Source organism: Dermacentor variabilis, unplaced genomic scaffold (genome assembly GCF_050947875.1).
Source record: "Dermacentor variabilis isolate Ectoservices unplaced genomic scaffold, ASM5094787v1 scaffold_13, whole genome shotgun sequence".
Taxonomy (NCBI): Eukaryota; Metazoa; Arthropoda; class Arachnida; order Ixodida; family Ixodidae; genus Dermacentor; species Dermacentor variabilis.
Window position 1 is genome coordinate 41071569 of NW_027460291.1, and position 67956 is coordinate 41139524.

Here is a 67956-nt window from a genome sequence, read left to right on the forward strand (position 1 = left end):
TCATTATTTGTTCAAGTTTTCAGGTTTGCGCAAGTTTGAATCCGCTTAAGCTTGGGTTGCTTGAGCAAGGCCTCGCGAGAGTTCCAGGGATTCCGACCTGCCACAATCTTCACAACCTTTAGAACAAACTGTGGCAGACAGTTGAATATAATGCCTTTAAATAAAAGCAACACATCGTACATGCTGGCAGTGTTTTATTTAATGTTATCCAGATGAAATGCTCGCGTATCAATTACAGACGCGTCATCTGCAGGCGAAAAATTCGGGTAACACTGAATCTTATCATTTTTACTGCGAGGGGAACATTCCAACGACAATACTACTGCTTGTTGAACTTAAATGCCGTCTGTGACCATACATGAGACGTCATCTTGTATATTTGCACCTGCAATAAATGGGCAGATAACTGCATAGGAATCTTTGTCGCTTCTAGTGAAATGCTTACCTACCTGTAATGCACCAAAAACTATAGCAATATCAATGATTTCACGACGAATATTTGTGGTGGAGCGTTACAGGAATGTGCTCCAGTCGACATTCGGCAGGTTACTATCACGGGTTAACATTGCTTTATCCATCTGCTTTTTTTAGTGAGGGTACATGTACCTAACCGACGAGTTAGGGGCCTGTATACGGCACCAAGAATGTATTTGACATTGTTAATACAAAAGTTGCAGAAAAAGCGTTTTACTCCCGAAGTGTCGGGCATTCTTAACATTTGAAGGGCATATTTAAAAAGAATGGCTACGCCTCCTCCTTTGCGCAATATTTAGTCTTTGCCCAATATTCTGTAGTTTATCGGGACAAATTGGCTATCATACATATCATAATATAACCAGGTTTCAGTCAACACTGAAATATCGCGGTCCAGCGAGCGAAGGATAACTTCAAGCTGTTCGACTTTGTTGACAACGCTGCTGCAGTTAAGGATTAAGATGGTGAATGGCGATTGGCAACGGTTATCACATTCTTTGCTCCATCGTTTCAGCTTACAGCATTTGCGTTTTCCAGATAACACTGACAAACATTTCACCATCTATGCTGCATTTATAGAAAACTATTTTAACTTTGGAGCCTTCATCACATCCTTCTTGTGAGCATTGCCATAATTTTTTTCTTATCTCACGAACTTTGAAAGAAATGTCCTCTGTTATGTAAAGTGTTCTCCCAGCTTTCTTGTGCTCTTTCAGCATTGAACTTTTGTCGCGATAGTCCGAGAACCTTAAGAGCACGGGGCGTGCTTTTATTTTTCTTTCCTAGCCGTTGACATCTTTCCATATTATTGATAGTAAGTCCATGTGTTTCCTTGAAAACACCTTTTCTTGATCACATTCAAGAGACTGTCGTTTATTCCCCCGCCTTCTCAATTTGGGCCGTACACGATCTCATCGTTTCTTCTACCTCTGTTTACTATTTCATCTGCCTTACATACCAAAACGGAGACGTATATTCCAAATCGGTTGCTGCTTTCTTGAGATTAGTTACATCACTTTGCAATAACATTAAAGTACTCGGTTGAGTTTCGAAGATGAGCATGCGCTCTTTTAAATAAGCGATATCTGTTTCAAATGTACTCCGTTTAGACAGTACATAATTGATACAGGCACTTATGTTACTTTGGACAGATAAAAGCTGCGACAACCCCTACTCAATAACGGCACATGCCAGAAGATTCGTTTTGAAAGGTTACAAAGCCGTCACACCACTGCTTACAGTCTATAGTCTACTATGCAAATAACTCTCTTGGCAACAAAGCATCAGCAGGAATCGATTATCGGATCGGATACAGAACTAGTCGTTCACCTAATGTACCTGTGCAAGCAAGAAGAAGCGTTCGAGCAACATGCTGAAGCTGCTGCTGCTGCTGCATTGCCCACTGCCGCGGCGCTGGAACGACGGAGCTTTAATACTGTTGCCGCGCTAGGATTTGCTTTAATAGTTGCCGGGCTAGGAGCATCCACGGGAGTGCGCAGAATCATCAGAGAAGGAAGAACGTGCGCAGGAAATTCACGCCCACCACACGCCTGGACCATAGGGCTGAACCATGAAGAATTGACGGTAATCACCACATGTTCGAGCGGTGCAGGGCACGCCATGCGCCTGTGACGAACGGCATGGCCAGCCGAGAAATCCAGAAGCTGTGGAAACAAGAAGAAGCGTTTAGGTAATATGTTCAAGCTGCTGCTGCTGCATTGCCCCCTCCACTGTAGAGGGTCTGTAGAAACAGTCGCTTAGGTGTTTGTTTCTTTTTGTCTACTTCGGCTCTATAGATATCCCATGGACGAATGTCGATACAGTCTATATTTTTGGCAATTCTGTGTTCGTAGACTGTAGGCTTAAGTCGATAAGCTTTCTTTTTCTTTTTACCTACTCCCGCTTTATGGATCGCATATAGCCAAAGTTCATAAGCAGTTTGTTCTATTTGTCCGCTTCTGCTCTATAGACTACTTATTGCAGTTTACAATAGGTAGTCAGGCACAGGAAGTGGTAAGGGAATACATCTACGTAGGACAGGTAGTGACTGCGGATCCGGATCATGAGACTGAAATAATCAGAAGAATAAGAATGGGCTGGGGTGCGTTTGGCAGGCATTCTCAGATCTTGAACACCAGGTTGCCATTATCCCTCAAGAGAAAAGTTTATAAGAGCTGTGTCTTACCAGTACTCACGTACGGGGCAGCAACCTGGATGCTTACGAAAAGGGTTCTACTTAAATTGAGGGCGACGCAACGAGCTATGGAAAGAAGAATGATAGGTTTAACGTTAAGGGATAAGAAAAGAGCAGATAGGGTGAGGGAACAAACGCGAGTTAATGATATCTTAGTTGAAATCAAGAAAAAGAAATGGGGGCATGGGCAGGACACGTAATGAGGAGGGAAGATAACCGATGGTCATGAAGAGTTACGGAATGGATCCCAAGGGAAGGGAATCGTAGCAGAGAGGGGCAGAAAGTTAGGTGGGCGGATAAAATGAAGTTTGCAGGGACAACATGGCCACAATTAGTACATGACCGGGGTAGTTGGAGAAGTATGGGAGAGGCCTTTGCCCTGCAGTGGGCATAACTAGGATGATGATGATGATGATGATGATGATGATGCTCTATAGACTCCCTTAGGGCAAATGTTGAAGCAGTATTTAGTTATTGTTTCCAATGTTTCTATGTAGACTGTCTCGAATATTTTTCACTCCTCCAAGCTTATAAATTGTCTATAGACGAACGTTGATAAGCTGTTTGTTCTATTTGTCCGGTACTGCTCTATAGACTCCCTATGTACAAATGTTGACACCGTCTTTATTGTTTCCATTATTTGTCTACAGACTGTCTGGAATATTTTTCACTTCTCCAAGCTTATAAATTGTCTATGGACGAACGTTCATAAGCTTTCCATTTCTGTCTACTCCCATTCTAAAGCCAGCCTAGCGAAAAAATTGTTGTCATCCTTTTTCCTTTTGTATGCCTCCGCCCCACTGATTACCTGAAGAAAAAATTCGATGCAGTTTCGGTTTTTCCTTATTGTTTCTTAGTCTATAGAGTGTCTATGGACAAGAGTCGATAAGGTGTATATTTTTTGTCCATCCCGAGTCTATACCTTGTTCGCGTGCACACACACACACGCACACAGACATATATATATATCAATATATATATATATCTATATATATATATCAATATAGCACAGAGAAATGAACTCGACGTACGTGAAAACACGGTACATCAGCCGAGCAGTTTGACACTTAGAAAGAACATGTTTTCACTTAGGTGCTGTTTATTCTCTTGTGCTGCACCAACGCAGCCAACGTGCTTTGTTCGCCGCCGCCGCCACACACCACATACATGGTGTGTCAGCGAAGACTTTCGAATATGTTTAAAAGCTGCCTGTTGCAGATATCACAATCCTAGTTCATGAGCTGGTCTACTCGAAGCGGCGGACAATACTTGCGCAAAAAATTGAGATTCAAGATCGACTAACGAATAAGAAATTACGTATTAAGTTTTTATGTATTTACATTATGGCACATATTGCAATTTGCAAATTCCAGCCGTGGAGCTCCTAAGGCTAGGCTAAATATCTGATTGCCCATATTGCAATTTACAAATGCAAACAGTAGATTTCGCAAGGCGGAACCACTTGGAACGAATTTTCAAGGTGACACAAGTTTCGATATATAAACTCCCGCACTTTACGTAGGACTACCATTTAATTGTTAACAAAACGTCATTACATGCACTCAAGCACAGGGGTAACTGGAACGCCAATGCATTTTTTCGCAAAGTTCGGGAATTTACATTCCGAAACTGGTGTCATCCTGAGAATGCGTTCCAAGTGGATCCGCCTTGCGAAATCCACTGCTTGAATTTGTAAATTGCAATATGGGCCATAAGATAGTTAGCTAAAAAGTTTAGTACCGGATTCTTGTTAATTAGTCGATTTTGTGTTTCAGATTTTAGTGCAAGTGGTATCCGCCCCTGCGAGTAGACCAGCTCGTCAACAAGAACAGACCTTTACAAAATAAAAAGAATTTCAAAGTATTCCATGAAACACACTGCATGTATATATATTGCCACGGGACTGCCGCTCGAGCACGTACATTGCGCCTATTCGCGAGCTTGTTTTACGCCCAGAAAAACACTTTTATGTAGCACATTTTGAGCCACAAAGAGCGGGAGTCTCTCGCATTGCTCTATAATTTTCTCCTTGTGACTTTTCAATTAAGACAAATGACCTAATTAGGGGAAAGCAAGAAATAAACTGAGTGCTTGAAACCGACGGCAAACATTACCTTTGTTCTCTCCAGCTACGTAGCGTCTGTATATTTTAATGTTCGGCTCAATTTAGGTGAAGCACCCTGCATACTGCTTTGCAATTCGAATTATTCTCCACGGTTTCCTATATCACCACCGATGAAGGCCATAGAGCGGCACGTCACCAAAGGTTTTACTCAACATGAGCGAACATCCCATATACCAACGGTGGTAAGGCGTGAGATGAACAAGAAGAAAGCCGATAGTGTAAAAGTCCTATTGCTTTAGGTTTACATGCCGTCTATAGATTCACTACAGACAAAAGTCGTTCATCGGCGGCACAACCCGTGTACGCTGTAGACAAGCGCACATACCGGTGGATAATACGGAGATACGGTAGATATTAGCCACTGGAGTTGTATACTGGTGAGATTGCTTTTGAGCCTATGCGTAGATTTTAGCATACACATTGTGCATATCTCCGCATTTATTGATCATATGACATGAGCCACGTAGTCGCTCTCGGCAATCCCAAGACAGTCTTCACAGTTGTCAAAGCATGACCTTTGCGGCAGTAGAATAAAGAAAACAAAACGCCCATCCAATCCTTCTAACGCATGTTATGAACACCAATTGTAGCTACAAGCGAATTGGAAACAGGCATCAAGCTAACAGCACAGAGACTCGTAATGTTTGTAGCTGACAACACAGACTTTGTGAGTGTGCGATGAACCGATGTCGCACATGTCCTGTGCGCCTTGTGTGTCTTCCGATACTCAGATACTTTTCACGTTGCCCTCATATCTCTGCTGCGTCAGCAATATCGGGTGGTTTTTCGTAGACTGATATCCGGCTAAATAATGTCATCAGTTTCTCACTCATTTAATTAAGTGCCAAATCATCTGAACCCACCCAGTGCTTCGCAGGAGGTATTCCTGTGGGCCGAGCATAAGCGTACGCAATTACTGTATAGGTTTATTTGAGCTATGATTGGAACAGAAAACTTGCACCAACATGTGTGCAGGTATCCCACTTGGCAGTACGCTGGAAGATATGCCAGAAATGCATTGTATTACTCATCGTCGTTGGCAATGACGCAAGCCACTGACGGGCCTTGTAACGGCTTTGGGAAACACTGAACTCATCAAAGTGTGCGTTTCATTTCCATACGATAGCCCACAGCGTTTGTAATACAACGCAGCAATGCCTTTCCTTTATCCATGAAAAATAAACAGAAAAAATGGAAAAGAAAAGCAACCCATTTCGCGCTCATGGCGCGCAGAGAGAGAGAGAGCCCCTGTAATGAAAAGGAAAAGGGCACTCGGACTTTTCGGAAAATGGCACTCGCACCCTCGTCACCCTGGGTGGCAGCTTGCGAGATTTTAGTGCCACGCAACGGCGGCGCGCCATGTTTCCACGTCATTTTCAATTCTCAACGGCAGCGCCAGGCACGTAACGCTTGTTTCTGCGGTGTGCGGTGTCTCCCCCTACCTTGGTGTCTGTCACACGTCAACTACACGACAACTACACTGAACGTTAAGTTTTAGCAAGGATGTTTTCCGTCAATAGCTCATGATTAGGTGAGCGCGTTTCGTAGAGCGAACCGGCTGCATGTAGTGTAGGCGACTCGGGCATAGTCTAGATTTGTCGTTTACATGATTTGATAACGCGCTCTCTTTATCGCTTCCACTATAGGGAATGTTTTACGGGAAGCAATCAATCAGGACTGTTGATTTTAGCGTCATAGTTGATGTAGGTAACAATGAAAATGCACCATGATTTACGTTGATACTGAGCAGCCATAAAGAGGACTATTGGTGTTGAGCAGCCAGTGTGGGTAATCACCGTCTAGTATTGCAACTAGTCCACCGCCGGTGAATATTTTGTTTGAAGAGTTGCTTAAACACGCCAAAATGCCGGGGAAAAAAATGTCACAAAACTACAGAAGGCTAACAAAAAAGCATTTACGAACAGCGCATTCGTCTGCAGCCTAATTATATAGTGAGGTGAATTTCAGGGCTTTTTCTTTGCAAATAACTTCCACAGCGCATTTCCGACAGGCCTCATCTCGTTTCTTTTCGGGGTGCACATCGAACATGTATTCAGAAAAAAATGAGAATGAAGAAAAGCTATGCCTGCGCTGTGTTTCGCAACTCTCTTTTCGCTTTCAGAGAAATGTTTCAGAAAAGTAGCGATGTTCAAATTATTATTTCCCTAGTTTTTATACACCCAAATTAAACACGCAATTCATCGCCAATCTTCAGCTTTGGATATGGGCTACAAAAACGCAGGTCTACGACGACGACAACAAGAATCGGCGAACAAGATGAGTGGTTCTGAGATTGCAAGAAGCGGGAATCGTCATGTATGTTTGAGGTGAACAAAGCTAGCTCCCCGAAGGCGAACTACATAGAAGTTTCTTTACGAGACAGTTCAATCATTGACTCTGTTGTCTCATAAAAATGCGAATGCTGCTTACTTTATCTCTCTCAACAATATGCATGGCGACGCAGATGACAAAAATTCAGTACAAAAATAAGCTTTAAAATGTGAGATTTCCAGTACAAAGGACACATAAGAACCGAAGGAGCCATGTAGAAGGCTTCATCAACATTTCGGCTGTAGCAAAAGTAAGAGACGGCATCTGCTCTTATTTGTGCTTTGCTTCACTAAAAATTTTAAGTGGCGCAGATGACGATTAAAGATGAAAAAAAACGAGAAGCCCGAACGCAAAATAAGTGCAACGCCGGCGGGACTCGAACCCGCAATCCTCGGTTTAGAATACCGATGCCTTGTCCATTGGGCTACGGCGGCTCTCACGCTGAGCCTGCAGCACTTAGTTGGCCAATCCTGGCCAGAGCGTCGCCGCCCCTCGGCGCAACCGCGTGAACGTGCTCGTGCCACTGCTGCCTCCTTCGTCGTCTTCTTCCGCAGCTGATTCCGATGCGGCTCGTCATGGCACCGTTCCCATACTGCCCCTCCCTCTGCGAAGGCGCTGACGGCGCTGGCCCACTGTCACTTGGTGAGGTGATTTCGGTCTCAAGTTCTTTGTCTCAGCATATCGCGAATCGAAAACTAGTATACTGCTGAGCTCAAATTTCGCATTAGAGAATATCGTAATCGTCGTACATAATTACAGCGAATCTGGTAGCCTCTATTTCGTCTGCATTTTCTGTGTACACATCCGGCAGCAAAAATGTTGGCCGATCGCGGCGGCGGTGTAGGGCCAGGAGCAATGCTTCGTGCCCCCTTAAGGCAGAATCTTTAATTAGTCAGCTAAGTAAAACGAACCGTACATGCATAATTTGAAATCAAGCACACAACAAATCAAACAGCGAACGTTTCAATAAAGAACAAGTATACAAACATCATCCGAACCACTTAATTGAGTATAAGGCACTCCTGACAACAATACCAAGCACGTAGAGCCCCCCGCATACGTTTCCCGGTAAAGATTACTGTTTCGCAAGCTGCCACGCAGACGGCAGCTTTCGACGTGTGGAGGGACGTCCCCAGCCTTTCGCATAAAAGAAGCAGCCTATCAACTGATTTCAATGTTGTTGCAGCACTACAGAAGGGGCCGGCGTGCCGTAAAAAAATCCTTACTCCCGTTACTACCATCCCTTAAAAAAAAGAGTTCTCTCTATAGAAATCAACACACTTCTTATAGACGACTCTGCCTTTCTATAGATTTGTTCTTCTATTAACACAAAGTCTAGAGTCTCTCTATAGACGACTCTGCCTTTCTATAGATTTGTTCTTCTGTTGATACATAGTCTAGAGTCTGTCTATAGACGCGAGTCGATAGGTTTCTATTTCTTTTTGCCTCCTCCCATCTTATTTATTTCTTCAGACAATTTATTCACAGATACTGGGATCTTTTACAAGATCTTAGCAGGGTGGGAAAATGCAAGTACATTCATACAAACATACTATTCAAGCAATGATGCCGATGCTTCAATTCAGCATGCAAAAAGGACAGATTGCATGAAAAAAGGAACAAAGAAAAGATGTGCGATTGAGCCAAGAATGTTTGTGCGCCTGAAAACTGGATAAAGAATTTAGTGTAATGACTTCATCAGGACGTTTATTTCAATCAACTATTGTTCTTGTAAGATAAGAACATTTGAAGCAATTGCTATGCAGTGTTAATGGGTTTCCTGTTCGAGACTGTTTATGACGAGTAGCTTAACCAGTTAAGGGTGTTAAGATGTGCGAGGTATCAGTATAATAGTGGCCACTCATTAGCTGAAGAAAGAATTTTAATCGGGAAGCACGATTCGTTCTCTAATCGAAGAGAAGGCACAACGTTTAAGGAGAACTGTTATACAAATTGGACCATAAGAATTGTAGATAAATCGGAAAGCTTTCATTTGAATTCTTTCTAATTTTTCTATATTTATTTTTGTGTAGGGGTCCCGAATGATCATTGCATATTTTAAAGTAGGACGAACTATTGTATGATATGCTTTCAGCAGGGGAGATTGTGAGATATGTGTATGGCCGAGATATGTATAGTGAGATACCTCAGAAATATAAGTGTTCCGGGGAAAATAGTAAAAGAGAAGGGGCTTTTCCGTTCGTGTTATTATCACACAGACGGTCTTTTCATAGTTAACAGACATTTGCCATTGATGGCACCTTCGAATTATTTTGCCAAAGTCGCTATTTAGCATGACTTGATCTTCCGGTAAGGCAATTTCATCGTATAGTGTGCAGTCACCCATGTAAACTTTAATTTTGCCAGATACATTACTGCCAATATCATTTATATAAAGCAAGAATAACAGAGGACCCAGCACGGATCCCTGGGGAACGCCACAAGCGACAGGTAATAAGTTGGAGGAAGTGTCGTTTATCCTAACTTATGGGGAGCTGTTGGTTGGGCATGCTTGTATTCATTTTAGTAGCTTATTTTTGTGAGTAAAAAACTTAATTTGTAAGGTAATTAGCAGTGGGTTACATTGTCGAATGCTTTACTTAAATCCATGAACATAGCGTCGCTTTCTTTTGTACTATTTATTGTTTTGCAAAATCTTAAATATATTCTAGTAATTGAGTGTCTGTGGTAAAGCCCTGCAGAAATTCATGTTGAGCGTTCGTCAAGACGCAATGCTCATCAAAAAAAAAAACGATTACATGCTTATAGATTAGGTGTTCGAAAATATTGTATGTTGTCCAAGTCAGAGAAATTGGTCGATATTTTTTATGCAATTCTTGTTTCCTTATTTATGTAAGAGTTTTATTAGTGCTGTTTTCGAGTCATCCGGGAGCGTGCCATCCTGAAGCGATTTACTAAACAATATTTTCAAGGATATCGCTTGGCCGAGCGTTTTAAGAAGGCATTTGGCATACCACCTGAACAGGGGTTTTCTTTTTGGCAATTTTTAACAGCAAGTGACATATACCATGCTCAGAAATAACAATCAGGAATTGAAGGCCCATCCATGTAAAAACAAGGCAGACAACCTTCATCCTTTGTGAATAGAAAACTAAAATGATTGTTAAATGCAGCACATACAACCTGCTCATCGTGGACCTTATTACCGCCTATTATGGACATATCGGAAAGGGAAGAAGAATGAGTCATCGTCCTCCAGAAACTCCATGGAGACGTTTTCATAAAACTAGGAAGATGTCCATTAAAGCAATTCCGTTTGTCATTTATTATCACTTCTTTTAAATTATTTGACGCTTCCTCAATGACCCTTTCATTATTTGTTCAAGTTTTCAGGTTTGCGCAAGTTTGAATCCGCTTAAGCTTGGGTTGCTTGAGCAAGGCCTCGCGAGAGTTCCAGGGATTCCGACCTGCCACAATCTTCACAACCTTTAGAACAAACTGTGGCAGACAGTTGAATATAATGCCTTTAAATAAAAGCAACACATCGTACATGCTGGCAGTGTTTTATTTAAAGTTATCCAGATGAAATGCTCGCGTATCAATTACAGACGCGTCATCTGCAGGCGAAAAATTCGGGTAACACTGAATCTTATCATTTTTACTGCGAGGGGAACATTCCAACGACAATACTACTGCTTGTTGAACTTAAATGCCGTCTGTGACCATACATGAGACGTCATCTTGTATATTTGCACCTACAATAAATGGACAGATAACTGCATAGGAATCTTTGTCGCTTCTAGTGAAATGCTTACCTACCTGTAATCCACCAAAAACTATAGCAATATCAATGATTTCACGACGAATATTTGTGGTGGAGCGTTACAGGAATGTGCTCCAGTCGACATTCGGCAGGTTACTATCACGGGTTAACATTGCTTTATCCATCTGCTTTTTTTAGTGAGGGTACATGTACCTAACCGACGAGTTAGGGGCCTGTATACGGCACCAAGAATGTATTTGACATTGTTAATACAAAAGTTGCAGAAAAAGCGTTTTACTCCCGAAGTGTCGGGCATTCTTAACATTTGAAGGGCATGTTTAAAAAGAATGGCTACGCCTCCTCCTTTGCGCAATATTTAGTCTTTGCCCAATATTCTGTAGTTTATCGGGACAAATTGGCTATCATACATATCATAATATAACCAGGTTTCAGTCAACACTGAAATATCGGGGTCCAGCGAGCGAAGGATAACTTCAAGCTTTTCGACTTTGTTGACAACGCTGCAGCAGTTAAGGATTAAGATGGTGAATGGCGATTGGCAACGGTTATCACATTCTTTGCTCCATCGTTTCAGCTTACAGCATTTGCGTTTTCCAGATAACACTGACAAACATTTCACCATCTATGCTGCATTTATAGAAAACTATTTTAACTTTGGAGCCTTCATCACATCCTTCTTGTGAGCATTGCCATAATTTTTTTCTTATCTCACGAACTTTGAAAGAAATGTCCTCTGTTATGTAAAGTGTTCTCCCAGCTTTCTTGTGCTCTTTCAGCATTGAACTTTTGTCGCGATAGTCCGAGAACCTTAAGAGCACGGGGCGTGCTTTTATTTTTCTTTCCTAGCCGTTGACATCTTTCCATATTATTGATAGTAAGTCCATGTGTTTCCTTGAAAACACCTTTTCTTGATCACATTCAAGAGACTGTCGTTTATTCCCCCGCCTTCTCAATTTGGGCCGTACACGATCTCATCGTTTCTTCTACCTCTGTTTACTATTTCATCTGCCTTACATACCAAAACGGAGACGTATATTCCAAATCGGTTGCTGCTTTCTTGAGATTAGTTACATCACTTTGCAATAACATTAAAGTACTCGGTTGAGTTTCGAAGATGAGCATGCGCTCTTTTAAATAAGCGATATCTGTTTCAAATGTACTCCGTTTAGACAGTACATAATTGATACAGGCACTTATGTTACTTTGGACAGATAAAAGCTGCGACAACCCCTACTCAATAACGGCACATGCCAGAAGATTCGTTTTGAAAGGTTACAAAGCTGTCACACCACTGCTTACAGTCTATAGTCTACTACGCAAATAACTCTCTTGGCAACAAAGCATCAGCAGGAATCGATTATCGGATCGGATACAGAACTAGTCGTTCACGTAATGTACCTGTGCAAGCAAGAAGAAGCGTTCGAGCAACATGCTGAAGCTGCTGCTGCTGCTGCATTGCCCACTGCCGCGGCGCTGGAACGACGGAGCTTTAATACTGTTGCCGCGCTAGGAGTTGCTTTAATAGTTGCCGGGCTAGGAGCATCCACGGGAGTGCGCAGAATCATCAGAGAAGGAAGAACGTGCGCAGGAAATTCACGCCCACCACACGCCTGGACCATAGGGCTGAACCATGAAGAATTGACGGTAATCACCACATGTTCGAGCGGTGCAGGGCACGCCATGCGCCTGTGACGAACGGCATGGCCAGCCGAGAAATCCAGAAGCTGTGCAAACAAGAAGAAGCGTTTAGGTAATATGTTCAAGCTGCTGCTGCTGCATTGCCCCCTCCACTGTAGAGGGTCTGTAGAAACAGTCGCTTAGGTGTTTGTTTCTTTTTGTCTACTTCCGCTCTATAGATATCCCATGGACGAATGTCGATACAGTCTATATTTTTGGCAATTCTGTGTTCGTAGACTGTAGGCTTAAGTCGATAAGCTTTCTTTTTCTTTTTACCTACTCCCGCTTTATGGATCGCATATAGCCAAAGTTCATAAGCAGTTTGTTCTATTTGTCCGCTTCTGCTCTATAGACTACTTATTGCAGTTTACAATAGGTAGTCAGGCACAGGAAGTGGTAAGGGAATACATCTACGTAGGACAGGTAGTGACTGCGGATCCGGATCATGAGACTGAAATAATCAGAAGAATAAGAATGGGCTGGGGTGCGTTTGGCAGGCATTCTCAGATCTTGAACACCAGGTTGCCATTATCCCTCAAGAGAAAAGTTTATAAGAGCTGTGTCTTACCAGTACTCACGTACGGGGCAGCAACCTGGATGCTTACGAAAAGGGTTCTACTTAAATTGAGGGCGACGCAACGAGCTATGGAAAGAAGAATGATAGGTTTAACGTTAAGGGATAAGAAAAGAGCAGATAGGGTGAGGGAACAAACGCGAGTTAATGATATCTTAGTTGAAATCAAGAAAAAGAAATGGGGGCATGGGCAGGACACGTAATGAGGAGGGAAGATAACCGATGGTCATGAAGAGTTACGGAATGGATCCCAAGGGAAGGGAATCGTAGCAGAGAGGGGCAGAAAGTTAGGTGGGCGGATAAAATGAAGTTTGCAGGGACAACATGGCCACAATTAGTACATGACCGGGGTAGTTGGAGAAGTATGGGAGAGGCCTTTGCCCTGCAGTGGGCATAACTAGGATGATGATGTTGATGATGATGATGCTCTATAGACTCCCTTAGGGCAAATGTTGAAGCAGTATTTAGTTATTGTTTCCAATGTTTCTATGTAGACTGTCTCGAATATTTTTCACTCCTCCAAGCTTATAAATTGTCTATAGACGAACGTTGATAAGCTGTTTGTTCTATTTGTCCGGTACTGCTCTATAGACTCCCTATGTACAAATGTTGACACCGTCTTTATTGTTTCCATTATTTGTCTACAGACTGTCTGGAATATTTTTCACTTCTCCAAGCTTATAAATTGTCTATAGACGAACGTTCATAAGCTTTCCATTTCTGTCTACTCCCATTCTAAAGCCAGCCTAGCGAAAAAATTGTTGTCATCCTTTTTCCTTTTGTATGCCTCCGCCCCACTGATTACCTGAAGAAAAAATTCGATGCAGTTTCGGTTTTTCCTTATTGTTTCTTAGTCTATAGAGCGTCTATGGACAAGAGTCGATAAGGTGTATATTTTTTGTCCATCCCGAGTCTATACCTTGTTCGCGTGCACACACACACACGCACACAGACATATATATATATATATATATATATATATATATATATATATATATATAGCACAGAGAAATGAACTCGACGTACGTGAAAACACGGTACATCAGCCGAGCAGTTTGACACTAAGAAAGAACATGTTTTCACTTAGGTGCTGTTTATTCTCTTGTGCTGCACCAACGCAGCCAACGTGCTTTGTTCGCCGCCGCCGCCACACACCACATACATGGTGTGTCAGCGAAGACTTTCGAATATGTTTAAAAGCTGCCTGTTGCAGATATCACAATCCTAGTTCATGAGCTGGTCTACTCGAAGCGGCGGACAATACTTGCGCAAAAAATTGAGATTCAAGATCGACTAACGAATAAGAAATTACGTATTAAGTTTTTATGTATTTACATTATGGCACATATTGCAATTTGCAAATTCCAGCCGTGGAGCTCCTAAGGCTAGGCTAAATATCTGATTGCCCATATTGCAATTTACAAATGCAAACAGTAGATTTCGCAAGGCGGAACCACTTGGAACGAATTTTCAAGCTGACACAAGTTTCGATATATAAACTCCCGCACTTTACGTAGGACTACCATTTAATTGTTAACAAAACGTCATTACATGCACTCAAGCACCGGGGTAACTGGAATGCCAATGCATTTTTTCGCAAAGTTCGGGAATTTACATTTCGAAACTGGTGTCATCCTGAGAATGCGTTCCAAGTGGATCCGCCTTGCGAAACCCACTGCTTGAATTTGTAAATTGCAATATGGGCCATAAGATAGTTAGCTAAAAAGTTTAGTACCGGATTCTTGTTAATTAGTCGATTTTGTGTTTCAGATTTTAGTGCAAGTGGTATCCGCCCCTGCGAGTAGACCAGCTCGTCAACAAGAACAGACCTTTACAAAATAAAAAGAATTTCAAAGTATTCCATGAAACACACTGCATGTATATATATTGCCACGGGACTGCCGCTCGAGCACGTACATTGCGCCTATTCGCGAGCTTGTTTTACGCCCAGAAAAACACTTTTATGTAGCACATTTTGAGCCACAAAGAGCGGGAGTCTCTCGCATTGCTCTATAATTTTCTCCTTGCTACTTTTCAATTAAGACAAATGACCTAATTAGGGGAAAGCAAGAAATAAACTGAGTGCTTGAAACCGACGGCAAACATTACCTTTGTTCTCTCCAGCTACGTAGCGTCTGTATATTTTAATGTTCGGCTCAATTTAGGTGAAGCACCCTGCATACTGCTTTGCAATTCGAATTATTCTCCACGGTTTCCTATATCACCACCGATGAAGGCCATAGAGCGGCACGTCACCAAAGGTTTTACTCAACATGAGCGAACATCCCATATACCAACGGTGGTAAGGCGTGAGATGAACAAGAAGATAGCCGATAGTGTAAAAGTCCTATTGCTTTAGGTTTACATGCCGTCTATAGATTCACTACAGACAAAAGTCGTTCATCGGCGGCACAACCCGTGTACGCTGTAGACAAGCGCACATACCGGTGGATAATACGGAGATACGGTAAATATTAGCCACTGGAGTTGTATACTGGTGAGATTGCTTTTGAGCCTATGCGTAGATTTTAGCATACACATTGTGCATATCTCCGCATTTATTGATCATATGACATGAGCCACGTAGTCGCTCTCGGCAATCCCAAGACAGTCTTCACAGTTGTCAAAGCATGACCTTTGCGGCAGTAGAATAAAGAAAACAAAACGCCGATCCAATCCTTCTAACGCATGTTATGAACACCAATTGTAGCTACAAGCGAATTGGAAACAGGCATCAAGCTAACAGCACAGAGACTCGTAATGTTTGTAGCTGACAACACAGACTTTGTGAGTGTGCGATGAACCGATGTCGCACATGTCCTGTGCGCCTTGTGTGTCTTCCGATACTCAGATACTTTTCACGTTGCCCTCATATCTCTGCTGCGTCAGCAATATCGGGTGGTTTTTCGTAGACTGATATCCGGCTAAATAATGTCATCAGTTTCTCACTCATTTAATTAAGTGCCAAATCATCTGAACCCACCCAGTGCTTCGCAGGAGGTATTCCTGTGGGCCGAGCATAAGCGTACGCAATTACTGTATAGGTTTATTTGAGCTATGATTGGAACAGAAAACTTGCACCAACATGTGTGCAGGTATCCCACTTGGCAGTACGCTGGAAGATATGCCAGAAATGCATTGTATTACTCATCGTCGTTGGCAATGACGCAAGCCACTGACGGGCCTTGTAACGGCTTTGGGAAACACTGAACTCATCAAAGTGTGCGTTTCATTTCCATACGATAGCCCACAGCGTTTGTAATACAACGCAGCAATGCCTTTCCTTTATCCATGAAAAATAAACAGAAAAAATGGAAAAGAAAAGCAACCCATTTCGCGCTCATGGCGCGCAGAGAGAGAGAGAGCCCCTGTAATGAAAAGGAAAAGGGCACTCGGACTTTTCGGAAAATAGCACTCGCACCCTCGTCACCCTGGGTGGCAGCTTGCGAGATTTTAGTGCCACGCAACGGCGGCGCGCCATGTTTCCACGTCATTTTCAATTCTCAACGGCAGCGCCAGGCACGTAACGCTTGTTTCTGCGGTGTGCGGTGTCTCCCCCTACCTTGGTGTCTGTCACACGTCAACTACACGACAACTACACTGAACGTTAAGTTTTAGCAAGGATGTTTTCCGTCAATAGCTCATGATTAGGTGAGCGCGTTTCGTAGAGCGAACCGGCTGCATGTAGTGTAGGCGACTCGGGCATAGTCTAGATTTGTCGTTTACATGATTTGATAACGCGCTCTCTTTATCGCTTACACTATAGGGAATGTTTTACGGGAAGCGATCAATCAGGACTGTTGATTTTAGCGTCATAGTTGATGTAGGTAACAATGAAAATGCACCATGATTTACGTTGATACTGAGCAGCCATAAAGAGGACTATTGGTGTTGAGCAGCCAGTGTGGGTAATCACCGTCTAGTATTGCAACTAGTCCACCGCCGGTGAATATTTTGTTTGAAGAGTTGCTTAAACACGCCAAAATGCCGGGGAAAAAAATGTCACAAAACTACAAAAGGCTAACAAAAAAGCATTTACGAACAACGCATTCGTCTGCAGCCTAATTATATAGTGAGGTGAATTTCAGGGCTTTTTCTTTGCAAATAACTTCCACAGCGCATTTCCGACAGGCCTCATCTCGTTTCTTTTCGGGGTGCACATCGAACATGTATTCAGAAAAAAATGAGAATGAAAAAAAGCTATGCCTGCGCTGTGTTTCGCAACTCTCTTTTCGCTTTCAGAGAAATGTTTCAGAAAAGTAGCGATGTTCAAATTATTATTTCCCTAGTTTTTATACACCCAAATTAAACACGCAATTCATCGCCAATCTTCAGCTTTGGATATGGGCTACAAAAACGCAGGTCTACGACGACGACAACAAGAATCGGCGAACAAGATGAGTGGTTCTGAGATTGCAAGAAGCGGGAATCGTCATGTATGTTTGAGGTGAACAAAGCTAGCTCCCCGAAGGCGAACTACATAGAAGTTTCTTTACGAGACAGTTCAATCATTGACTCTGTTGTCTCATAAAAATGCGAATGCTGCTTACTTTATCCCTCTCAACAATATGCATGGCGACGCAGATGACAAAAATTCAGTACAAAAATAAGCTTTAAAATGTGAGACTTCCAGTACAAAGGACACATAAGAACCGAAGGAGCCATGTAGAAGGCTTCATCAACATTTCGGCTGTAGCAAAAGTAAGAGACGGCATCTGCTCTTATTTGTGCTTTGCTTCACTAAAAATTTTAAGTGGCGCAGATGACGATTAAAGATGAAAAAAAACGAGAAGCCCGAACGCAAAAGAAGTGCAACGCCGGCGGGACTCGAACCCGCAATCCTCGGTTTAGAATACCGATGCCTTGTCCATTGGGCTACGGCGGCTCTCACGCTGAGCCTGCAGCACTTAGTTGGCCAATCCTGGCCAGAGCGTCGCCGCCCCTCGGCGCAACCGCGTGAACGTGCTCGTGCCACTGCTGCCTCCTTCGTCGTCTTCTTCCGCAGCTGATTCCGATGCGGCTCGTCATGGCACCGTTCCCATACTGCCCCTCCCTCTGCGAAGGCGCTGACGGCGCTGGCCCACTGTCACTTGGTGAGGTGATTTCGGTCTCAAGTTCTTTGTCTCAGCATATCGCGAATCGAAAACTCGTATACTGCTGAGCTCAAATTTCGCATTAGAGAATATCGTAATCGTCGTACATAATTACAGCGAATCTGGTAAACTCTAATTCGTCTGCATTTTCTGTGTCCGCATCCGGCAGCAAAAATGTTGGCCGATCGCGGCGGCGGTGTAGGGCCGGGAGCAATGCTTCGTGCCCCCTTAAGGCAGAATCTTTAATTAGTCAGCTAAGTAAAACGAACCGTACATGCATAATTTGAAATCAAGCACACAACAAATCAAACAGCGAACGTTTCAATAAAGAACAAGTATACAAACATCATCCGAACCACTTAATTGAGTATAAGGCACTCCTGACAACAATACCAAGCACGTAGAGCCCCCCGCATACGTTTCCCGGTAAAGATTACTGTTTCGCAAGCTACCACGCAGACGGCAGCTTTCGACGTGTGGAGGGACGTCCCCAGCCTTTCGCATAAAAGAAGCAGCCTATCAACTGATTTCAATGTTGTTGCAGCACTATAGAAGGGGCCGGCGTGCCGTAAAAAAATCCTTACTCCCGTTACTACCATCCCTTAAAAAAAAGAGTTCTCTCTATAGAAATCAACACACTTCTTATAGACGACTCTGCCTTTCTATAGATTTGTTCTTCTATTAACACAAAGTCTAGAGTCTCTCTATAGACGACTCTGCCTTTCTATAGATTTGTTCTTCTGTTGATACATAGTCTAGAGTCTGTCTATAGACGCGAGTCGATAGGTTTCTATTTCTTTTTGCCTCCTCCCATCTTATTTATTTCTTCAGACAATTTATTCACAGATACAGGGATCTTTTACAAGATCTTAGCAGGGTGGGAAAATGCAAGTACATTCATACAAACATACTATTCAAGCAATGATGCCGATGCTTCAATTCAACATGCAAAAAGGACAGATTGCATGAAAAAAGGAACAACGAAAAGATGTGCGATTGAGCCAAGAATGTTTGTGCGCCTGAAAACTGGATAAAGAATTTAGTGTAATGACTTCATCAGGACGTTTATTTCAATCAACTATTGTTCTTGTAAGATAAGAACATTTGAAGCAATTGCTATGCAGTGTTAATGGGTTTCCTGTTCGAGACTGTTTATGACGAGTAGCTTAACCAGTTAAGGGTGTTAAGATGTGCGAGGTATCAGTATAATAGTGGCCACTCATTAGCTGAAGAAAGAATTTTAATCGGGAAGCACGATTCGTTCTCTAATCGAAGAGAAGGCACAACGTTTAAGGAGAACTGTTATACAAATTGGACCATAAGAATTGTAGATAAATCGGAAAGCTTTCATTTGAATTCTTTCTAATTTTTCTATATTTATTTTTGTGTAGGGGTCCCGAATGATCATTGCATATTTTAAAGTAGGACGAACTATTGTATGATATGCTTTCAGCAGGGGAGATTGTGAGATATGTGTATGGCCGAGATATGTATAGTGAGATACCTCAGAAATATAAGTGTTCCGGGGAAAATAGTAAAAGAGAAGGGGCTTTTCCGTTCGTGTTATTATCACACAGACGGTCTTTTCATAGTTAACAGACATTTACCATTGATGGCATCTTCGAATTATTTTGCCAAAGTCGCTAGTTAGCATGACTTGATCTTCCGGTAAGGCAATTTCATCGTATAGTGTGCAGTCACCCATGTAAACTTTAATTTTGCCAGATACATTACTGCCAATATCATTTATATAAAGCAAGAATAACAGAGGACCCAGCACGGATCCCTGGGGAACGCCACAAGCGACAGGTAATAAGTTGGAGGAAGTGTCGTTTATCCTAACTTATGGGGAGCTGTTGGTTGGGCATGCTTGTATTCATTTTAGTAGCTTATTTTTGTGAGTAAAAAACTTAATTTGTAAGGTAATTAGCAGTGGGTTACATTGTCGAATGCTTTACTTAAATCCATGAACATAGCGTCGCTTTCTTTTGTACTATTTATTGTTTTGCAAAATCTTGAATATATTCTAATAATTGAGTGTCTGTGGTAAAGCCCTGCAGAAATTCATGTTGAGCGTTCGTCAAGACGCAATGCTCATCAAAAAAAAAAAACGATTACATGCTTATAGATTAGGTGTTCGAAAATATTGTATGTTGTCCAAGTCAGAGAAATTGGTCGATATTTTTTATGCAATTCTTGTTTCCTTATTTATGTAAGAGTTTTATTAGTGCTGTTTTCGAGTCATCCGGAAGCGTGCCATCCTGAAGCGATTTACTAAACAATATTTTCAAGGATATCGCTTGGCCAAGCGTTTTAAGAAGGCATTTGGCATACCACCTGAACAGGGGTTTTCTTTTTGGCAATTTTTAACAGCAAGTGACATATACCATGCTCAGAAATAACAATCAGGAATTGAAGGCCCATCCATGTAAAAACAAGGCAGACAACCTTCATCCTTTGTGAATAGAAAACTAAAATGATTGTTAAATGCAGCACATACAACCTGCTCATCGTGGACCTTATTACCGCCTATTATGGACATATCGGAAAGGGAAGAAGAATGAGTCATCGTCCTCCAGAAACTCCATGGAGACGTTTTCATAAAACTAGGAAGATGTCGATTAAAGCAATTCCGTTTGTCATTTATTATCACTTCTTTTAAATTATTTGACGCTTCCTCAATGACCCTTTCATTATTTGTTCAAGTTTTCAGGTTTGCGCAAGTTTGAATCCGCTTAAGCTTGGGTTGCTTGAGCAAGGCCTCGCGAGAGTTCCAGGGATTCCGACCTGCCACAATCTTCACAACCTTTAGAACAAACTGTGGCAGACAGTTGAATATAATGCCTTTAAATAAAAGCAACACATCGTACATGCTGGCAGTGTTTTATTTAATGTTATCCAGATGAAATGCTCGCGTATCAATTACAGACGCGTCATCTGCAGGCGAAAAATTCGGGTAACACTGAATCTTATCATTTTTACTGCGAGGGGAACATTCCAACGACAATACTACTGCTTGTTGAACTTAAATGCCGTCTGTGACCATACATGAGACGTCATCTTGTATATTTGCACCTACAATAAATGGACAGATAACTGCATAGGAATCTTTGTCGCTTCTAGTGAAATGCTTACCTACCTGTATTCCACCGAAAACTTTAGCAATATCAATGATTTCACGACGAATATTTGTGGTGGAGCGTTACAGGAATGTGCTCCAGTCGACATTCGGCAGGTTACTATCACGGGTTAACATTGCTTTATCCATCTGCTTTTTTTAGTGAGGGTACATGTACCTAACCGACGAGTTAGGGGCCTGTATACGGCACCAAGAATCTATTTGACATTGTTAATACAAAAGTTGCAGAAAAAGCGTTTTACTCCCGAAGTGTCGGGCATTCTTAACATTTGAAGGGCATGTTTAAAAAGAATGGCTACGCCTCCTCCTTTGCGCAATATTTAGTCTTTGCCCAATATTCTGTAGTTTATCGGGACAAATTGGCTATCATACATATCATAATATAACCAGGTTTCAGTCAACACTGAAATATCGGGGTCCAGCGAGCGAAGGATAACTTCAAGCTGTTCGACTTTGTTGACAACGCTGCAGCAGTTAAGGATTAAGATGGTGAATGGCGATTGGCAACGGTTATCACATTCTTTGCTCCATCGTTTCAGCTTACAGCATTTGCGTTTTCCAGATAACACTGACAAACATTTCACCATCTATGCTGCATTTATAGAAAACTATTTTAACTTTGGAGCCTTCATCACATCCTTCTTGTGAGCATTGCCATAATTTTTTTCTTATCTCACGAACTTTGAAAGAAATGTCCTCTGTTATGTAAAGTGTTCTCCCAGCTTTCTTGTGCTCTTTCAGCATTGAACTTTTGTCGCGATAGTCCGAGAACCTTAAGAGCACGGGGCGTGCTTTTATTTTTCTTTCCTAGCCGTTGACATCTTTCCATATTATTGATAGTAAGTCCATGTGTTTCCTTGAAAACACCTTTTCTTGATCACATTCAAGAGACTGTCGTTTATTCCCCCGCCTTCTCAATTTGGGCCGTACACGATCTCATCGTTTCTTCTACCTCTGTTTACTATTTCATCTGCCTTACATACCAAAACGGAGACGTATATTCCAAATCGGTTGCTGCTTTCTTGAGATTAGTTACATCACTTTGCAATAACATTAAAGTACTCGGTTGAGTTTCGAAGATGAGCATGCGCTCTTTTAAATAAGCGATATCTGTTTCAAATGTACTCCGTTTAGACAGTACATAATTGATACAGGCACTTATGTTACTTTGGACAGATAAAAGCTGCGACAACCCCTACTCAATAACGGCACATGCCAGAAGATTCGTTTTGAAAGGTTACAAAGCCGTCACACCACTGCTTACAGTCTATAGTCTACTACGCAAATAACTCTCTTGGCAACAAAGCATCAGCAGGAATCGATTATCGGATCGGATACAGAACTAGTCGTTCACGTAATGTACCTGTGCAAGCAAGAAGAAGCGTTCGAGCAACATGCTGAAGCTGCTGCTGCTGCTGCATTGCCCACTGCCGCGGCGCTGGAACGACGGAGCTTTAATACTGTTGCCGCGCTAGGAGTTGCTTTAATAGTTGCCGGGCTAGGAGCATCCACGGGAGTGCGCAGAATCATCAGAGAAGGAAGAACGTGCGCAGGAAATTCACGCCCACCACACGCCTGGACCATAGGGCTGAACCATGAAGAATTGACGGTAATCACCACATGTTCGAGCGGTGCAGGGCACGCCATGCGCCTGTGACGAACGGCATGGCCAGCCGAGAAATCCAGAAGCTGTGCAAACAAGAAGAAGCGTTTAGGTAATATGTTCAAGCTGCTGCTGCTGCATTGCCCCCTCCACTGTAGAGGGTCTGTAGAAACAGTCGCTTAGGTGTTTGTTTCTTTTTGTCTACTTCGGCTCTATAGATATCCCATGGACGAATGTCGATACAGTCTATATTTTTGGCAATTCTGTGTTCGTAGACTGTAGGCTTAAGTCGATAAGCTTTCTTTTTCTTTTTACCTACTCCCGCTTTATGGATCGCATATAGCCAAAGTTCATAAGCAGTTTGTTCTATTTGTCCGCTTCTGCTCTATAGACTACTTATTGCAGTTTACAATAGGTAGTCAGGCACAGGAAGTGGTAAGGGAATACATCTACGTAGGACAGGTAGTGACTGCGGATCCGGATCATGAGACTGAAATAATCAGAAGAGTAAGAATGGGCTGGGGTGCGTTTGGCAGGCATTCTCAGATCTTGAACACCAGGTTGCCATTATCCCTCAAGAGAAAAGTTTATAAGAGCTGTGTCTTACCAGTACTCACGTACGGGGCAGCAACCTGGATGCTTACGAAAAGGGTTCTACTTAAATTGAGGGCGACGCAACGAGCTATGGAAAGAAGAATGATAGGTTTAACGTTAAGGGATAAGAAAAGAGCAGATAGGGTGAGGGAACAAACGCGAGTTAATGATATCTTAGTTGAAATCAAGAAAAAGAAATGGGGGCATGGGCAGGACACGTAATGAGGAGGGAAGATAACCGATGGTCATGAAGAGTTACGGAATGGATCCCAAGGGAAGGGAATCGTAGCAGAGAGGGGCAGAAAGTTAGGTGGGCGGATAAAATGAAGTTTGCAGGGACAACATGGCCACAATTAGTACATGACCGGGGTAGTTGGAGAAGTATGGGAGAGGCCTTTGCCCTGCAGTGGGCATAACTAGGATGATGATGATGATGATGCTCTATAGACTCCCTTAGGGCAAATGTTGAAGCAGTATTTAGTTATTGTTTCCAATGTTTCTATGTAGACTGTCTCGAATATTTTTCACTCCTCCAAGCTTATAAATTGTCTATAGACGAACGTTGATAAGCTGTTTGTTCTATTTGTCCGGTACTGCTCTATAGACTCCCTATGTACAAATGTTGACACCGTCTTTATTGTTTCCATTATTTGTCTACAGACTGTCTGGAATATTTTTCACTTCTCCAAGCTTATAAATTGTCTATAGGCGAACGTTCATAAGCTTTCCATTTCTGTCTACTCCCATTCTAAAGCCAGCCTAGCGAAAAAATTGTTGTCATCCTTTTTCCTTTTGTATGCCTCCGCCCCACTGATTACCTGAAGAAAAAATTCGATGCAGTTTCGGTTTTTCCTTATTGTTTCTTAGTCTATAGAGTGTCTATGGACAAGAGTCGATAAGGTGTATATTTTTTGTCCATCCCGAGTCTATACCTTGTTCGCGTGCACACACACACACGCACACAGACATATATATATATATATATATATATATATATATATATATATATATATATATATATATATATATATATATATATATATATATATATATATATATCAATATAGCACAGAGAAATGAACTCGACGTACGTGAAAACACGGTACATCAGCCGAGCAGTTTGACACTAAGAAAGAACATGTTTTCACTTAGGTGCTGTTTATTCTCTTGTGCTGCACCAACGCAGCCAACGTGCTTTGTTCGCCGCCGCCGCCACACACCACATACATGGTGTGTCAGCGAAGACTTTCGAATATGTTTAAAAGCTGCCTGTTGCAGATATCACAATCCTAGTTCATGAGCTGGTCTACTCGAAGCGGCGGACAATACTTGCGCAAAAAATTGAGATTCAAGATCGACTAACGAATAAGAAATTACGTATTAAGTTTTTATGTATTTACATTATGGCACATATTGCAATTTGCAAATTCCAGCCGTGGAGCTCCTAAGGCTAGACTAAATATCTGATTGCCCATATTGCAATTTACAAATGCAAACAGTAGATTTCGCAAGGCGGAACCACTTGGAACGAATTTTCAAGCTGACACAAGTTTCGATATATAAACTCCCGCACTTTACGTAGGACTACCATTTAATTGTTAACAAAACGTCATTACATGCACTCAAGCACAGGGGTAACTGGAACGCCAATGCATTTTTTCGCAAAGTTCGGGAATTTACATTTCGAAACTGGTGTCATCCTGAGAATGCGTTCCAAGTGGATCCGCCTTGCGAAATCCACTGCTTGAATTTGTAAATTGCAATATGGGCCATAAGATAGTTAGCTAAAAAGTTTAGTACCGGATTCTTGTTAATTAGTCGATTTTGTGTTTCAGATTTTAGTGCAAGTGGTATCCGCCCCTGCGAGTAGACCAGCTCGTCAACAAGAACAGACCTTTACAAAATAAAAAGAATTTCAAAGTATTCCATGAAACACACTGCATGTATATATATTGCCACGGGACTGCCGCTCGAGCACGTACATTGCGCCTATTCGCGAGCTTGTTTTACGCCCAGAAAAACACTTTTATGTAGCACATTTTGAGCCACAAAGAGCGGGAGTCTCTCGCATTGCTCTATAATTTTCTCCTTGTGACTTTTCAATTAAGACAAATGACCTAATTAGGGGAAAGCAAGAAATAAACTGAGTGCTTGAAACCGACGGCAAACATTACCTTTGTTCTCTCCAGCTACGTAGCGTCTGTATATTTTAATGTTCGGCTCAATTTAGGTGAAGCACCCTGCATACTGCTTTGCAATTCGAATTATTCTCCACGGTTTCCTATATCACCACCGATGAAGGCCATAGAGCGGCACGTCACCAAAGGTTTTACTCAACATGAGCGAACATCCCATATACCAACGGTGGTAAGGCGTGAGATGAACAAGAAGATAGCCGATAGTGTAAAAGTCCTATTGCTTTAGGTTTACATGCCGTCTATAGATTCACTACAGACAAAAGTCGTTCATCGGCGGCACAACCCGTGTACGCTGTAGACAAGCGCACATACCGGTGGATAATACGGAGATACGGTAGATATTAGCCACTGGAGTTGTATACTGGTGAGATTGCTTTTGAGCCTATGCGTAGATTTTAGCATACACATTGTGCATATCTCCGCATTTATTGATCATATGACATGAGCCACGTAGTCGCTCTCGGCAATCCCAAGACAGTCTTCACAGTTGTCAATGCATGACCTTTGCGGCAGTAGAATAAAGAAAACAAAACGCCGATCCAATCCTTCTAACGCATGTTATGAACACCAATTCTAGCTACAAGCGAATTGGAAACAGGCATCAAGCTAACAGCACAGAGACTCGTAATGTTTGTAGCTGACAACACAGACTTTGTGAGTGTGCGATGAACCGATGTCGCACATGTCCTGTGCGCCTTGTGTGTCTTCCGATACTCAGATACTTTTCACGTTGCCCTCATATCTCTGCTGCGTCAGCAATATCGGGTGGTTTTTCGTAGACTGATATCCGGCTAAATAATGTCATCAGTTTCTCACTCATTTAATTAAGTGCCAAATCATCTGAACCCACCCAGTGCTTCGCAGGAGGTATTCCTGTGGGCCGAGCATAAGCGTACGCAATTACTGTATAGGTTTATTTGACCTATGATTGGAACAGAAAACTTGCACCAACATGTGTGCAGGTATCCCACTTGGCAGTACGCTGGAAGATATGCCAGAAATGCATTGTATTACTCATCGTCGTTGGCAATGACGCAAGCCACTGACGGGCCTTGTAACGGCTTTGGGAAACACTGAACTCATCAAAGTGTGCGTTTCATTTCCATACGATAGCCCACAGCGTTTGTAATACAACGCAGCAATGCCTTTCCTTTATCCATGAAAAATAAACAGAAAAAATGGAAAAGAAAAGCAACCGATTTCGCGCTCATGGCGCGCAGAGAGAGAGAGAGCCCCTGTAATGAAAAGGAAAAGGGCACTCGGACTTTTCGGAAAATGGCACTCGCACCCTCGTCGCCCTGGGTGGCAGCTTGCGGGATTTTAGTGGCAAGCAACGGCGGCGCGCCATGTTTCCACGTCATTTTCAATTCTCAACGGCAGCGCCAGGTGCGTAACGCTTGTTTCTGCGGTGTGCGGTGTCTCCCCCTACCTTGGTGTCTGTCACACGTCAACTACACGACAACTACACTGAACGTTAAGTTTTAGCAAGGATGTTTTCCGTCAATAGCTCATGATTAGGTGAGCGCGTTTCGTAGAGCGAACCGGCTGCATGTAGTGTAGGCGACTCGGGCATAGTCTAGATTTGTCGTTTACATGATTTGATAACGCGCTCTCTTTATCGCTTACACTATAGGGAATGTTTTACGGGAAGCGATCAATCAGGACTGTTGATTTTAGCGTCATAGTTGATGTAGGTAACAATGAAAATGCACCATGATTTACGTTGATACTGAGCAGCCATAAAGAGGACTATTGGTGTTGAGCAGCCAGTGTGGGTAATCACCGTCTAGTATTGCAACTAGTCCACCGCCGGTGAATATTTTGTTTGAAGAGTTGCTTAAACACGCCAAAATGCCGGGGAAAAAAATGCCACAAAACTACAAAAGGCTAACAAAAAAGCATTTACGAACAGCGCATTCGTCTGCAGCCTAATTATATAGTGAGGTGAATTTCAGGGCTTTTTCTTTGCAAATAACTTCCACAGCGCATTTCCGACAGGCCTCATCTCGTTTCTTTTCGGGGTGCACATCGAACATGTATTCAGAAAAAAATGAGAATGAAAAAAAGCTATGCCTGCGCTGTGTTTCGCAACTCTCTTTTCGCTTTCAGAGAAATGTTTCAGAAAAGTAGCGATGTTCAAATTATTATTTCCCTAGTTTTTATACACCCAAATTAAACACGCAATTCATCGCCAATCTTCAGCTTTGGATATGGGCTACAAAAACTCAGGTCTACGACGACGACAACAAGAATCGGCGAACAAGATGAGTGGTTCTGAGATTGCAAGAAGCGGGAATCGTCATGTATGTTTGAGGTGAACAAAGCTAGCTCCCCGAAGGCGAACTACATAGAAGTTTCTTTACGAGACAGTTCAATCATTGACTCTGTTGTCTCATAAAAATGCGAATGCTGCTTACTTTATCCCTCTCAACAATATGCATGGCGACGCAGATGACAAAAATTCAGTACAAAAATAAGCTTTAAAATGTGAGACTTCCAGTACAAAGGACACATAAGAACCGAAGGAGCCATGTAGAAGGCTTCATCAACATTTCGGCTGTAGCAAAAGTAAGAGACGGCATCTGCTCTTATTTGTGCTTTGCTTCACTAAAAATTTTAAGTGGCGCAGATGACGATTAAAGATGAAAAAAAACGAGAAGCCCGAACGCAAAAGAAGTGCAACGCCGGCGGGACTCGAACCCGCAATCCTCGGTTTAGAATACCGATGCCTTGTCCATTGGGCTACGGCGGCTCTCACGCTGAGCCTGCAGCACTTAGTTGGCCAATCCTGGCCAGAGCGTCGCCGCCCCTCGGCGCAACCGCGTGAACGTGCTCGTGCCACTGCTGCCTCCTTCGTCGTCTTCTTCCGCAGCTGATTCCGATGCGGCTCGTCATGGCACCGTTCCCATACTGCCCCTCCCTCTGCGAAGGCGCTGACGGCGCTGGCCCACTGTCACTTGGTGAGGTGATTTCGGTCTCAAGTTCTTTGTCTCAGCATATCGCGAATCGAAAACTCGTATACTGCTGAGCTCAAATTTCGCATTAGAGAATATCGTAATCGTCTTACATAATTACAGCGAATCTGGTAAACTCTAATTCGTCTGCATTTTCTGTGTCCGCATCCGGCAGCAAAAATGTTGGCCGATCGCGGCGGCGGTGTAGGGCCGGGAGCAATGCTTCGTGCCCCCTTAAGGCAGAATCTTTAATTAGTCAGCTAAGTAAAACGAACCGTACATGCATAATTTGAAATCAAGCACACAACAAATCAAACAGCGAACGTTTCAATAAAGAACAAGTATACAAACATCATCCGAACCACTTAATTGAGTATAAGGCACTCCTGACAACAATACCAAGCACGTAGAGCCCCCCGCATACGTTTCCCGGTAAAGATTACTGTTTCGCAAGCTACCACGCAGACGGCAGCTTTCGACGTGTGGAGGGACGTCCCCAGCCTTTCGCATAAAAGAAGCAGCCTATCAACTGATTTCAATGTTGTTGCAGCACTATAGAAGGGGCCGGCGTGCCGTAAAAAAATCCTTACTCCCGTTACTACCATCCCTTAAAAAAAAAGAGTTCTCTCTATAGAAATCAACACACTTCTTATAGACGACTCTGCCTTTCTATAGATTTGTTCTTCTATTAACACAAAGTCTAGAGTCTCTCTATAGACGACTCTGCCTTTCTATAGATTTGTTCTTCTGTTGATACATAGTCTAGAGTCTGTCTATAGACGCGAGTCGATAGGTTTCTATTTCTTTTTGCCTCCTCCCATCTTATTTATTTCTTCAGACAATTTATTCACAGATACTGGGATCTTTTACAAGATCTTAGCAGGGTGGGAAAATGCAAGTACATTCATACAAACATACTATTCAAGCAATGATGCCGATGCTTCAATTCAACATTCAAAAAGGACAGATTGCATGAAAAAAGGAACAACGAAAAGATGTGCGATTGAGCCAAGAATGTTTGTGCGCCTGAAAACTGGATAAAGAATTTAGTGTAATGACTTCATCAGGACGTTTATTTCAATCAACTATTGTTCTTGTAAGATAAGAACATTTGAAGCAATTGCTATGCAGTGTTAATGGGTTTCCTGTTCGAGACTGTTTATGACGAGTAGCTTAACCAGTTAAGGGTGTTAAGATGTGCGAGGTATCAGTATAATAGTGGCCACTCATTAGCTGAAGAAAGAATTTTAATCGGGAAGCACGATTCGTTCTCTAATCGAAGAGAAGGCACAACGTTTAAGGAGAACTGTTATACAAATTGGACCATAAGAATTGTAGATAAATCGGAAAGCTTTCATTTGAATTCTTTCTAATTTTTCTATATTTATTTTTGTGTAGGGGTCCCGAATGATCATTGCATATTTTAAAGTAGGACGAACTATTGTATGATATGCTTTCAGCAGGGGAGATTGTGAGATATGTGTATGGCCGAGATATGTATAGTGAGATACCTCAGAAATATAAGTGTTCCGGGGAAAATAGTAAAAGAGAAGGGGCTTTTCCGTTCGTGTTATTATCACACAGACGGTCTTTTCATAGTTAACAGACATTTACCATTGATGGCATCTTCGAATTATTTTGCCAAAGTCGCTATTTAGCATGACTTGATCTTCCGGTAAGGCAATTTCATCGTATAGTGTGCAGTCACCCATGTAAACTTTAATTTTGCCAGATACATTACTGCCAATATCATTTATATAAAGCAAGAATAACAGAGGACCCAGCACGGATCCCTGGGGAACGCCACAAGCGACAGGTAATAAGTTGGAGGAAGTGTCGTTTATCCTAACTTATGGGGAGCTGTTGGTTGGACATGCTTGTACTCATTTTAGTAGCTTATTTTTGTGAGTAAAAAACTTAATTTGTAAGGTAATTAGCAGTGGGTTACATTGTCGAATGCTTTACTTAAATCCATGAACATAGCGTCGCTTTCTTTTGTACTATTTATTGTTTTGCAAAATCTTGAATATATTCTAGTAATTGAGTGTCTGTGGTAAAGCCCTGCAGAAATTCATGTTGAGCGTTCGTCAAGACGCAATGCTCATCAAAAAAAAAAAACGATTACATGCTTATAGATTAGGTGTTCGAAAATATTGTATGTTGTCCAAGTCAGAGAAATTGGTCGATATTTTTTATGCAATTCTTGTTTCCTTATTTATGTAAGAGTTTTATTAGTGCTGTTTTCGAGTCATCCGGAAGCGTGCCATCCTGAAGCGATTTACTAAACAATATTTTCAAGGATATCGCTTGGCCAAGCGTTTTAAGAAGGCATTTGGCATACCACCTGAACAGGGGTTTTCTTTTTGGCAATTTTTAACAGCAAGTGACATATACCATGCTCAGAAATAACAATCAGGAATTGAAGGCCCATCCATGTAAAAACAAGGCAGACAACCTTCATCCTTTGTGAATAGAAAACTAAAATGATTGTTAAATGCAGCACATACAACCTGCTCATCGTGGACCTTATTACCGCCTATTATGGACATATCGGAAAGGGAAGAAGAATGAGTCATCGTCCTCCAGAAACTCCATGGAGACGTTTTCATAAAACTAGGAAGATGTCCATTAAAGCAATTCCGTTTGTCATTTATTATCACTTCTTTTAAATTATTTGACGCTTCCTCAATGATCCTTTCATTATTTGTTCAAGTTTTCAGGTTTGCGCAAGTTTGAATCCGCTTAAGCTTGGGTTGCTTGAGCAAGGCCTCGCGAGAGTTCCAGGGATTCCGACCTGCCACAATCTTCACAACCTTTAGAACAAACTGTGGCAGACAGTTGAATATAATGCCTTTAAATAAAAGCAACACATCGTACATGCTGGCAGTGTTTTATTTAATGTTATCCAGATGAAATGCTCGCGTATCAATTACAGACGCGTCATCTGCAGGCGAAAAATTCGGGTAACACTGAATCTTACCATTTTTACTGCGAGGGGAACATTCCAACGACAATACTACTGCTTGTTGAACTTAAATGCCGTCTGTGACCATACATGAGACGTCATCTTGTATATTTGCACCTACAATAGATGGACAGATAACTGCATAGGAATCTTTGTCGCTTCTAGTGAAATGCTTACCTACCTGTAATCCACCAAAAGCTATAGCAATATCAATGATTTCACGACGAATATTTGTGGTGGAGCGTTACAGGAATGTGCTCCAGTCGACATTCGGCAGGTTACTATCACGGGTTAACATTGCTTTATCCATCTGCTTTTTTTAGTGAGGGTACATGTACCTAACCGACGAGTTAGGGGCCTGTATACGGCACCAAGAATGTATTTGACATTGTTAATACAAAAGTTGCAGAAAAAGCGTTTTACTTCCGAAGTGTCGGGCATTCTTAACATTTGAAGGGCATGTTTAAAAAGAATGGCTACGCCTCCTCCTTTGCGCAATATTTAGTCTTTGCCCAATATTCTGTAGTTTATCGGGACAAATTGGCTATCATACATATCATAATATAACCAGGTTTCAGTCAACACTGAAATATCGGGGTCCAGCGAGCGAAGGATAACTTCAAGCTGTTCGACTTTGTTGACAACGCTGCAGCAGTTAAGGATTAAGATGGTGAATGGCGATTGGCAACGGTTATCACATTCCTTGCTCCATCGTTTCAGCTTACAGCATTTGCGTTTTCCAGATAACACTGACAAACATTTCACCATCTATGCTGCATTTATAGAAAACTATTTTAACTTTGGAGCCTTCATCACATCCTTCTTGTGAGCATTGCCATAATTTTTTTCTTATCTCACGAACTTTGAAAGAAATGTCCTCTGTTATGTAAAGTGTTCTCCCAGCTTTCTTGTGCTCTTTCAGCATTGAACTTTTGTCGCGATAGTCCGAGAACCTTAAGAGCACGGGGCGTGCTTTTATTTTTCTTTCCTAGCCGTTGACATCTTTCCATATTATTGATAGTAAGTCCATGTGTTTCCTTGAAAACACCTTTTCTTGATCACATTCAAGAGACTGTCGTTTATTCCCCCGCCTTCTCAATTTGGGCCGTACACGATCTCATCGTTTCTTCTACCTCTGTTTACTATTTCATCTGCCTTACATACCAAAACGGAGACGTATATTCCAAATCGGTTGCTGCTTTCTTGAGATTAGTTACATCACTTTGCAATAACATTAAAGTACTCGGTTGAGTTTCGAAGATGAGCATGCGCTCTTTTAAATAAGCGATATCTGTTTCAAATGTACTCCGTTTAGACAGTACATAATTGATACAGGCACTTATGTTACTTTGGACAGATAAAAGCTGCGACAACCCCTACTCAATAACGGCACATGCCAGAAGATTCGTTTTGAAAGGTTACAAAGCCGTCACACCACTGCTTACAGTCTATAGTCTACTCCGCAAATAACTCTCTTGGCAGCAAAGCATCAGCAGGAATCGATTATCGGATCGGATACAGAACTAGTCGTTCACCTAATGTACCTGTGCAAGCAAGAAGAAGCGTTCGAGCAACATGCTGAAGCTGCTGCTGCTGCTGCATTGCCCACTGCCGCGGCGCTGGAACGACGGAGCTTTAATACTGTTGCCGCGCTAGGAGTTGCTTTAATAGTTGCCGGGCTAGGAGCATCCACGGGAGTGCGCAGAATCATCAGAGAAGGAAGAACGTGCGCAGGAAATTCACGCCCACCACACGCCTGGACCATAGGGCTGAACCATGAAGAATTGACGGTAATCACCACATGTTCGAGCGGTGCAGGGCACGCCATGCGCCTGTGACGAACGGCATAGCCAGCCGAGAAATCCAGAAGCTGTGCAAACAAGAAGAAGCGTTTAGGTAATATGCTCAAGCTGCTGCTGCTGCATTGCCCCCTCCACTGTAGAGGGTGTGTAGAAACAGTCGCTTAGGTGTTTGTTTCTTTTTGTCTACTTCGGCTCTATAGATATCCCATGGACGAATGTCGATACAGTCTATATTTTTGGCAATTCTGTGTTCGTAGACTGTAGGCTTAAGTCGATAAGCTTTCTTTTTCTTTTTACCTACTCCCGCTTTATGGATCGCATATAGCCAAAGTTCATAAGCACTTTGTTCTATTTGTCCGCTTCTGCTCTATAGACTACTTATTGCAGTTTACAATAGGTAGTCAGGCACAGGAAGTGGTAAGGGAATACATCTACGTAGGACAGGTAGTGACTGCGGATCCGGATCATGAGACTGAAATAATCAGAAGAGTAAGAATGGGCTGGGGTGCGTTTGGCAGGCATTCTCAGATCTTGAACACCAGGTTGCCATTATCCCTCAAGAGAAAAGTTTATAAGAGCTGTGTCTTACCAGTACTCACGTACGGGGCAGCAACCTGGATGCTTACGAAAAGGGTTCTACTTAAATTGAGGGCGACGCAACGAGCTATGGAAAGAAGAATGATAGGTTTAACGTTAAGGGATAAGAAAAGAGCAGATAGGGTGAGGGAACAAACGCGAGTTAATGATATCTTAGTTGAAATCAAGAAAAAGAAATGGGGGCATGGGCAGGACACGTAATGAGGAGGGAAGATAACCGATGGTCATGAAGAGTTACGGAATGGATCCCAAGGGAAGGGAATCGTAGCAGAGAGGGGCAGAAAGTTAGGTGGGCGGATAAAATGAAGTTTGCAGGGACAACATGGCCACAATTAGTACATGACCGGGGTAGTTTGAGAAGTATGGGAGAGGCCTTTGCCCTGCAGTGGGCATAACTAGGATGATGATGATGATGATGCTCTATAGACTCCCTTAGGGCAAATGTTGAAGCAGTATTTAGTTATTGTTTCCAATGTTTCTATGTAGACTGTCTCGAATATTTTTCACTCCTCCAAGCTTATAAATTGTCTATAGACGAACGTTGATAAGCTGTTTGTTCTATTTGTCCGGTACTGCTCTATAGACTCCCTATGTACAAATGTTGACACCGTCTTTATTGTTTCCATTATTTGTCTACAGACTGTCTGGAATATTTTTCACTTCTCCAAGCTTATAAATTGTCTATAGACGAACGTTGATAAGCTGTTTGTTCTATTTGTCCGGTACTGCTCTATAGACTCCCTATGTACAAATGTTGACACCGTCTTTATTGTTTCCATTATTTGTCTACAGACTGTCTGGAATATTTTTCACTTCTCCAAGCTTATAAATTGTCTATAGACGAACGTTCATAAGCTTTCCATTTCTGTCTACTCCCATTCTAAAGCCAGCCTAGCGAAAAAATTGTTGTCATCCTTTTTCCTTTTGTATGCCTCCGCCCCACTGATTACCTGAAGAAAAAATTCGATGCAGTTTCGGTTTTTCCTTATTGTTTCTTAGTCTATAGAGTGTCTATGGACAAGAGTCGATAAGGTGTATATTTTTTGTCCATCCCGAGTCTATACCTTGTTCGCGTGCACACACACACACGCACACAGACATATATATATATATATATATATATATATATATATATATATATATATATATATATATATATATATATATCAATATAGCACAGAGAAATGAACTCGACGTACGTGAAAACACGGTACATCAGCCGAGCAGTTTGACACTAAGAAAGAACATGTTTTCACTTAGGTGCTGTTTATTCTCTTGTGCTGCACCAACGCAGCCAACGTGCTTTGTTCGCCGCCGCCGCCACACACCACATACATGGTGTGTCAGCGAAGACTTTCGAATATGTTTAAAAGCTGCCTGTTGCAGATATCACAATCCTAGTTCATGAGCTGGTCTACTCGAAGCGGCGGACAATACTTGCGCAAAAAATTGAGATTCAAGATCGACTAACGAATAAGAAATTACGTATTAAGTTTTTATGTATTTACATTATGGCACATATTGCAATTTGCAAATTCCAGCCGTGGAGCTCCTAAGGCTAGGCTAAATATCTGATTGCCCATATTGCAATTTACAAATGCAAACAGTAGATTTCGCAAGGCGGAACAACTTGGAACGAATTTTCAAGCTGACACAAGTTTCGATATATAAACTCCCGCACTTTACGTAGGACTACCATTTAATTGTTAACAAAACGTCATTACATGCACTCAAGCACAGGGGTAACTGGAACGCCAATGCATTTTTTCGCAAAGTTCGGGAATTTACATTTCGAAACTGGTGTCATCCTGAGAATGCGTTCCAAGTGGATCCGCCTTGCGAAATCCACTGCTTGAATTTGTAAATTGCAATATGGGCCATAAGATAGTTAGCTAAAAAGTTTAGTACCGGATTCTTGTTAATTAGTCGATTTTGTGTTTCAGATTTTAGTGCAAGTGGTATCCGCCCCTGCGAGTAGACCAGCTCGTCAACAAGAACAGACCTTTACAAAATAAAAAGAATTTCAAAGTATTCCATGAAACACACTGCATGTATATATATTGCCACGGGACTGCCGCTCGAGCACGTACATTGCGCCTATTCGCGAGCTTGTTTTACGCCCAGAAAAACACTTTTATGTAGCACATTTTGAGCCACAAAGAGCGGGAGTCTCTCGCATTGCTCTATAATTTTCTCCTTGTGACTTTTCAATTAAGACAAATGACCTAATTAGGGGAAAGCAAGAAATAAACTGAGTGCTTGAAACCGACGGCAAACATTACCTTTGTTCTCTCCAGCTACGTAGCGTCTGTATATTTTAATGTTCGGCTCAATTTAGGTGAAGCACCCTGCATACTGCTTTGCAATTCGAATTATTCTCCACGGTTTCCTATATCACCACCGATGAAGGCCATAGAGCGGCACGTCACCAAAGGTTTTACTCAACATGAGCGAACATCCCATATACCAACGGTGGTAAGGCGTGAGACGAACAAGAAGATAGCCGATAGTGTAAAAGTCCTATTGCTTTAGGTTTACATGCCGTCTATAGATTCACTACAGACAAAAGTCGTTCATCGGCGGCACAACCCGTGTACGCTGTAGACAAGCGCACATACCGGTGGATAATACGGAGATACGGTAGATATTAGCCACTGGAGTTGTATACTGGTGAGATTGCTTTTGAGCCTATGCGTAGATTTTAGCATACACATTGTGCATATCTCCGCATTTATTGATCATATGACATGAGCCACGTAGTCGCTCTCGGCAATCCCAAGACAGTCTTCACTGTTGTCAAAGCATGACCTTTGCGGCAGTAGAATAAAGAAAACAAAACGCCGATCCAATCCTTCTAACGCATGTTATGAACACCAATTGTAGCTACAAGCGAATTGGAAACAGGCATCAAGCTAACAGCACAGAGACTCGTAATGTTTGTAGCTGACAACACAGACTTTGTGAGTGTGCGATGAACCGATGTCGCACATGTCCTGTGCGCCTTGTGTGTCTTCCGATACTCAGATACTTTTCACGTTGCCCTCATATCTCTGCTGCGTCAGCAATATCGGGTGGTTTTTCGTAGACTGATATCCGGCTAAATAATGTCATCAGTTTCTCACTCATTTAATTAAGTGCCAAATCATCTGAACCCACCCAGTGCTTCGCAGGAGGTATTCCTGTGGGCCGAGCATAAGCGTACGCAATTACTGTATAGGTTTATTTGAGCTATGATTGGAACAGAAAACTTGCACCAACATGTGTGCAGGTATCCCACTTGGCAGTACGCTGGAAGATATGCCAGAAATGCATTGTATTACTCATCGTCGTTGGCAATGACGCAAGCCACTGACGGGCCTTGTAACGGCTTTGGGAAACACTGAACTCATCAAAGTGTGCGTTTCATTTCCATACGATAGCCCACAGCGTTTGTAATACAACGCAGCAATGCCTTTCCTTTATCCATGAAAAATAAACAGAAAAAATGGAAAAGAAAAGCAACCCATTTCGCGCTCATGGCGCGCAGAAAGAGAGAGAGAGCCCCTGTAATGAAAAGGAAAATGGCACTCGCACCCTCGTCACCCTGGGTGGCAGCTTGCGAGATTTTAGTGCCACGCAACGGCGGCGCGCCATGTTTCCACGTCATTTTCAATTCTCAACGGCAGCGCCAGGCACGTAACGCTTGTTTCTGCGGTGTGCGGTGTCTCCCCCTACCTTGGTGTCTGTCACACATCAACTACACGACAACTACACTGAACGTTAAGTTTTAGCAAGGATGTTTTCCGTCAATAGCTCATGATTAGGTGAGCGCGTTTCGTAGAGCGAACCGGCTGCATGTAGTGTAGGCGACTCGGGCATAGTCTAGATTTGTCGTTTACATGATTTGATAACGCGCTCTCTTTATCGCTTCCACTATAGGGAATGTTTTACGGGAAGCGATCAATCAGGACTGTTGATTTTAGCGTCATAGTTGATGTAGGTAACAATGAAAATGCACCATGATTTACGTTGATACTGAGCAGCCATAAAGAGGACTATTGGTGTTGAGCAGCCAGTGTGGGTAATCACCGTCTAGTATTGCAACTAGTCCACCGCCGGTGAATATTTTGTTTGAAGAGTTGCTTAAACACGCCAAAATGCCGGGGAAAAAAATGTCACAAAACTACAAAAGGCTAACAAAAAAGCATTTACGAACAGCGCATTCGTCTGCAGCCTAATTATATAGTGAGGTGAATTTCAGGGCTTTTTCTTTGCAAATAACTTCCACAGCGCATTTCCGACAGGCCTCATCTCGTTTCTTTTCGGGGTGCACATCGAACATGTATTCAGAAAAAAATGAGAATGAAAAAAAGCTATGCCTGCGCTGTGTTTCGCAACTCTCTTTTCGCTTTCAGAGAAATGTTTCAGAAAAGTAGCGATGTTCAAATTATTATTTCCCTAGTTTTTATACACCCAAATTAAACACGCAATTCATCGCCAATCTTCAGCTTTGGATATGGGCTACAAAAACTCAGGTCTACGACGACGACAACAAGAATCGGCGAACAAGATGAGTGGTTCTGAGATTGCAAGAAGCGGGAATCGTCATGTACGTTTGAGGTGAACAAAGCTAGCTCCCCGAAGGCGAACTACATAGAAGTTTCTTTACGAGACAGTTCAATCATTGACTCTGTTGTCTCATAAAAATGCGAATGCTGCTTACTTTATCCCTCTCAACAATATGCATGGCGACGCAGATGACAAAAATTCAGTACAAAAATAAGCTTTAAAATGTGAGACTTCCAGTACAAAGGACACATAAGAACCGAAGGAGCCATGTAGAAGGCTTCATCAACATTTCGGCTGTAGCAAAAGTAAGAGACGGCATCTGCTCTTATTTGTGCTTTGCTTCACTAAAAATCTTAAGTGGCGCAGATGACGATTAAAGATGAAAAAAACGAGATGCCCGAACGCAAAATAAGTGCAACGCCGGCGGGACTCGAACCCGCAATCCTCGGTTTAGAATACCGATGCCTTGTCCATTGGGCTACGGCGGCTCTCACGCTGAGCCTGCAGCACTTAGTTGGCCAATCCTGGCCAGAGCGTCGCCGCCCCTCGGCGCAACCGCGTGAACGTGCTCGTGCCACTGCTGCCTCCTTCGTCGTCTTCTTCCGCAGCTGATTCCGATGCGGCTCGTCATGGCACCGTTCCCATACTGCCCCTCCCTCTGCGAAGGCGCTGACGGCGCTGGCCCACTGTCACTTGGTGAGGTGATTTCGGTCTCAAGTTCTTTGTCTCAGCATATCGCGAATCGAAAACTCGTATACTGCTGAGCTCAAATTTCGCATTAGAGAATATCGTAATCGTCGTACATAATTACAGCGAATCTGGTAAACTCTAATTCGTCTGCATTTTCTGTGTCCGCATCCGGCAGCAAAAATGCTGGCCGATCGCGGCGGCGGTGTAGGGCCGGGAGCAATGCTTCGTGCCCCCTTAAGGCAGAATCTTTAATTAGTCAGCTAAGTAAAACGAACCGTACATGCATAATTTGAAATCAAGCACACAACAAATCAAACAGCGAACGTTTCAATAAAGAACAAGTATACAAACATCATCCGAACCACTTAATTGAGTATAAGGCACTCCTGACAACAATACCAAGCACGTAGAGCCCCCCGCATACGTTTCCCGGTAAAGATTACTGTTTCGCAAGCTACCACGCAGACGGCAGCTTTCGACGTGTGGAGGGACGTCCCCAGCCTTTCGCATAAAAGAAGCAGCCTATCAACTGATTTCAATGTTGTTGCAGCACTATAGAAGGGGCCGGCGTGCCGTAAAAAAATCCTTACTCCCGTTACTACCATCCCTTAAAAAAAAGAGTTCTCTCTATAGAAATCAACACACTCATTATAGACGACTCTGCCTTTCTATAGATTTGTTCTTCTATTAACACAAAGTCTAGAGTCTCTCTATAGACGACTCTGCCTTTCTATAGATTTGTTCTTCTGTTGATACATAGTCTAGAGTCTGTCTATAGACGCGAGTCGATAGGTTTCTATTTCTTTTTGCCTCCTCCCATCTTATTTATTTCTTCAGACAATTTATTCACAGATACTGGGATCTTTTACAAGATCTTAGCAGGGTGGGAAAATGCAAGTACATTCATACAAACATACTATTCAAGCAATGATGCCGATGCTTCAATTCAACATGCAAAAAGGACAGATTGCATGAAAAAAGGAACAAAGAAAAGATGTGCGATTGAGCCAAGAATGTTTGTGCGCCTGAAAACTGGATAAAGAATTTAGCGTAATGACTTCATCAGGACGTTTATTTCAATCAACTATTGTTCTTGTAAGATAAGAACATTTGAAGCAATTGCTATGCAGTGTTAATGGGTTTCCTGTTCGAGACTGTTTATGACGAGTAGCTTAACCAGTTAAGGGTGTTAAGATGTGCGAGGTATCAGTATAATAGTGGCCACTCATTAGCTGAAGAAAGAATTTTAATCGGGAAGCACGATTCGTTCTCTAATCGAAGAGAAGGCACAACGTTTAAGGAGAACTGTTATACAAATTGGACCATAAGAATTGTAGATAAATCGGAAAGCTTTCATTTGAATTCTTTCTAATTTTTCTATATTTATTTTTGTGTAGGGGTCCCGAATGATCATTGCATATTTTAAAGTAGGACGAACTATTGTATGATATGCTTTCAGCAGGGGAGATTGTGAGATATGTGTATGGCCGAGATATGTATAGTGAGATACCTCAGAAATATAAGTGTTCCGGGGAAAATAGTAAAAGAGAAGGGGCTTTTCCGTTCGTGTTATTATCACACAGACGGTCTTTTCATAGTTAACAGACATTTACCATTGATGGCATCTTCGAATTATTTTGCCAAAGTCGCTATTTAGCATGACTTGATCTTCCGGTAAGGCAATTTCATCGTATAGTGTGCAGTCACCCATGTAAACTTTAATTTTGCCAGATACATTACTGCCAATATCATTTATATAAAGCAAGAATAACAGAGGACCCAGCACGGATCCCTGGGGAACGCCACAAGCGACAGGTAATAAGTTGGAGGAAGTGTCGTTTATCCTAACTTATGGGGAGCTGTTGGTTGGGCATGCTTGTACTCATTTTAGTAGCTTATTTTTGTGAGTAAAAAACTTAATTTGTAAGGTAATTAGCAGTGGGTTACATTGTCGAATGCTTTACTTAAATCCATGAACATAGCGTCGCTTTCTTTTGTACTATTTATTGTTTTGCAAAATCTTGAATATATTCTAGTAATTGAGTGTCTGTGGTAAAGCCCTGCAGAAATTCATGTTGAGCGTTCGTCAAGACGCAATGCTCATCAAAAAAAAAAAACGATTACATGCTTATAGATTAGGTGTTCGAAAATATTGTATGTTGTCCAAGTCAGAGAAATTGGTCGATATTTTTTATGCAATTCTTGTTTCCTTATTTATGTAAGAGTTTTATTAGTGCTGTTTTCGAGTCATCCGGAAGCGTGCCATCCTGAAGCGATTTACTAAACAATATTTTCAAGGATATCGCTTGGCCAAGCGTTTTAAGAAGGCATTTGGCATACCACCTGAACAGGGGTTTTCTTTTTGGCAATTTTTAACAGCAAGTGACATATACCATGCTCAGAAATAACAATCAGGAATTGAAGGCCCATCCATGTAAAAACAAGGCAGACAACCTTCATCCTTTGTGAATAGAAAACTAAAATGATTGTTAAATGCAGCACATACAACCTGCTCATCGTGGACCTTATTACCGCCTATTATGGACATATCGGAAAGGGAAGAAGAATGAGTCATCGTCCTCCAGAAACTCCATGGAGACGTTTTCATAAAACTAGGAAGATGTCCATTAAAGCAATTCCGTTTGTCATTTATTATCACTTCTTTTAAATTATTTGACGCTTCCTCAATGAGCCTTTCATTATTTGTTCAAGTTTTCAGGTTTGCGCAAGTTTGAATCCGCTTAAGCTTGGGTTGCTTGAGCAAGGCCTCGCGAGAGTTCCAGGGATTCCGACCTGCCACAATCTTCACAACCTTTAGAACAAACTGTGGCAGACAGTTGAATATAATGCCTTTAAATAAAAGCAACACATCGTACATGCTGGCAGTGTTTTATTTAATGTTATCCAGATGAAATGCTCGCGTATCAATTACAGACGCGTCATCTGCAGGCGAAAAATTCGGGTAACACTGAATCTTATCATTTTTACTGCGAGGGGAACATTCCAACGACAATACTACTGCTTGTTGAACTTAAATGCCGTCTGTGACCATACATGAGACGTCATCTTGTATATTTGCACCTACAATAAATGGACAGATAACTGCATAGGAATCTTTGTCGCTTCTAGTGAAATGCTTACCTACCTGTAATCCACCAAAAACTATAGCAATATCAATGATTTCACGACGAATATTTGTGGTGGAGCGTTACAGGAATGTGCTCCAGTCGACATTCGGCAGGTTACTATCACGGGTTAACATTGCTTTATCCATCTGCTTTTTTTAGCTAGGGTACATGTACCTAACCGACGAGTTAGGGGCCTGTATACGGCACCAAGAATGTATTTGACATTGTTAATACAAAAGTTGCAGAAAAAGCGTTTTACTCCCGAAGTGTCGGGCATTCTTAACATTTGAAGGGCATGTTTAAAAAGAATGGCTACGCCTCCTCCTTTGCGCAATATTTAGTCTTTGCCCAATATTCTGTAGTTTATCGGGACAAATTGGCTATCATACATATCATAATATAACCAGGTTTCAGTCAACACTGAAATATCGGGGTCCAGCGAGCGAAGGATAACTTCAAGCTGTTCGACTTTGTTGACAACGCTGCAGCAGTTAAGGATTAAGATGGTGAATGGCGATTGGCAACGGTTATCACATTCTTTGCTCCATCGTTTCAGCTTACAGCATTTGCGTTTTCCAGATAACACTGACAAACATTTCACCATCTATGCTGCATTTATAGAAAACTATTTTAACTTTGGAGCCTTCATCACATCCTTCTTGTGAGCATTGCCATAATTTTTTTCTTATCTCACGAACTTTGAAAGAAATGTCCTCTGTTATGTAAAGTGTTCTCCCAGCTTTCTTGTGCTCTTTCAGCATTGAACTTTTGTCGCGATAGTCCGAGAACCTTAAGAGCACGGGGCGTGCTTTTATTTTTCTTTCCTAGCCGTTGACATCTTTCCATATTATTGATAGTAAGTCCATGTGTTTCCTTGAAAACACCTTTTCTTGATCACATTCAAGAGACTGTCGTTTATTCCCCCGCCTTCTCAATTTGGGCCGTACACGATCTCATCGTTTCTTCTACCTCTGTTTACTATTTCATCTGCCTTACATACCAAAACGGAGACGTATATTCCAAATCGGTTGCTGCTTTCTTGAGATTAGTTACATCACTTTGCAATAACATTAAAGTACTCGGTTGAGTTTCGAAGATGAGCATGCGCTCTTTTAAATAAGCGATATCTGTTTCAAATGTACTCCGTTTAGACAGTACATAATTGATACAGGCACTTATGTTACTTTGGACAGATAAAAGCTGCGACAACCCCTACTCAATAACGGCACATGCCAGAAGATTCGTTTTGAAAGGTTACAAAGCCGTCACACCACTACTTACAGTCTATAGTCTACTACGCAAATAACTCTCTTGGCAACAAAGCATCAGCAGGAATCGATTATCGGATCGGATACAGAACTAGTCGTTCACGTAATGTACCTGTGCAAGCAAGAAGAAGCGTTCGAGCAACATGCTGAAGCTGCTGCTGCTGCATTGCCCCCTCCACTGTAGAGGGTCTGTAGAAACAGTCGCTTAGGGGTTTGTTTCTTTTTGTCTACTTCGGCTCTATAGATATCCCATGGACGAATGTCGATACAGTCTATATTTTTGGCAATTCTGTGTTCGTAGACTGTAGGCTTAAGTCGATAAGCTTTCTTTTTCTTTTTACCTACTCCCGCTTTATGGATCGCATATAGCCAAAGTTCATAAGCAGTTTGTTCTATTTGTCCGCTTCTGCTCTATAGACTACTTATTGCAGTTTACAATAGGTAGTCAGGCACAGGAAGTGGTAAGGGAATACATCTACGTAGGACAGGTAGTGACTGCGGATCCGGATCATGAGACTGAAATAATCAGAAGAATAAGAATGGGCTGGGGTGCGTTTGGCAGGCATTCTCAGATCTTGAACACCAGGTTGAAATTATCCCTCAAGAGAAAAGTTTATAAGAGCTGTGTCTTACCAGTACTCACGTACGGGGCAGCAACCTGGATGCTTACGAAAAGGGTTCTACTTAAATTGAGGGCGACGCAACGAGCTATGGAAAGAAGAATGATAGGTTTAACGTTAAGGGATAAGAAAAGAGCAGATAGGGTGAGGGAACAAACGCGAGTTAATGATATCTTAGTTGAAATCAAGAAAAAGAAATGGGGGCATGGGCAGGACACGTAATGAGGAGGGAAGATAACCGATGGTCATGAAGAGTTACGTAATGGATCCCAAGGGAAGGGAATCGTAGCAGAGAGGGGCAGAAAGTTAGGTGGGCGGATAAAATGAAGTTTGCAGGGACAACATGGCCACAATTAGTACATGACCGGGGTAGTTGGAGAAGTATGGGAGAGGCCTTTGCCCTGCAGTGGGCATAACTAGGATGATGATGATGATGATGATGATTCTCTATAGACTCCCTTAGGGCAAATGTTGAAGCAGTATTTAGTTATTGTTTCCAATGTTTCTATGTAGACTGTCTCGAATATTTTTCACTCCTCCAAGCTTATAAATTGTCTATAGACGAACGTTGATAAGCTGTTTGTTCTATTTGTCCGGTACTGCTCTATAGACTCCCTATGTACAAATGTTGACACCGTCTTTATTGTTTCCATTATTTGTCTACAGACTGTCTGGAATATTTTTCACTTCACCAAGCTTATAAATTGTCTATAGACGAACGTTGATAAGCTGTTTGTTCTATTTGTCCGGTACTGCTCTATAGACTCCCTATGTACAAATGTTGACACCGTCTTTATTGTTTCCATTATTTGTCTACAGACTGTCTGGAATATTTTTCACTTCTCCAAGCTTATAAATTGTCTATAGACGAACGTTCATAAGCTTTCCATTTCTGTTTACTCCCATTCTAAAGCCAGCCTAGCGAAAAAATTGTTGTCATCCTTTTTCCTTTTGTATGCCTCCGCCCCACTGATTACCTGAAGAAAAAATTCGATGCAGTTTCGGTTTTTCCTTATTGTTTCTTAGTCTATAGAGTGTCTATGGACAAGAGTCGATAAGGTGTATATTTTTTGTCCATCCCGAGCCTATACCTTGTTCGCGTGCACACACACACACGCACACAGACATATATATATATATATATATATATATATATATATATATATATATATATATATATATATATATATATATATATATATATATATATATATATATATATATATATATCAATATAGCACTGAGAAATGAACTCGACGTACGTGAAAACACGGTACATCAGCCGAGCAGTTTGACACTAAGAAAGAACATGTTTTCACTTAGGTGCTGTTTATTCTCTTGTGCTGCACCAACGCAGCCAACGTGCTTTGTTCGCCGCCGCCGCCACACACCACATACATGGTGTGTCAGCGAAGACTTTCGAATATGTTTAAAAGCTGCCTGTTGCAGATATCACAATCCTAGTTCATGAGCTGGTCTACTCGAAGCGGCGGACAATACTTGCGCAAAAAATTGAGATTCAAGATCGACTAACGAATAAGAAATTACGTATTAAGTTTTTATGTATTTACATTATGGCACATATTGCAATTTGCAAATTCCAGCCGTGGAGCTCCTAAGGCTAGGCTAAATATCTGATTGCCCATATTGCAATTTACAAATGCAAACAGTAGATTTCGCAAGGCGGAACCACTTGGAACGAATTTTCAAGCTGACACAAGTTTCGATATATAAACTCCCGCACTTTACGTAGGACTACCATTTAATTGTTAACAAAACGTCATTACATGCACTCAAGCACAGGGGTAACTGGAACGCCAATGCATTTTTTCGCAAAGTTCGGGAATTTACATTTCGAAACTGGTGTCATCCTGAGAATGCGTTCCAAGTGGATCCGCCTTGCGAAATCCACTGCTTGAATTTGTAAATTGCAATATGGGCCATAAGATAGTTAGCTAAAAAGTTTAGTACCGGATTCTTGTTAATTAGTCGATTTTGTGTTTCAGATTTTAGTGCAAGTGGTATCCGCCCCTGCGAGTAGACCAGCTCGTCAACAAGAACAGACCTTTACAAAATAAAAAGAATTTCAAAGTATTCCATGAAACACACTGCATGTATATATATTGCCACGGGACTGCCGCTCGAGCACGTACATTGCGCCTATTCGCGAGCTTGTTTTACGCCCAGAAAAACACTTTTATGCAGCACATTTTGAGCCACAAAGAGCGGGAGTCTCTCGCATTGCTCTATAATTTTCTCCTTGTGACTTTTCAATTAAGACAAATGACCTAATTAGGGGAAAGCAAGAAATAAACTGAGTGCTTGAAACCGACGGCAAACATTACCTTTGTTCTCTCCAGCTACGTAGCGTCTGTATATTTTAATGTTCGGCTCAATTTAGGTGAAGCACCCTGCATACTGCTTTGCAATTCGAATTATTCTCCACGGTTTCCTATATCACCACCGATGAAGGCCATAGAGCGGCACGTCACCAAAGGTTTTACTCAACATGAGCGAACATCCCATATACCAACGATGGTAAGGCGTGAGATGAACAAGAAGATAGCCGATAGTGTAAAAGTCCTATTGCTTTAGGTTTACATGCCGTCTATAGATTCACTACAGACAAAAGTCGTTCATCGGAGCCACAACCCGTGTACGCTGTAGACAAGCGCACATACCGGTGGATAATACGGAGATACGGTAGATATTAGCCACTGGAGTTGTATACTGGTGAGATTGCTTTAGAGCCTATGCGTAGATTTTAGCATACACATTGTGCATATCTCCGCATTTATTGATCATATGACATGAGCCACGTAGTCGCTCTCGGCAATCCCAAGACAGTCTTCACAGTTGTCAAAGCATGACCTTTGCGGCAGTAGAATAAAGAAAACAAAACGCCGATCCAATCCTTCTAACGCATGTTATGAACACCAATTGTAGCTACAAGCGAATTGGAAACAGGCATCAAGCTAACAGCACAGAGACTCGTAATGTTTGTAGCTGACAACACAGACTTTGTGAGTGTGCGATGAACCGATGTCGCACATGTCCTGTGCGCCTTGTGTGTCTTCCGATACTCAGATACTTTTCACGTTGCCCTCATATCTCTGCTGCGTCAGCAATATCGGGTGGTTTTTCGTAGACTGATATCCGGCTAAATAATGTCATCAGTTTCTCACTCATTTAATTAAGTGCCAAATCATCTGAACCCACCCAGTGCTTCGCAGGAGGTATTCCTGTGGGCCGAGCATAAGCGTACGCAATTACTGTATAGGTTTATTGGAGCTATGATTGGAACAGAAAACTTGCACCAACATGTGTGTAGGTATCCCACTTGGCAGTACGCTGGAAGATATGCCAGAAATGCATTGTATTACTCATCGTCGTTGGCAATGACGCAAGCCACTGACGGGCCTTGTAACGGCTTTGGGAAACACTGAACTCATCAAAGTGTGCGTTTCATTTCCATACGATAGCCCACAGCGTTTGTAATACAACGCAGCAATGCCTTTCCTTTATCCATGAAAAATAAACAGAAAAAATGGAAAAGAAAAGCAACCCATTTCGCGCTCATGGCGCGCAGAAAGAGAGAGAGAGCCCCTGTAATGAAAAGGAAAAGGGCACTCGGACTTTTCGGAAAATGGCACTCGCACCCTCGTCACCATGGGTGGCAGCTTGCGAGATTTTAGTGCCACGCAACGGCGGCGCGCCATGTTTCCACGTCATTTTCAATTCTCAACGGCAGCGCCAGGCACGTAACGCTTGTTTCTGCGGTGTGCGGTGTCTCCCCCTACCTTGGTGTCTGTCACACGTCAACTACACGACAACTACACTGAACGTTAAGTTTTAGCAAGGATGTTTTCCGTCAATAGCTCATGATTAATTGAGCGCGTTTCGTAGAGCGAACCGGCTGCATGTAGTGTAGGCGACTCGGGCATAGTCTAGATTTGTCGTTTACATGATTTGATAACGCGCTCTCTTTATCGCTTCCACTATAGGGAATGTTTTACGGGAAGCGATCAATCAGGACTGTTGATTTTAGCGTCATAGTTGATGTAGGTAACAATGAAAATGCACCATGATTTACGTTGATACTGAGCAGCCATAAAGAGGACTATTGGTGTTGAGCAGCCAGTGTGGGTAATCACCGTCTAGTATTGCAACTAGTCCACCGCCGGTGAATATTTTGTTTGAAGAGTTGCTTAAACACGCCAAAATGCCGGGGAAAAAAATGTCACAAAACTACAAAAGGCTAACAAAAAAGCATTTACGAACAGCGCATTCGTCTGCAGCCTAATTATATAGTGAGGTGAATTTCAGGGCTTTTTCTTTGCAAATAACTTCCACAGCGCATTTCCGACAGGCCTCATCTCGTTTCTTTTCGGGGTGCACATCGAACATGTATTCAGAAAAAAATGAGAATGAAAAAAAGCTATGCCTGCGCTGTGTTTCGCAACTCTCTTTTCGCTTTCAGAGAAATGTTTCAGAAAAGTAGCGATGTTCAAATTATTATTTCCCTAGTTTTTATACACCCAAATTAAACACGCAATTCATCGCCAATCTTCAGCTTTGGATATGGGCTACAAAAACTCAGGTCTACGACGACGACAACAAGAATCGGCGAACAAGATGAGTGGTTCTGAGATTGCAAGAAGCGGGAATCGTCATGTATGTTTGAGGTGAACAAAGCTAGCTCCCCGAAGGCGAACTACATAGAAGTTTCTTTACGAGACAGTTCAATCATTGACTCTGTTGTCTCATAAAAATGCGAATGCTGCTTACTTTATCCCTCTCAACAATATGCATGGCGACGCAGATGACAAAAATTCAGTACAAAAATAAGCTTTAAAATGTGAGACTTCCAGTACAAAGGACACATAAGAACCGAAGGAGCCATGTAGAAGGCTTCATCAACATTTCGGCTGTAGCAAAAGTAAGAGACGGCATCTGCTCTTATTTGTGCTTTGCTTCACTAAAAATTTTAAGTGGCGCAGATGACGATTAAAGATGAAAAAAAACGAGAAGCCCGAACGCAAAATAAGTGCAACGCCGGCGGGACTCGAACCCGCAATCCTCGGTTTAGAATACCGATGCCTTGTCCATTGGGCTACGGCGGCTCTCACGCTGAGCCTGCAGCACTTAGTTGGCCAATCCTGGCCAGAGCGTCGCCGCCCCTCGGCGCAACCGCGTGAACGTGCTCGTGCCACTGCTGCCTCCTTCGTCGTCTTCTTCCGCAGCTGATTCCGATGCGGCTCGTCATGGCACCGTTCCCATACTGCCCCTCCCTCTGCGAAGGCGCTGACGGCGCTGGCCCACTGTCACTTGGTGAGGTGATTTCGGTCTCAAGTTCTTTGTCTCAGCATATCGCGAATCGAAAACTCGTATACTGCTGAGCTCAAATTTCGCATTAGAGAATATCGTAATCGTCGTACATAATTACAGCGAATCTGGTAAACTCTAATTCGTCTGCATTTTCTGTGTCCGCATCCGGCAGCAAAAATGTTGGCCGATCGCGGCGGCGGTGTAGGGCCGGGAGCAATGCTTCGTGCCCCCTTAAGGCAGAATCTTTAATTAGTCAGCTAAGTAAAACGAACCGTACATGCATAATTTGAAATCAAGCACACAACAAATCAAACAGCGAACGTTTCAATAAAGAACAAGTATACAAACATCATCCGAACCACTTAATTGAGTATAAGGCACTCCTGACAACAATACCAAGCACGTAGAGCCCCCCGCATACGTTTCCCGGTAAAGATTACTGTTTCGCAAGCTACCACGCAGACGGCAGTTTTCGACGTGTGGAGGGACGTCCCCAGCCTTTCGCATAAAAGAAGCAGCCTATCAACTGATTTCAATGTTGTTGCAGCACTATAGAAGGGGCCGGCGTGCCGTAAAAAAATCCTTACTCCCGTTACTACCATCCCTTAAAAAAAAGAGTTCTCTCTATAGAAATCAACACACTTCTTATAGACGACTCTGCCTTTCTATAGATTTGTTCTTCTATTAACACAAAGTCTAGAGTCTCTCTATAGACGACTCTGCCTTTCTATAGATTTGTTCTTCTGTTGATACATAGTCTAGAGTCTGTCTATAGACGCGAGTCGATAGGTTTCTATTTCTTTTTGCCTCCTCCCATCTTATTTATTTCTTCAGACAATTTATTCACAGATACTGGGATCTTTTACAAGATCTTAGCAGGGTGGGAAAATGCAAGTACATTCATACAAACATACTATTCAAGCAATGATGCCGATGCTTCAATTCAACATGCAAAAAGGACAGATTGCATGAAAAAAGGAACAAAGAAAAGATGTGCGATTGAGCCAAGAATGTTTGTGCGCCTGAAAACTGGATAAAGAATTTAGTGTAATGACTTCATCAGGACGTTTATTTCAATCAACTATTGTTCTTGTAAGATAAGAACATTTGAAGCAATTGCTATGCAGTGTTAATGGGTTTCCTGTTCGAGACTGTTTATGACGAGTAGCTTAACCAGTTAAGGGTGTTAAGATGTGCGAGGTATCAGTATAATAGTGGCCACTCATTAGCTGAAGAAAGAATTTTAATCGGGAAGCACGATTCGTTCTCTAATCGAAGAGAAGGCACAACGTTTAAGGAGAACTGTTATACAAATTGGACCATAAGAATTGTAGATAAATCGGAAAGCTTTCATTTGAATTCTTTCTAATTTTTCTATATTTATTTTTGTGTAGGGGTCCCGAATGATCATTGCATATTTTAAAGTAGGACGAACTATTGTATGATATGCTTTCAGCAGGGGAGATTGTGAGATATGTGTATGGCCGAGATATGTATAGTGAGATACCTCAGAAATATAAGTGTTCCGGGGAAAATAGTAAAAGAGAAGGGGCTTTTCCGTTCGTGTTATTATCACACAGACGGTCTTTTCATAGTTAACAGACATTTACCATTGATGGCATCTTCGAATTATTTTGCCAAAGTCGCTATTTAGCATGACTTGATCTTCCGGTAAGGCAATTTCATCGTATAGTGTGCAGTCACCCATGTAAACTTTAATTTTGCCAGATACATTACTGCCAATATCATTTATATAAAGCAAGAATAACAGAGGACCCAGCACGGATCCCTGGGGAACGCCAGAAGCGACAGGTAATAAGTTGGAGGAAGTGTCGTTTATCCTAACTTATGGGGAGCTGTTGGTTGGGCATGCTTGTATTCATTTTAGTAGCTTATTTTTGTGAGTAAAAAACTTAATTTGTAAGGTAATTAGCAGTGGGTTACATTGTCGAATGCTTTACTTAAATCCATGAACATAGTGTCGCTTTCTTTTGTACTATTTATTGTTTTGCAAAATCTTGAATATATTCTAGTAATTGAGTGTCTGTGGTAAAGCCCTGCAGAAATTCATGTTGAGCGTTCGTCAAGACGCAATGCTCATCAAAAAAAAACGATTACATGCTTATAGATTAGGTGTTCGAAAATATTGTATGTTGTCCAAGTCAGAGAAATTGGTAGATATTTTTTATGCAATTCTTGTTTCCTTATTTATGTAAGAGTTTTATTAGTGCTGTTTTCGAGTCATCCGGAAGCGTGCCATCCTGAAGCGATTTACTAAACAATATTTTCAGGGATATCGCTTGGCCAAGCGTTTTAAGAAGGCATTTGGCATACCACCTGAACAGGGGTTTTCTTTTTGGCAATTTTTAACAGCAAGTGACATATACCATGCTCAGAAATAACAATCAGGAATTGAAGGCCCATCCATGTAAAAACAAGGCAGACAACCTTCATCCTTTGTGAATAGAAAACTAAAATGATTGTTAAATGCAGCACATACAACCTGCTCATCGTGGACCTTATTACCGCCTATTATGGACATATCGGAAAGGGAAGAAGAATGAGTCATCGTCCTCCAGAAACTCCATGGAGACGTTTTCATAAAACTAGGAAGATGTCCATTAAAGCAATTCCGTTTGTCATTTATTATCACTTCTTTTAAATTATTTTACGCTTCCTCAATGACCCTTTCATTATTTGTTCAAGTTTTCAGGTTTGCGCAAGTTTGAATCCGCTTAAGCTTGGGTTGCTTGAGCAAGGCCTCGCGAGAGTTCCAGGGATTCCGACCTGCCACAATCTTCACAACCTTTAGAACAAACTGTGGCAGACAGTTGAATATAATGCCTTTAAATAAAAGCAACACATCGTACATGCTGGCAGTGTTTTATTTAATGTTATCCAGATGAAATGCTCGCGTATCAATTACAGACGCGTCATCTGCAGGCGAAAAATTCGGGTAACACTGAATCTTATCATTTTTACTGCGAGGGGAACATTCCAACGACAATACTACTGCTTGTTGAACTTAAATGCCGTCTGTGACCATACATGAGACGTCATCTTGTATATTTGCACCTACAATAAATGGACAGATAACTGCATAGGAATCTTTGTCGCTTCTACTGAAATGCTTACCTACCTGTAATCCACCAAAAACTATAGCAATATCAATGATTTCACGACGAATATTTGTGGTGGAGCGTTACAGGAATGTGCTCCAGTCGGCATTCGGCAGGTTACTATCACGGGTTAACATTGCTTTATCCATCTGCTTTTTTTAGTGAGGGTACATGTACCTAACCGACGAGTTAGGGGCCTGTATACGGCACCAAGAATGTATTTGACATTGTTAATACAAAAGTTGCAGAAAAAGCGTTTTACTTCCGAAGTGTCGGGCATTCTTAACATTTGAAGGGCATGTTTAAAAAGAATGGCTACGCCTCCTCCTTTGCGCAATATTTAGTCTTTGCCCAATATTCTGTAGTTTATCGGGACAAATTGGCTATCATACATATCATAATATAACCAGGTTTCAGTCAACACTGAAATATCGGGGTCCAGCGAGCGAAGGATAACTTCAAGCTGTTCGACTTTGTTGACAACGCTGCAGCAGTTAAGGATTAAGATGGTGAATGGCGATTGGCAACGGTTATCACATTCTTTGCTCCATCGTTTCAGCTTACAGCATTTGCGTTTTCCAGATAACACTGACAAACATTTCACCATCTATGCTGCATTTATAGAAAACTATTTTAACTTTGGAGCCTTCATCACATCCTTCTTGTGAGCATTGCCATAATTTTTTTCTTATCTCACGAACTTTGAAAGAAATGTCCTCTGTTATGTAAAGTGTTCTCCCAGCTTTCTTGTGCTCTTTCAGCATTGAACTTTTGTCGCGATAGTCCGAGAACCTTAAGAGCACGGGGCGTGCTTTTATTTTTCTTTCCTAGCCGTTGACATCTTTCCATATTATTGATAGTAAGTCCATGTGTTTCCTTGAAAACACCTTTTCTTGATCACATTCAAGAGACTGTCGTTTATTCCCCCGCCTTCTCAATTTGGGCCGTACACGATCTCATCGTTTCTTCTACCTCTGTTTACTATTTCATCTGCCTTACATACCAAAACGGAGACGTATATTCCAAATCGGTTGCTGCTTTCTTGAGATTAGTTACATCACTTTTCAATAACATTAAAGTACTCGGTTGAGTTTCGAAGATGAGCATGCGCTCTTTTAAATAAGCGATATCTGTTTCAAATGTACTCCGTTTAGACAGTACATAATTGATACAGGCACTTATGTTACTTTGGACAGATAAAAGCTGCGACAACCCCTACTCAATAACGGCACATGCCAGAAGATTCGTTTTGAAAGGTTACAAAGCCGTCACACCACTGCTTACAGTCTATAGTCTACTACGCAAATAACTCTCTTGGCAACAAAGCATCAGCAGGAATCGATTATCGGATCCGATACAGAACTAGTCGTTCACGTAATGTACCTGTGCAAGCAAGAAGAAGCGTTCGAGCAACATGCTGAAGCTGCTGCTGCTGCTGCATTGCCCACTGCCGCGGCGCTGGAACGACGGAGCTTTAATACTGTTGCCGCGCTAGGAGTTGCTTTAATAGTTGCCGGGCTAGGAGCATCCACGGGAGTGCGCAGAATCATCAGAGAAGGAAGAACGTGCGCAGGAAATTCACGCCCACCACACGCCTGGACCATAGGGCTGAACCATGAAGAATTGACGGTAATCACCACATGTTCGAGCGGTGCAGGGCACGCCATGCGCCTGTGACGAACGGCATGGCCAGCCGAGAAATCCAGAAGCTGTGCAAACAAGAAGAAGCGTTTAGGTAATATGTTCAAGCTGCTGCTGCTGCATTGCCCCCTCCACTGTAGAGGGTCTGTAGAAACAGTCGCTTAGGGGTTTGTTTCTTTTTGTCTACTTCGGCTCTATAGATATCCCATGGACGAATGTCGATACAGTCTATATTTTTGGCAATTCTGTGTTCGTAGACTGTAGGCTTAAGTCGATAAGCTTTCTTTTTCTTTTTACCTACTCCCGCTTTATGGATCGCATATAGCCAAAGTTCATAAGCAGTTTGTTCTATTTGTCCGCTTCTGCTCTATAGACTACTTATTGCAGTTTACAATAGGTAGTCAGGCACAGGAAGTGGTAAGGGAATACATCTACGTAGGACAGGTAGTGACTGCGGATCCGGATCATGAGACTGAAATAATCAGAAGAATAAGAATGGGCTGGGGTGCGTTTGGCAGGCATTCTCAGATCTTGAACACCAGGTTGAAATTATCCCTCAAGAGAAAAGTTTATAAGAGCTGTGTCTTACCAGTACTCACGTACGGGGCAGCAACCTGGATGCTTACGAAAAGGGTTCTACTTAAATTGAGGGCGACGCAACGAGCTATGGAAAGAAGAATGATAGGTTTAACGTTAAGGGATAAGAAAAGAGCAGATAGGGTGAGGGAACAAACGCGAGTTAATGATATCTTAGTTGAAATCAAGAAAAAGAAATGGGGGCATGGGCAGGACACGTAATGAGGAGGGAAGATAACCGATGGTCATGAAGAGTTACGTAATGGATCCCAAGGGAAGGGAATCGTAGCAGAGAGGGGCAGAAAGTTAGGTGGGCGGATAAAATGAAGTTTGCAGGGACAACATGGCCACAATTAGTACATGACCGGGGTAGTTGGAGAAGTATGGGAGAGGCCTTTGCCCTGCAGTGGGCATAACTAGGATGATGATGATGATGATGATGATTCTCTATAGACTCCCTTAGGGCAAATGTTGAAGCAGTATTTAGTTATTGTTTCCAATGTTTCTATGTAGACTGTCTCGAATATTTTTCACTCCTCCAAGCTTATAAATTGTCTATAGACGAACGTTGATAAGCTGTTTGTTCTATTTGTCCGGTACTGCTCTATAGACTCCCTATGTACAAATGTTGACACCGTCTTTATTGTTTCCATTATTTGTCTACAGACTGTCTGGAATATTTTTCACTTCACCAAGCTTATAAATTGTCTATAGACGAACGTTGATAAGCTGTTTGTTCTATTTGTCCGGTACTGCTCTATAGACTCCCTATGTACAAATGTTGACACCGTCTTTATTGTTTCCATTATTTGTCTACAGACTGTCTGGAATATTTTTCACTTCTCCAAGCTTATAAATTGTCTATAGACGAACGTTCATAAGCTTTCCATTTCTGTTTACTCCCATTCTAAAGCCAGCCTAGCGAAAAAATTGTTGTCATCCTTTTTCCTTTTGTATGCCTCCGCCCCACTGATTACCTGAAGAAAAAATTCGATGCAGTTTCGGTTTTTCCTTATTGTTTCTTAGTCTATAGAGTGTCTATGGACAAGAGTCGATAAGGTGTATATTTTTTGTCCATCCCGAGTCTATACCTTGTTCGCGTGCACACACACACACGCACACAGACATATATATATATATATATATATATATATATATATATATATATATATATATCAATATAGCACAGAGAAATGAACTCGACGTACGTGAAAACACGGTACATCAGCCGAGCAGTTTGACACTAAGAAAGAACATGTTTTCACTTAGGTGCTGTTTATTCTCTTGTGCTGCACCAACGCAGCCAACGTGCTTTGTTCGCCGCCGCCGCCACACACCACATACATGGTGTGTCAGCGAAGACTTTCGAATATGTTTAAAAGCTGCCTGTTGCAGATATCACAATCCTAGTTCATGAGCTGGTCTACTCGAAGCGGCGGACAATACTTGCGCAAAAAATTGAGATTCAAGATCGACTAACGAATAAGAAATTACGTATTAAGTTTTTATGTATTTACATTATGGCACATATTGCAATTTGCAAATTCCAGCCGTGGAGCTCCTAAGGCTAGGCTAAATATCTGATTGCCCATATTGCAATTTACAAATGCAAACAGTAGATTTCGCAAGGCGGAACCACTTGGAACGAATTTTCAAGCTGACACACGTTTCGATATATAAACTCCCGCACTTTACGTAGGACTACCATTTAATTGTTAACAAAACGTCATTACATGCACTCAAGCACAGGGGTAACTGGAACGCCAATGCATTTTTTCGCAAAGTTCGGGAATTTACATTTCGAAACTGGTGTCATCCTGAGAATGCGTTCCAAGTGGATCCGCCTTGCGATATCCACTGCTTGAATTTGTAAATTGCAATATGGGCCATAAGATAGTTAGCTAAAAAGTTTAGTACCGGATTCTTGTTAATTAGTCGATTTTGTGTTTCAGATTTTAGTGCAAGTGGTATCCGCCCCTGCGAGTAGACCAGCTCGTCAACAAGAACAGACCTTTACAAAATAAAAAGAATTTCAAAGTATTCCATGAAACACACTGCATGTATATATATTGCCACGGGACTGCCGCTCGAGCACGTACATTGCGCCTATTCGCGAGCTTGTTTTACGCCCAGAAAAACACTTTTATGTAGCACATTTTGAGCCACAAAGAGCGGGAGTCTCTCGCATTGCTCTATAATTTTCTCCTTGTGACTTTTCAATTAAGACAAATGACCTAATTAGGGGAAAGCAAGAAATAAACTGAGTGCTTGAAACCGACGGCAAACATTACCTTTGTTCTCTCCAGCTACGTAGCGTCTGTATATTTTAATGTTCGGCTCAATTTAGGTGAAGCACCCTGCATACTGCTTTGCAATTCGAATTATTCTCCACGGTTTCCTATATCACCACCGATGAAGGCCATAGAGCGGCACGTCACCAAAGGTTTTACTCAACATGAGCGAACATCCCATATACCAACGGTGGTAAGGCGTGAGATGAACAAGAAGATAGCCGATAGTGTAAAAGTCCTATTGCTTTAGGTTTACATGCCGTCTATAGATTCACTACAGACAAAAGTCGTTCATCGGCGGCACAACCCGTGTACGCTGTAGACAAGCGCACATACCGGTGGATAATACGGAGATACGGTAGATATTAGCCACTGGAGTTGTATACTGGTGAGATTGCTTTTGAGCCTATGCGTAGATTTTAGCATACACATTGTGCATATCTCCGCATTTATTGATCATATGACATGAGCCACGTAGTCGCTCTCGGCAATCCCAAGACAGTCTTCACTGTTGTCAAAGCATGACCTTTGCGGCAATAGAATAAAGAAAACAAAACGCCGATCCAATCCTTCTAACGCATGTTATGAACACCAATTGTAGCTACAAGCGAATTGGAAACAGGCATCAAGCTAACAGCACAGAGACTCGTAATGTTTGTAGCTGACAACACAGACTTTGTGAGTGTGCGATGAACCGATGTCGCACATGTCCTGTGCGCCTTGTGTGTCTTCCGATACTCAGATACTTTTCACGTTGCCCTCATATCTCTGCTGCGTCAGCAATATCGGGTGGTTTTTCGTAGACTGATATCCGGCTAAATAATGTCATCAGTTTCTCACTCATTTAATTAAGTGCCAAATCATCTGAACCCACCCAGTGCTTCGCAGGAGGTATTCCTGTGGGCCGAGCATAAGCGTACGCAATTACTGTATAGGTTTATTTGAGCTATGATTGGAACAGAAAACTTGCACCAACATGTGTGCAGGTATCCCACTTGGCAGTACGCTGGAAGATATGCCAGAAATGCATTGTATTACTCATCGTCGTTGGCAATGACGCAAGCCACTGACGGGCCTTGTAACGGCTTTGGGAAACACTGAACTCATCAAAGTATGCGTTTCATTTCCATACGATAGCCCACAGCGTTTGTAATACAACGCAGCAATGCCTTTCCTTTATCCATGAAAAATAAACAGAAAAAATGGAAAAGAAAAGCAACCCATTTCGCGCTCATGGCGCGCAGAGAGAGAGAGAGCCCCTGTAATGAAAAGGAAAAGGGCACTCGGACTTTTCGGAAAATGGCACTCGCACCCTCGTCGCCCTGGGTGGCAGCTTGCGGGATTTTAGTGGCAAGCAACGGCGGCGCGCCATGTTTCCACGTCATTTTCAATTCTCAACGGCAGCGCCAGGTGCGTAACGCTTGTTTCTGCGGTGTGCGGTGTCTCCCCCTACCTTGGTGTCTGTCACACGTCAACTACACGACAACTACACTGAACGTTAAGTTTTAGCAAGGATGTTTTCCGTCAATAGCTCATGATTAGGTGAGCGCGTTTCGTAGAGCGAACCGGCTGCATGTAGTGTAGGCGACTCGGGCATAGTCTAGGTTTGTCGTTTACATGATTTGATAACGCGCTCCCTTTATCGCTTCCACTATAGGGAATGTTTTACGGGAAGCGATCAATCAGGACTGTTGATTTTAGCGTCATAGTTGATGTAGGTAACAATGAAAATGCACCATGATTTACGTTGATACTGAGCAGCCATAAAGAGGACTATTGGTGTTGAGCAGCCAGTGTGGGTAATCACCGTCTAGTATTGCGACTAGTCCACCGCCGGTGAATATTTTGTTTGAAGAGTTGCTTAAACACGCCAAAATGCCGGGGAAAAAAATGTCACAAAACTACAAAAGGCTAACAAAAAAGCATTTACGAACAGCGCATTCGTCTGCAGCCTAATTATATAGTGAGGTGAATTTCAGGGCTTTTTCTTTGCAAATAACTTCCACAGCGCATTTCCGACAGGCCTCATCTCGTTTCTTTTCGGGGTGCACATCGAACATGTATTCAGAAAAAAATGAGAATGAAAAAAAGCTATGCCTGCGCTGTGTTTCGCAACTCTCTTTTCGCTTTCAGAGGAATGTTTCAGAAAAGTAGCGATGTTCAAATTATTATTTCCCTAGTTTTTATACACCCAAATTAAACACGCAATTCATCGCCAATCTTCAGCTTTGGATATGGGCTACAAAAACGCAGGTCTACGACGACGACAACAAGAATCGGCGAACAAGATGAGTGGTTCTGAGATTGCAAGAAGCGGGAATCGTCATGTATGTTTGAGGTGAACAAAGCTAGCTCCCCGAAGGCGAACTACATAGAAGTTTCTTTACGAGACAGTTCAATCATTGACACTGTTGTCTCATAAAAATGCGAATGCTGCTTACTTTATCCCTCTCAACAATATGCATGGCGACGCAGATGACAAAAATTCAGTACAAAAATAAGCTTTAATATGTGAGACTTCCAGTACAAAGGACACATAAGAACCGAAGGAGCCATGTAGAAGGCTTCATCAACATTTCGGCTGTAGCAAAAGTGAGAGACGGCATCTGCTCTTATTTGTGCTTTGCTTCACTAAAAATTTTAAGTGGCGCAGATGACGATTAAAGATGAAAAAAAACGAGAAGCCCGAACGCAAAATAAGTGCAACGCCGGCGGGACTCGAACCCGCAATCCTCGGTTTAGAATACCGATGCCTTGTCCATTGGGCTACGGCGGCTCTCACGATGAGCCTGCAGCACTTAGTTGGCCAATCCTGGCCAGAGCGTCGCCGCCCCTCGGCGCAACCGCGTGAACGTGCTCGTGCCACTGCTGCCTCCTTCGTCGTCTTCTTCCGCAGCTGATTCCGATGCGGCTCGTCATGGCACCGTTCCCATACTGCCCCTCCCTCTGCGAAGGCGCTGACGGCGCTGGCCCACTGTCACTTGGTGAGGTGATTTCGGTCTCAAGTTCTTTGTCTCAGCATATCGCGAATCGAAAACTCGTATACTGCTGAGCTCAAATTTCGCATTAGAGAATATCGTAATCGTCGTACATAATTACAGCGAATCTGGTAAACTCTAATTCGTCTGCATTTTCTGTGTCCGCATCCGGCAGCAAAAATGTTGGCCGATCGCGGCGGCGGTGTAGGGCCGGGAGCAATGCTTCGTGCCCCCTTAAGGCAGAATCTTTAATTAGTCAGCTAAGTAAAACGAACCGTACATGCATAATTTGAAATCAAGCACACAACAAATCAAACAGCGAACGTTTCAATAAAGAACAAGTATACAAACATCATCCGAACCACTTAATTGAGTATAAGGCACTCCTGACAACAATACCAAGCACGTAGAGCCCCCCGCATACGTTTCCCGGTAAAGATTACTGTTTCGCAAGCTGCCACGCAGACGGCAGCTTTCGACGTGTGGAGGGACGTCCCCAGCCTTTCGCATAAAAGAAGCAGCCTATCAACTGATTTCAATGTTGTTGCAGCACTATAGAAGGGGCCGGCGTGCCGTAAAAAAATCCTTACTCCCGTTACTACCATCCCTTAAAAAAAAGAGTTCTCTCTATAGAAATCAACACACTTCTTATAGACGACTCTGCCTTTCTATAGATTTGTACTTCTATTAACACAAAGTCTAGAGTCTCTCTATAGACGACTCTGCCTTTCTATAGATTTGTTCTTCTGTTGATACATAGTCTAGAGTCTGTCTATAGACGCGAGTCGATAGGTTTCTATTTCTTTTTGCCTCCTCCCATCTTATTTATTTCTTCAGACAATTTATTCACAGATACTGGGATCTTTTACAAGATCTTAGCAGGGTGGGAAAATACAAGTACATTCATACAAACATACTATTCAAGCAATGATGCCGATGCTTCAATTCAACATGCAAAAAGGACAGATTGCATGAAAAAAGGAACAAAGAAAAGATGTGCGATTGAGCCAAGAATGTTTGTGCGCCTGAAAACTGGATAAAGAATTTAGTGTAATGACTTCATCAGGACGTTTATTTCAATCAACTATTGTTCTTGTAAGATAAGAACATTTGAAGCAATTGCTATGCAGTGTTAATGGGTTTCCTGTTGGAGACTGTTTATGACGAGTAGCTTAACCAGTTAAGGGTGTTAAGATGTGCGAGGTATCAGTATAATAGTGGCCACTCATTAGCTGAAGAAAGAATTTTAATCGGGAAGCACGATTCGTTCTCTAATCGAAGAGAAGGCACAACGTTTAAGGAGAACTGTTATACAAATTGGACCATAAGAATTGTAGATAAATCGGAAAGCTTTCATTTGAATTCTTTCTAATTTTTCTATATTTATTTTTGTGTAGGGGTCCCGAATGATCATTGCATATTTTAAAGTAGGACGAACTATTGTATGATATGCTTTCAGCAGGGGAGATTGTGAGATATGTGTATGGCCGAGATATGTATAGTGAGATACCTCAGAAATATAAGTGTTCCGGGGAAAATAGTAAAAGAGAAGGGGCTTTTCCGTTCGTGTTATTATCACACAGACGGTCTTTTCATAGTTAACAGACATTTACCATTGATGGCATCTTCGAATTATTTTGCCAAAGTCGCTATTTAGCATGACTTGATCTTCCGGTAAGGCAATTTCATCGTATAGTGTGCAGTCACCCATGTAAACTTTAATTTTGCCAGATACATTACTGCCAATATCATTTATATAAAGCAAGAATAACAGAGGACCCAGCACGGATCCCTGGGGAACGCCACAAGCGACAGGTAATAAGTTGGAGGAAGTGTCGTTTATCCTAACTTATGGGGAGCTGTTGGTTGGGCATGCTTGTATTCATTTTAGTAGCTTATTTTTGTGAGTAAAAAACTTAATTTGTAAGGTAATTAGCAGTGGGTTACATTGTCGAATGCTTTACTTAAATCCATGAACATAGCGTCGCTTTCTTTTGTACTATTTATTGTTTTGCAAAATCTTGAATATATTCTAGTAATTGAGTGTCTGTGGTAAAGCCCTGCAGAAATTCATGTTGAGCGTTCGTCAAGACGCAATGCTCATCAAAAAAAAAAACGATTACATGCTTATAGATTAGGTGTTCGAAAATATTGTGTGTTGTCCAAGTCAGAGAAATTGGTCGATATTTTTTATGCAATTCTTGTTTCCTTATTTATGTAAGAGTTTTATTAGTGCTGTTTTCGAGTCATCCGGAAGCGTGCCATCCTGAAGCGATTTACTAAACAATATTTTCAAGGATATCGCTTGGCCAAGCGTTTTAAGAAGGCATTTGGCATACCACCTGAACAGGGGTTTTCTTTTTGGCAATTTTTAACAGCAAGTGACATATACCATGCTCAGAAATAACAATCAGGAATTGAAGGCCCATCCATGTAAAAACAAGGCAGACAACCTTCATCCTTTGTGAATAGAAAACTAAAATGATTGTTAAATGCAGCACATACAACCTGCTCATCGTGGACCTTATTACCGCCTATTATGGACATATCGGAAAGGGAAGAAGAATGAGTCATCGTCCTCCAGAAACTCCATGGAGACGTTTTCATAAAACTAGGAAGATGTCCATTAAAGCAATTCCGTTTGTCATTTATTATCACTTCTTTTAAATTATTTGACGCTTCCTCAATGACCCTTTCATTATTTGTTCAAGTTTTCAGGTTTGCGCAAGTTTGAATCCGCTTAAGCTTGGGTTGCTTGAGCAAGGCCTCGCGAGAGTTCCAGGGATTCCGACCTGCCACAATCTTCACAACCTTTAGAACAAACTGTGGCAGACAGTTGAATATAATGCCTTTAAATAAAAGCAACACATCGTACATGCTGGCAGTGTTTTATTTAATGTTATCCAGATGAAATGCTCGCGTATCAATTACAGACGCGTCATCTGCAGGCGAAAAATTCGGGTAACACTGAATCTTATCATTTTTACTGCGAGGGGAACATTCTAACGACAATACTACTGCTTGTTGAACTTAAATGCCGTCTGTGACCATACATGAGACGTCATCTTGTATATTTGCACCTACAATAAATGGACAGATAACTGCATAGGAATCTTTGTCGCTTCTAGTGAAATGCTTACCTACCTGTAATCCACCAAAAACTATAGCAATATCAATGATTTCACGACGAATATTTGTGGTGGAGCGTTACAGGAATGTGCTCCAGTCGACATTCGGCAGGTTACTATCACGGGTTAACATTGCTTTATCCATCTGCTTTTTTTAGTGAGGGTACATGTACCTAACCGACGAGTTAGGGGCCTGTATACGGCACCAAGAATGTATTTGACATTGTTAATACAAAAGTTGCAGAAAAAGCGTTTTACTCCCGAAGTGTCGGGCATTCTTAACATTTGAAGGGCATGTTTAAAAAGAATGGCTACGCCTCCTCCTTTGCGCAATATTTAGTCTTTGCCCAATATTCTGTAGTTTATCGGGACAAATTGTCTATCATACATATCATAATATAACTAGGTTTAAGTCTACACTGAAATATCGGGGTCCAGCGAGCGAAGGATAACTTCAAGCTGTTCGACTTTGTTGACAACGCTGCCGCAGTTAAGGATTAAGATGGTGAATGGCGATTGGCAACGGTTATCACATTCTTTGCTCCATCGTTTCAGCTTACAGCATTTGCGTTTTCCAGATAACACTGACAAACGTTTCACCATCTATGCTGCATTTATAGAAAACTATTTTAACTTTGGAGCCTTCATCACATCCTTCTTGTGAGCATTGCCATAATTTTTTTCTTATCTCACGAACTTTGAAAGAAATGTCCTCTGTTATGTAAAGTGTTCTCCCAGCTTTCTTGTGCTCTTTCAGCATTGAACTTTTGTCGCGATAGTCCGAGAACCTTAAGAGCACGGGGCGTGCTTTTATTTTTCTTTCCTAGCCGTTGACATCTTTCCATATTATTGATAGTAAGTCCATGTGTTTCCTTGAAAACACCTTTTCTTGATCACATTCAAGAGACTGTCGTTTATTCCCCCGCCTTCTCAATTTGGGCCGTACACGATCTCATCGTTTCTTCTACCTCTGTTTACTATTTCATCTGCCTTACATACCAAAACGGAGACGTATATTCCAAATCGGTTGCTGCTTTCTTGAGATTAGTTACATCACTTTGCAATAACATTAAAGTACTCGGTTGAGTTTCGAAGATGAGCATGCGCTCTTTTAAATAAGCGATATCTGTTTCAAATGTACTCCGTTTAGACAGTACATAATTGATACAGGCACTTATGTTACTTTGGACAGATAAAAGCTGCGACAACCCCTACTCAATAACGGCACATGCCAGAAGATTCGTTTTGAAAGGTTACAAAGCCGTCACACCACTGCTTAGTCTATAGTCTACTACGCAAATAACTCTCTTGGCAACAAAGCATCAGCAGGAATCGATTATCGGATCGGATACAGAACTAGTCGTTCACGTAATGTACCTGTGCAAGCAAGAAGAAGCGTTCGAGCAACATGCTGAAGCTGCTGCTGCTGCTGCATTGCCCACTGCCGCGGCGCTGGAACGACGGAGCTTTAATACTGTTGCCGCGCTAGGAGTTGCTTTAATAGTGGCCGGGCTAGGAGCATCCACGGGAGTGCGCAGAATCATCAGAGAAGGAAGAACGTGCGCAGGAAATTCACGCCCACCACACGCCTGGACCATAGGGCTGAACCATGAAGAATTGACGGTAATCACCACATGTTCGAGCGGTGCAGGGCACGCCATGCGCCTGTGACGAACGGCATGGCCAGCCGAGAAATCCAGAAGCTGTGCAAACAAGAAGAAGCGTTTAGGTAATATGTTCAAGCTGCTGCTGCTGCATTGCCCCCTCCACTGTAGAGGGTCTGTAGAAACAGTCGCTTAGGTGTTTGTTTCTTTTTGTCTACTTCGGCTCTATAGATATCCCATGGACGAATGTCGATACAGTCTATATTTTTGGCAATTCTGTGTTCGTAGACTGTAGGCTTAAGTCGATAAGCTTTCTTTTTCTTTTTACCTACTCCCGCTTTATGGATCGCATATAGCCAAAGTTCATAAGCAGTTTGTTCTATTTGTCCGCTTCTGCTCTATAGACTACTTATTGCAGTTTACAATAGGTAGTCAGGCACAGGAAGTGGTAAGGGAATACATCTACGTAGGACAGGTAGTGACTGCGGATCCGGATCATGAGACTGAAATAATCAGAAGAATAAGAATGGGCTGGGGTGCGTTTGGCAGGCATTCTCAGATCTTGAACACCAGGTTGCCATTATCCCTCAAGAGAAAAGTTTATAAGAGCTGTGTCTTACCAGTACTCACGTACGGGGCAGCAACCTGGATGCTTACGAAAAGGGTTCTACTTAAATTGAGGGCGACGCAACGAGCTATGGAAAGAAGAATGATAGGTTTAACGTTAAGGGATAAGAAAAGAGCAGATAGGGTGAGGGAACAAACGCGAGTTAATGATATCTTAGTTGAAATCAAGAAAAAGAAATGGGGGCATGGGCAGGACACGTAATGAGGAGGGAAGATAACCGATGGTCATGAAGAGTTACGTAATGGATCCCAAGGGAAGGGAATCGTAGCAGAGAGGGGCAGAAAGTTAGGTGGGCGGATAAAATGAAGTTTGCAGGGACAACATGGCCACAATTAGTACATGACCGGGGTAGTTGGAGAAGTATGGGAGAGGCCTTTGCCCTGCAGTGGGCATAACTAGGATGATGATGATGATGATGATGATTCTCTATAGACTCCCTTAGGGCAAATGTTGAAGCAGTATTTAGTTATTGTTTCCAATGTTTCTATGTAGACTGTCTCGAATATTTTTCACTCCTCCAAGCTTATAAATTGTCTATAGACGAACGTTGATAAGCTGTTTGTTCTATTTGTCCGGTACTGCTCTATAGACTCCCTATGTACAAATGTTGACACCGTCTTTATTGTTTCCATTATTTGTCTACAGACTGTCTGGAATATTTTTCACTTCTCCAAGCTTATAAATTGTCTATAGACGAACGTTCATAAGCTTTCCATTTCTGTCTACTCCCATTCTAAAGCCAGCCTAGCGAAAAAATTGTTGTCATCCTTTTTCCTTTTGTATGCCTCCGCCCCACTGATTACCTGAAGAAAAAATTCGATGCAGTTTCGGTTTTTCCTTATTGTTTCTTAGTCTATAGAGTGTCTATGGACAAGAGTCGATAAGGTGTATATTTTTTGTCCATCCCGAGTCTATACCTTGTTCGCGTGCACACACACACACACACACACACACACACGCCCACAGACATATATATATATATATATATATATATATATATATATATATATATATATATATATATATATATATATATATATATATATATATATATATATATATATATCAATATAGCACAGAGAAATGAACTCGACGTACGTGAAAACACGGTACATCAGCCGAGCAGTTTGACACTAAGAAAGAACATGTTTTCACTTAGGTGCTGTTTATTCTCTTGTGCTGCACCAACGCAGCCAACGTGCTTTGTTCGCCGCCGCCGCCACACACCACATACATGGTGTGTCAGCGAAGACTTTCGAATATGTTTAAAAGCTGCCTGTTGCAGATATCACAATCCTAGTTCATGAGCTGGTCTACTCGAAGCGGCGGACAATACTTGCGTAAAAAATTGAGATTCAAGATCGACTAACGAATAAGAAATTACGTATTAAGTTTTTATGTATTTACATTATGGCACATATTGCAATTTGCAAATTCCAGCCGTGGAGCTCCTAAGGCTAGGCTAAATATCTGATTGCCCATATTGCAATTTACAAATGCAAACAGTAGATTTCGCAAGGCGGAACCACTTGGAACGAATTTTCAAGCTGACACAAGTTTCGATATATAAACTCCCGCACTTTACGTAGGACTACCATTTAATTGTTAACAAAACGTCATTACATGCACTCAAGCACAGGGGTAACTGGAACGCCAATGCATTTTTTCGCAAAGTTCGGGAATTTACATTTCGAAACTGGTGTCATCCTGAGAATGCGTTCCAAGTGGATCCGCCTTGCGAAATCCACTGCTTGAATTTGTAAATTGCAATATGGGCCATAAGATAGTTAGCTAAAAAGTTTAGTACCGGATTCTTGTTAATTAGTCGATTTTGTGTTTCAGATTTTAGTGCAAGTGGTATCCGCCCCTGCGAGTAGACCAGCTCGTCAACAAGAACAGACCTTTACAAAATAAAAAGAATTTCAAAGTATTCCATGAAACACACTGCATGTATATATATTGCCACGGGACTGCCGCTCGAGCACGCACATTGCGCCTATTCGCGAGCTTGTTTTACGCCCAGAAAAACACTTTTATGTAGCACATTTTGAGCCACAAAGAGCGGGAGTCTCTTGCATTGCTCTATAATTTTCTCCTTGTGACTTTTCAATTAAGACAAATGACCTAATTAGGGGAAAGCAAGAAATAAACTGAGTTCTTGAAACCGATGGCAAACATTACCGTTGTTCTCTCCAGCTACGTAGCGTCTGTATATTTTAATGTTCGGCTCAATTTAGGTGAAGCACCATGCATACTGCTTTGCAATTCGAATTATTCTCCACGGTTTCCTATGTCACCCCCGATGAAGGCCATAGAGCGGCAAGTCACCAAAGGTTTTACTCAA

General features: G+C 42.0%; 6 non-coding genes across 6 annotated transcripts; all 6 read right to left on the reverse strand.

Moving 5' to 3' along the window:
• Positions 1–7483: 7483 nt before the first annotated feature.
• TRNAR-UCU (transfer RNA arginine (anticodon UCU)) lies at positions 7484–7558 on the reverse strand. Its single transcript has one exon. It is a non-coding gene; the product is annotated as a tRNA-Arg (tRNA).
• Positions 7559–17930: 10372 nt separating this feature from the next.
• TRNAR-UCU (transfer RNA arginine (anticodon UCU)) lies at positions 17931–18005 on the reverse strand. The gene has a single exon. It is a non-coding gene; the product is annotated as a tRNA-Arg (tRNA).
• Positions 18006–28424: 10419 nt separating this feature from the next.
• Positions 28425–28499, reverse strand: TRNAR-UCU (transfer RNA arginine (anticodon UCU)). Its single transcript has one exon. It is a non-coding gene; the product is annotated as a tRNA-Arg (tRNA).
• A 10527-nt stretch (positions 28500–39026) lies between these two features.
• TRNAR-UCU (transfer RNA arginine (anticodon UCU)) lies at positions 39027–39101 on the reverse strand. The gene has a single exon. It is a non-coding gene; the product is annotated as a tRNA-Arg (tRNA).
• A 10266-nt stretch (positions 39102–49367) lies between these two features.
• TRNAR-UCU (transfer RNA arginine (anticodon UCU)) lies at positions 49368–49442 on the reverse strand. Its single transcript has one exon. It is a non-coding gene; the product is annotated as a tRNA-Arg (tRNA).
• A 10533-nt stretch (positions 49443–59975) lies between these two features.
• Positions 59976–60050, reverse strand: TRNAR-UCU (transfer RNA arginine (anticodon UCU)). The gene has a single exon. It is a non-coding gene; the product is annotated as a tRNA-Arg (tRNA).
• Between the last annotated feature and the right edge of the window lie 7906 nt (positions 60051–67956).